This window comes from Macrobrachium nipponense, chromosome 44 (assembly GCF_015104395.2).
Source record: "Macrobrachium nipponense isolate FS-2020 chromosome 44, ASM1510439v2, whole genome shotgun sequence".
NCBI classification, from domain to species: Eukaryota; Metazoa; Arthropoda; class Malacostraca; order Decapoda; family Palaemonidae; genus Macrobrachium; species Macrobrachium nipponense.
Genome location: NC_087221.1, coordinates 33,699,105 through 33,760,891, shown reverse-complemented (window position 1 = coordinate 33,760,891; position 61,787 = coordinate 33,699,105). Strand labels below are relative to the sequence as shown.

The following is a 61,787-nucleotide window of genomic DNA, read 5'->3' as shown; positions in this document are numbered from 1 at the left end:
TGTGGCTTTGTCGGGTTCATTTGCATAAATTATTAAATGTTTTCCAAGGTATGAAAAAAAAAGAAACACACACAGTGTGTGTTTATGTATATGGTAAGTCTAATGTTGGACATGACATTATTATGCTTTATATCATGCAGCGTCCCTTCGGCCCCTAGCTGCAACTACTTTCATTCCTTTTACTGTACCACCGTTCATTTTCCCTTTCTTCCATCTTACTGTCCACCCTCACCTAACAATTATTTCATAGTGCAACTGTTTTGAGGTTTTCCTCCTGTTACACGTTTCAGACCTTTTACTGTCGAATTTCCGTTTCAGCGCTGAATGGCCTTAGTTGCCCCAATGCTTGGCGTAATGCAAAAAAAAAATCTATATCTGAATTAAATGTAGAATGGCAAAGTTGCAATTTCAGCCTTAAAGGTACTGGGTACAGAAGGGAAAGTCGGGATAATGGAATTGTTAGGGGCAATCGGGGAAAAAGTAATTCAGCATTTTCTTTATTTACCTGACATTTCTCTTGAAATTTCCGGGCGAGAGTTTTTGGCATATCTTGGGGTCATAATTCCCCGTGCCTTTATAAAACTGGAAGCGCAGTACTCGCTTTTCGTAAGTACATATACTACTATGAGATTCAGGGTCTCTGTAACACGGTTTTTTGGACTTTGCTCCTTGTCAAAGCATCGGATGTAGCTGAAAGTTGACATATGTATATTTTACAACCACACACAAATTTTGTCAGCATTATCAATAACCTAAACCCGATAGTTTTAATTTTTATAGAGTAAAAATGATCTAGCCGACGCCATGGCCAATGATTACGAGCCAAGAGTCGAAAAACATTCATTACGTAAGCAAGGTAAAACAAACACCTTTTGACTAAATGTTGCCCCGACCATCCACCAGACAGAAAATTCCATCGGCTCTGAAACCCAAACCCAAAGACTTTATGAATGGCGGAACGATACATAGATGTGGGTGGGGTATCAGTGCTAGCGTAGTAATACTACTGTAGCAGTAGTGCTGCAACAGTATAGCAGTAATATACATGAATTAAACGTTTAGGCCAACTGCTGGGATCCTTGAGGATCATTTAGCACTTCTTACAACTACTCGAGAAATTAGTTTTTATAGCCAGAAGTTAAATTTTCTAATCCAACAATGGCCATGGTAGCCTTCAGTGTTATCCTGAATTATAACGAGGCGAAAGTGGGTGGAGCCTCATGAAGTCACCATTCTGACGATAATTATAGGTGAAGGTTTAAAGCCAATATACGGTACCGGCTATTTTTTTTCAGTAAATAGGTAGATAGCCAATACATAAAAATTACTGACATTAGATATAGCAGTTATCAAATCAAGCTTGTCTACTATGTTTTTTATAATTACCAACTATTCCCTACATCTTGTCAATCTGATTGTGACCTATAAAGTAGACTGTAATTTCTTTGGAAACTTATTTTGGGATTTAGACTAATAATCGAAGTGTTTTTGTATTTATTAACATATTTTGTTGGTTTGTTCATTATGACAATTATCAGTGGAGAGGTTCCAGAGTTCATAATGGTGTACTGCTTTGCTTGTATTTAAATTTGTATGTCATTGTTGCCAGAGGTTTAGCCTTCGTTACGTATAGCCAATCGTCCATCGAGAAAGAGGGAAGAAATGCTGTCATAAGTTACGTAACGAGTGTGTTCGAAACCTTTTCTCTGAGTAAGTTGGCCCGTCTTCAAAAAAGGTCAATTTTACATTATAAGTACCAAATTTATTCAACCTGCGTAGTGCAGAATACACTCAAAATTTATGTGTTGATATAATATGTATTCTGAATAAGCGTTATATTTATGAAATGCATAGATAAAAAGTTATTGCGAAAAAACCGTGTTACAGAGGCCCTGAATCTCATAGTAGTTACTTCCCTTTGTAAATTGTTTTGTTTGTTTGCCTGTATGGTGAACGTGACCAACGGCTTCACGTGATTTCCGAACCACGTCGAGAGTGAATTTCTATCACCAGAAATACACATCACTTACACCTCAATTGAATGCCCGAGAATCGAACTCGCGACCACCGAGGTGGCGGGCCAAGACCATACCGATCACGCCACTGAGGCACTTTCTTTTGTAAACTGGACTTGATTTTGCTGTCGTGTTTGCTTACTAATGGCTGCAATTTATCCTGCCTCCATTTTTGTCCTTCTCCCTCTCCTTTCTTTGACTCACACTCTGGCCATCGACCCTTTTTCTTTACTGTGCGACTTCGGTTCTTACAGATTTCCTGTATGATTGAACCAATAGATGTATATTACGTAGTTTCCTGTTTTACATAGAAACAACATTCATGACTTTGTACCTGTTTTCAGTAACCTCTTGTATTATATTTGTTTAGTCCTATACAAAAACCTCCTAATTCCTTGATTTTAGGTCACATGACCTCACAGATCAACACATTTTATGTATGCTACTCAATTCCTGCTCCAGAACGTATTTGTCCTGGGAACTAAAGGCAGCAAAATAGATGTTCTGTAGTTTTCTAAATAGATAACCTTTATTGTAAAGACAGGAGAACAGCCGAGCAGCTGTTAGGATACCCCGCCTTAAAACAACTGAAACTCAAACTTTCCATACAGCATTCAGTTTGATAACTACAAGAGGAATACACAAAATCGCATTTAAGCTTGTGATGAATGTATTCGGTATAAAAAAATGACACTTGTAGGACAACACTTTCACAATATGCGGAGAAATGAAATCACAGTCAACTTTGGTCTAGGTACTTAACAATACTGGCTGGAAAAGAAAACTATTTGGTGTTTAGAGTTGAGGTTCACAGCATCTGCACTGCCCTCTGTTGGACGAACATCATTACTTGCACAACTCTTCTAGGAAAGTTATCGTCTTTCATATTCACTGGTCATACTCGAGATCATGCGTCTCAAAAAGAGTTTTGGCTACTGAATTTACTAAAACTGACATAGGTTGTTTACTTTTACTGGCCCCCCCAAAAAAAAATATATTCCCGTCACTGCTTAAAAAAGGTTCTGACGTTGACTTTTCTCTGCCACTTTTGAGTACGGCTCTTAAAACGAGCTGGTTTTGCTTCTTCGTGGTCATTTTCAGAAGAGTCATCTCTCCTGAAAACTATCTTTGGAAGTGAATTATTTTTGCTTGGCTCTTGAACAACATAAATAGTTAACATACAACCTACACACTTAGTTGTTGCTAAATTTGTGACTAGATTTAGGGAAAACATTGAAGGGAACACGCGAAAGTAACACATAGGGCACTCTTTTATGAGTGGCTGGGACGGATAGTTAACAACGTAATAGTTTCCATCAGAGGGAGGACTAACGTAAAAAGTTTTTGCCTGTCCCTCTTCGTAGTCTTTTCCAAATGACATGTGATTTATGTAGTTAGTTTTTGACCTTCTCTGTCTCTTTTTCTCAACAATGTCACTAATCTCTATTGAGTCACTACTTTTTGAACTCTCCACTGAATCACTTTTTGAACAACAATTGACAGAGGGGTTCGTTGAGTCAAAAGCTGCACTAAAATGAGACTTGTCCAGTGAGGAGGTAAACTGTCTTACAACTCTCTTCACTAGATTAAGAAGGAGGGCTATTTCGTCGCCATGGTTGTAATCGTCCTCTCCGTCACCTTCAGAAGAATAGTGAGTCAGACTTGGGTTTTGTTGAACGTCAAGAACATGGGACAATAAAACATCAACCAAAAAGTCGTCGTCACTGTCCTTATAATCGAATGGGATGGTGAAGGTAGAAAGAGTATGTCCATTACTTTCAACATTTAACTTCCTCAGTTTTTTAGCAATGGGTAAGAGTTTCTCCCATAACCTTTTCTTTTCAGAAGTGTCTAATTTCTGTAAGAATGATTCTGAAGAGGGGCTTCTTCTGCTTCTTAAATTATACTTTGTACCTTTGATAGTTCCACCATTACTCCTGTGACTTCTCAGATATTTCTCGTCCCTCTCTGATTCACCGTCTTTGTAAAAAAGCTTTCTCATTCTGCGGGACTTTCTTCTGTCTGGATCCAGTCCTGAGAGGTGCTCCTTGTTTTGATTTTTAGCACCATAGTTCTCAACATTATTCATCTTTATTTCTCCATCTTTCTTTTGAGGTATGTGTTCTCCATGACCATTCAGCACAGTGTTCTGAGTTTCAGTTTCACATCCGTTATTTCTAACACAGACTTGGTTGACAGAAGTAACGGTAGATTCTCTGCTTTTAGTGTTTTCATATTCTGTTGATATTTCTTTGTTATTGCACAACTTTTCCTGGGCACTTATGTTGCATTCATCTAGCTGTGGTGTTTCTTTTTTATCTTCTGTTGCTTTTCTCCATTTTTTATCTTTTTTACGTGCGTCACTCTTTCTATCTTTTTCATCTATCACATTTTCTGATGTAGGAGTGTTCTTTAGGCTATCCACAGACTGTTGTGAGCTACTTTCAGAGAATTCTTTTGATGGTGCTACACTGTCTTCTAGAGCTGTGGCGATCTCTTCAGCAATTTGTGTAGATTGATTTGCATTATCAATGATCAAAGTCATCGGGCCCAGTTCTCTATCTCTTGTGATCCAGACTTCCTCGACATTGAATGAAATTTTATCACTAAATCCATTTCCAAGAGATATTTCAATAGATTTGTCACATTCCTGAAATTCACTGATGGGCTGAGCTTCAATTTCCCACTCTGACTGAGGAATTATCACTTCTTCACTATACTGAGGTACCATAAAATCATCGCTGGAACCATTTGTACTTTGAGCTTCATTGTGGCTTTCGAATTGATCTATTATAAAATTTGCCACATTAAGGTAGTGTTCATTTTTACCATCTCTCCCGAAGTCTTGAGAACCACCCTTATAATTTTCAGTATCTCTGCTGGTATTGTGTTTCTTTTTGCTAGGATATAAGCCATAATTTTCAGACGATCGTTTGTCTCCTCCATGGCGGTTGGTCCCGTCAAGTTTCTCTGTTTTCAGTGATATAAACTTCTTTAATTTCTCTATAGCGCGTCTCCAGGGTGACTTATTTTCAATAGGCTTCAGGTTGCTTATGTAGGAAAGCATTTCCTTGACAACTTCTCTGGTGGAAGGGCGGTGGTGTCCCGACTTGAGACTTTTCATATCCTTCTGAAGCTTCCTCTCCAGGTATTCGGCTGGGTCTCTTGTCCATCTTAAGGTCTGATGAGCGCAAGAACCACTGACCTTCTCGTCCTTAGATCGCCGAAAGGAATCGAAATCTCGGCAACGTCTAAACTTCAGATCACAGTCTCTGCACTGGAGGGAACCGAAAAGCAAGTGAGATGACAGGCGGTAATCCTTCACAACTTTGTCACAGATGTAGCAAGTTGTAGCCTTAAGAGCCTTCCTTGTTACACTGTGGCTTGAATTTCGGTGTTCGCTTGAAGAACTTGACATATTTCGTCTAACTTGATTGTCATGGAGTGTATTATTGTCACTCGAATAGATCTCACTCCAACTTGCACTATTTTCACTTCGGAATACCATTTACATGTAGGGTCCACTTTCATTCATTTAAAGAAAAACTTCTTCCAGTGAAGTAACAGCACTAACAGAGAATATCAGTGGGAATGTATATCACTACGTTTTGCAAGATTTTCGAGAAAAATCTGTAAATTGTTATTACTGGGATGCTTCACCACTGAAAACTTATTAGTGTGGTCATCTGTCGCAGCACTTTAAATTCTTTCTTGGCAAAAATTCTGGAACAGTCATCAACGTGAGAGCAAATCCTTCTTGAGAATAAGGAGGATGGTGGACGTTTGATAATGAGAAGGCGGAACAGGCAAACAATGACACCATTTTGCCACGGTCGGTGGTGATCTTTGACTCGCAGACCTGCCATGGTAGTGGCCTAGTTTTTCTGAAAAGAAAGAAGTAACGCGAATTAGAACGTTGTTCAAATATTAGGCAAGGAGATTTGGAAAACATGATATTGTAAATAGTCTTTTTATGCACAGGGAAATATGAGAATATAAACAGCCTCTTATGCTTCACTGATATAAACAAGCTTATTTGTGAAATCTGCTTTTGTTCAAATGGTTAAAAGAATGTTATTGTAGCTTTTATTTTTATTTTGGTCTAATCCAGTAAAATTGTGAACACCTACTGCAGTATGTAAGTAAGTAAGTAATACTACTACTACTACTAATAATAATAATTATAATTATTATTGTTGTTGTTATTATTATTATTATTATTGGTAGTGGTAGGTCAGCAGGTCAACCGCTAGCTGAGTTTTCATTGGTAGGTGGCGCAATGCGTTTCTGCTATTGGTTGGAAGAGGTTTCCTTCAAGACACTTCTCGTCGTTGAAGGTCGCGCTGTTGAAGGCTGAGCAGCCAATGACAATGCGAGCCGTCGTGCGACACAACGCCCTGGGAAGTCATGCCCCAGCCTCGACGGTCTGCTAGGCTGCAACAGCGCGACCTTCAACGACGAGAAGTGTCTTGAAGAAAACTTCCTGCAACCAATAGCAGGAACGCATTGCGCCCCCTACCAACCAATGAAAACTCAGCTAGCGGTTGACCTCCTTCTGACCTACCACTATATACTGAGTAGATCCTGACAGCATTTTTTATACAGATCACCTACGGGCCAAACAAGGGAAAGGCCCGTAATACAACAACAACAACAGCATTTACAGTCTGCTCCGACCCACTGCTGTGATCATGCTCGGATGATACCGAGAGAAACGTTGGCCACCAATTCGTCTTATATTTTGACCCATTTGTTTATCTATTTATTGTGACAAATAAATCTGTAAGAATATCCCTGAAATTGACTCCTTCTGATGAGTAACGTCGGCGCAATACTCGCCAGTTGTAGTAGCAGAGAGAAAGCATTTATTAGAAAAATAGAGAAAACTATTTACAAGTTAAATGCAGCTGATGCAGCAATATCTTTCAATAAGAATTATTATTATACATTATTATTATTATTATTACTCCATATTTATACCTACAATTCAGATTACAGAAATTTTATGCAATTTTTTACTGGCATAGACACAGGTGGGGAGAGCATTCTCCTATTGGCTGAAGGAGAATGTCTCATCCGGGAGAATTTATTATTATTAATATTATTATTAATTATTATTTATTAAGCGAACACACACATATATAAAGTTCATTAGTATGTTCCTGAAAAAAGAGAACTAAAAAAAAAAAATATATATATATAGTATAACGTATATATATATATATATATGATATATATATATATATATATATATATATATATATATATATATATATATATATAGTTATGAAAGTATACGATAACAGTAGATGAAGATACACGCATCAAACACACACATACATATGAACTGAGAAATGTGACCAGATAAAAATAAAAAAAAAATAAAAAGGAGCGTAGCGCTCATGGAAGCACAGCGGGCCATCTTAAATTCGTGAACACCAGGCACCAGAGCACCGCCCGCCAGGTACTACAACGTTCCAGAGTTTTCTCTCTGGCAATAAAGTCCTCTGGTTCTTGTCAGTGTCTAAGGCGCGGATAAAGGTCGCCGCCGGCTGCTTCTCCATAGCTTTCCTGGCGATCATTCTTCTGGGAGCCAGTGATAGAATCTCAACGGACAACAATGGGACCCTTTGTGATTTCCTTTTTGATAGGTGTACCTTTTAAGGGTCGCCGTACCAGTGCGGTCGGTGTAGGCCTAGGCGCCATTGTTTGTAAATAAACGTCGGGTAGGCCTAAGCACCTGTCTTCGCACACGAACGTAAAGTAAGGCAAAGCAACAGTATTATTTGCATATTAACGCATCATAGGCCTAAAGAACCAGTCTTCATTTATGTATTAGCACAGGCTTGGCCTTGGTACATACCAGGATTTGTAGATGAATACAATAGTCCTAACCACCAGTTGTTGTAACCTGTTTTATATATTTTTTTTGGCCGTGATGCTTCGTATATTCCTAGAATTTCAAAAGTGCAAGGGGGGCGGGGAGTTTGTTTCCTTGGAGAATTTATGTAATAAATTAAGTCACAAAACATAATCATATACTGGTGATGAATAAGTAAACGAGTTTCTTCTCGTATCTCATCATAGTTTGATTAATCTAGGAAAGGAAGCGTGATGTTGCGTACGAGTAGACATTCTCTAGTGACGTCACTAACTCCCATCATTCATCACTTAAATAAATTCATTGTTATCTTCACGGCTTTTCAAGTTTTTCGCGAAAGCCAGTGTTGTTTGAATTATTATCCGTCGTTCCTTTTGGTTTCATGCAAATAAAAGTTTGTTTTGAGGACAGAACTGATTCAAGAACCAAGAAACAGAATTGACACAGAAAAAAAAAGAGAGAGAAAAAAAAAAGATAATTTTACCGATGCTACTTCGATAATCCGGGAGGAAGAAGTGTCGCCCGCAATGTACGGGTTTCCTGCGGTATTTTTATATTTAAGGACCCTTCAATTCACAGCACAGGACGGTATTCCTTTTGTGAATTGTAGTTATCAATTTACAGCCCAGCAAGACTACTTGGACCTCTCTACTTTATCGTCACCGAAAATCGTGTCGTCCTACCCTAGACCTTGGTCCTACCACTCAGTTCAACGGTTTTCTTACTTTAGAGCTACTTCGATCTGTATCGCAGAGTTAGTTACTGGACTTTTGGACACAAGCTATGCGTGAACTTACTCTCCCACAGACGCAGCGTAGAAGTTTAGACTTTTTATGCGTTCCCAGTGAGACTAATGAACTCTTTCTTTGATAAGCAGCTCTACCGTCTGCAAGGTAGACTCGTCTTTGCCACCGAACCGCATTAGTTCCCATCAGGCTCGTGTCTTGGCATTCATTGCCCAAGTGTTTTCTTTCAAAAACACAATAATCATAACAATAATAATAATAATAATAGTAATAATAATTTCATAGTGGCTGAAAAGCGTTATTTCCTTAAAAAATGGCAAACTGTTTGATAAAGAGGCTGAAACACTATTCAGTGAAGTGGAAAATCAAACGGTATCTTGATAATAATAATAATAATAATAATGATAATTTTATAGTGGCTGAAAAGAGTTATCTAATTTAAAAAAAATGGAAACTGTTTGATGATGAAAAGGCTGTAACACTATTCAGTGAAGTGGGAAATAAAACGGCATTTTGATAAAATAATAATATTATTAAAGACAATAATATTTTTTATAGTGGCTGGAAAGCGTTATCTCATTTTTTAAAAATGTAAACTTTGATAAAAACGCTGAAACCAAGACCACCCACCGAGAGAGGTCTCGCTGAAACACTATTCAGTGAAGTGGAAAATATAACCGTTATTGTGATAAACTGTGAAGGTTCAGTGTTTCTGTTGCATGCGTTGTTTTAGCTTCTTGAATCGTGGGTTACTGCAGATGGATACACGTCGTCCTAAATCATAATAAATAAATAAATAAATAAATATGCCTTCAATGAGGTCAAGAAGTTTTTACATGTTCCCTTTGAGACTTCGTATTACGATTGAGTGAGCAGACTCGATCATAAACCTATTCCCCAGTGTCCTAGTAATGAGTAAATATTTTCCTTCAAAGAAATTATATATTACGAAGAGAAAGTCAGAAAAAATTAAGTAAACTACAAGAGATAATAACCATGAACATTCCTTTCAAATGCCCGAGTCTCTCTTTGTTTTTAGATATAACAAGAATGGTTCGTGCCTTACTACATGCAAGGGGTGTAACTGCATTTGCGATTTCATTATCGTCTTATTTATTATTGAACTTTGCATGTCAAGTGCTTTATAAACACTGAATAATTCGACCTATACGTTGAAACTGAGCCTCAACACATGCATATTAGTAGTGGACATGTAAATGTACTTATTGACACATTTGCAAGTGTTTGGATGTGTATGTACGTGTTAGAGAGAGAGAGAGAGAGAGAGAGAGAGGAGAGAGAGAGAGAGAGAGAGAGGGCAAAAGTCACATTGTGCCTTATCACGTGCAATCGCTGTGTTGTGGCTGACTCGGGGATACTTGCCGTCATAAAACTCTGGACTGATGGACGGAATTAGGGAGAAATGCTCCGACAAGCAAGGTTTTGTGTTTACGAGCAAAATTTGACCTCCAGCCGAAACGTCTAGTGCGCATGTCCTTGGGGAACCCACTGAACATCCTGTATATAGTCCTGTAAATGAAGATTCTTTCTTTATGGCAGACAAAGGAGTTAAATGCGGCAACATATTCGTGGAATTAAATGAAAGATACTCGGCATTTGGCAGAATTTTTCCCCCTTATACTTGGACTCAAGATTTAATTTAATATTTGTTTTTACCATAGACTAAACTGTCCAGTTTTAGCACTTGATAAATTAAGAATGTCGCCATGCAGTTTTGTTGCGGTCATGAAAGCAAGTTAGAGAGAAAATAGATTAAAAGACTCGCCGTTAAAATTAATCACCGCGAAACGTACTATTAAGAGCGGGTATGTAATATCAGCAGGGGTACGGACAGCCTTCGTCCGCCTTTTCAGTGAGATCATCAACGGCTCTGGCAAGCACCGAGATGCAGTTTGTAACTGTATTATGATTTTCAGGCCTGGGCTGTAAATGGACATAAAGATGCCAGTCCCTTCAAATACTGCAGTGACTAAGAAAGATTCCATGTTCAGTTTCCAGGTGTGTTCAATCCCATCGTGCATGTGTTGACCCAGGCAGCGAACAGGTACCAGGCCATTACACGACTGTGGTGGGGTGGAGAAGAGAATGGCGGGTGGCAACTCCATCCCTGAAGAAAGAGACAAAGTTCACTCGCGAAGTGGTTCGGAAGTCACGTAAAGCCGTTGGTCCCGTTGCTGAATAACCACTGGTTCCATGCAACGTAAATACACCATACGAACAAACAAACAATAAAGAGAGAGAGACTTTCTGAAGCCACCAATAGGGGAAAAAAATGTATATTGTGATATAATCCTCACACTTACACATGGACACTTACGACATGACAGTAAAAATGGATGGTAATGAAATAAATTAGCTAAGAAAAAATATATACACTAAAGAAACAGTAAATAAAAAAAATAGAAAAAGCGCACAATAAGGATATAAAGAATCTTGCAACACACTGTAGATCTCATGTGTGAAGTTATAGTGTCTCTGATATCAACGCGTCATTACCTCGTGTCGGGTTTATCTTTCATTGTGTTAACAGCTGTTGCTGCTTATAGCCGCCCTCACTCCCCCCCCACCCCGGCCCCTTATTTTTTTTTTTTTTTTACTGTTGTTGTAGTGATCCCATTATACTCGAGTACGATTTTTTCGGTCATTATACTCAGACGATTTTTCTATAAATATTACAAACCAAATGTCAGTGTCTTTGGGACTATTTTGAGAATCATGATGAAAACGATGCAAAAAACATTCGTAGATCGGAACATCCTTGAAGGCGATTTCGTAAAATATATATATAAAAATAAATGAAGCAACTTTGACAGAAGAATTATCAACTAACGAACGATGGGCACACAAATAAAGATATAATAAATAAATATATATATATAAAACAATAACCAAAGAAGTAAACATAAATATGGGACTTGAATTTCATATTCGATTTCATGCAGAGGACGTTGGGGTGGGGGGGGGGGTGATTTGACGATCGTGGAAGCATATTTGCAATGCATTTGCTACTCGCTTGCAGGGCTGAGGCATGCAACACGCCCGGCCGATACGTGCAAATTGCGGGAAGTTGATAAGGAGCTGCGTTTAGAATGCCAGTCAAGTCCTCAGTCGGCTCTGTTGCCAGTTCTGTCATTCTATGAGTTTCAAAGCATGGGGACACCAGAGTATATTCCTCCCTCTCTCTCTAATGCAGCGGTGTTTGCCCCGCTTCATGATTCATTTTCACGCACGCACACACACACGGGGGGCGGAGAGAGAGAGAGAGGGTAGGATATAAAAATCTTTCATTATAAATTATGTTGATCCTGTTTTAAAGTTAATGCAGGAATATATATATATATATATATATATATATATATATATATATAAAATATATAACTTTATATATATATATATATATATATATATGTATAGAGAGAGAGAGAGAGAGAGAGAGGAGAATGTTTTAGAAAATCATTACTTATGGAATGGAGTGGAAATTATGGCCATGTTTAAAGCTATCGTCGAAATAGGGTGGGAAAAAACAAAGGCCTTGTGTTACATTAGTCTCAAACACAACGCAACATCGATTCCTCACGTGGAGTTTGTGGTAAAAATTCATGTCCGTTATTCTTAAATTTAATTGGTATCAGATCTGTGTCAATGATTTTTTTTTTTTCGGCTACAAATATTTAGCCATCCAACTTTCCTGTCAGTTAAAGTATTCTGGCACCGTGCAAAATAGAATAAATGGAGCTACCCAAATTTTGTTTTGCTTGAACGGACGAATATATATATATATATATATATATATATATATATATATATATATATATATATATATATAATTTATAAATGAAAACCAGCCGTTACTAGCCGTGGATTCAGGTCACGTGTAATTGGTAAATTCTCAAGTGTTAGGAAATCTAATCTCGGTGTTTAACCTACTTATATCGGTGAGAAATATATATATATATATATATATATATATATATATATATATATATATATATATAATATATATATATAATATATATATAAGATGAGGAGGATGAGAAAGGACTGAGAATACTTTCTAAGAAAAAAACAAGAAATTCGCTTTAATTTGCTTCATTAGAAAAGCATCGAGTGTTCTGTCCCTGGCGCTTGTATGAGTTAGCGTTTTCTATACTAAGCAATTTTCAGGCTATGTATACCGAGGCCAGCTACTAGCATCGATCGCGTTGCACGATAAGATCCTTTTATCATAATAGAAAAAAACGCACCAGGCTTTATTAGAAAAGAGATAAAGAGACGATAGACAAAGAGTATGACTGTTTTATCATTTTCCTGGATTACCGAGACGATAACGGCCCGATTAGATAAGTGACAACCTTCGAGATTTATCGGGAGTAAATCTCTCAAAATTTACCTCGCTCCTATTTTCGAAATCGATTCCAGGTTATTGACCACGAAATGCGTGGGTGGTGGGGACCAATGCAAACCACACTTAGTACCTCAAGTGCCAGGAACTATAGGCTGCGATCTCTCAAGAAGTCTCCACTAATAATGTATTGAGCCTGATTACGGCAGAAATTGATGGAAATTATTTACACAAAACACCGAGAACACTACTCACGTTCATGATGGTCTCTTACGTCCAATTACTTTCCGGTAAATCATTTTCGTTAACACTTCAAAAGTCGCGGTGAAGCAAGTCACAGGTTAACGTCCATGAGCGATTGACACTTCACCCTACGCCTTCTAACGGGTGACTGAGTCATAAGCAACGAGCTCTCGTAGCTTAGTTCATGGTTCAGCTCTCTTCGCGAGGACTTTCGGCTAGCTGAGTGAGTGTCAGAGAGTCAACCTCAAGCCGAGCTGTCTTTCTTATCAGCCAATCAGAGTGAGGCACATGACGCGTGTTTCGCTACTACCCTTTTGTGATTGGTCCGCATCCCAATGAATATTTTATCCCGAGGCTATTCTTCTCTCTCTCTCTCTCTTTTATAAGCTTTGCTCTTTCTTCAGGGGAACTAAATGAACTTGTGGAAGCGTGCGTAAACTGACCATTAACAATTGCCCCAGAAATGCAGAATCGCGGCTTTACAGCCGTAGTGGAAAGCTGATGTTAAATTTATTGACGAATATCAACATGTCATTTTCGATGCTGCAAATGCCAGCCGTACTTTCACTGAAAGCTTTGGAACATGGTTGTCTTCACGTCAGGCCCAATCTTACTTTAGTCGTCTTTAATGCTATAATTATGAATAAATATTAATCATTAGCCGAAGGCAACGAAATACCGGTTACCAGAATTTTCCTCGTTCTAACGAATCGTAAGCTAATGTACTAAATTTAAAGGAGCAACTTAAAGAGCTTCTTTCTTTCTCCTTTATCAACTTCATGGTATATTTCATAACCTAAAACTACGCAATTGACAACAGTCGCTTGAGAGAGAGAGAGAGAGAGAGAGAGAGAGAGAGAGAGAGAGAGAGAGAGCAAACAGGTGAGTGTGTGCAAATGGGTGTGGCAGAAAATTCATTGATTTTTAGTCTATTCGTGGTATTAGAGGGTCATTAATCTCCGATTGTTCGATGCGTTTCAAATTAATCTATTTTCCTTTTTTTTTCAATTTCAGTTTGTTGCGTCGTTGTCTTTACGACGCTCATGGGCCTCTAAATTAAATTTATGCGACGTTTTGAAATGAAAATAAATTAATATATATATATATATATATATATATATATCTATATCTATCAATATACTAATATATATAATTATAATACATAATATATTATATATATATATCTATATATATATATATATAATATATATATATATTATATATATATATATATATATATATATATATAAACCTATGATTATTACAGCCGCGGGACAGTGATTTCCCCTGCGTATAATATTTAGTTGTTTTGGGAATTGTTTGCAAGTGTTCTTAGTATTCGAACGAAAGCCTGGCTTTGTTAACTAATTATATATATATATATATATATATATATATATATATATATATATATATAAGGATTTCAATGAAAGCTAACTTCGTATTACTTGAAAAATATCCAAAAGCAGGTATGGTTGATAGGGAGTAAATATTTAAGAGCAAATATTTACATAGGGCATTTTGACCCCGTTGAGTTAATGTCTTTTTGTTGTCTGTTAATATTCGCGTTTCAGAGTTTTGTGAGAATTCAGGTTTGTCAGATTCCAGGTCGCTGAAAGTCCTGTGTGAGATCTTGCCTGTGTGGTTTTTCCATTTTCAACTTTTCTATGGCTATTTAGTTGCTCTCGGTAGCTGTTCTGGAAATTTTTTTAAGTATGGAAATTTCTGCATATTTTTTTATATCTTACTGCATTATTATATTATTATTATTATTATTATTATTATTATTATTATTATTATTATTATTATTAATTTAAAAGAATGACACTATGCCGTTCTATTCAACGAAGTTTGTTCTCATAGGTCTTCTTCCAAATTATTATTATTATTATTATTATTATTATATTATTATTATTATTATTATTATTATTATTAAATCTGTGAATCTTTTGCATATTTCGTATTTACGGAATTCGGAATAGTAACTTAAGCTCTAATAATCACAAAATCAGTCTCTAGAAAAAAATCAAGTTATGACATTTACTCTTAAATGTCATCCTTTTTTTTTATATATATAACGCTGATGCTGTTTTGTTATCAAGGAAACGCTTCCTTTGACAACCAAAGACACGATAAGATAGGAGGTCGTACGGAATAAATAACAACGGTTATAATAACATTGCCAGAAATGTAGTTAAGTGTAGGTTATTTGTGAGTGCGCAGTCCTAGATATTTATATATTCTCTCTCTCTCTCATAAATGATGAGGGAAGATTTTCGTTTATAAGAATGAGTCACTAGACCAAGTTCATCGGGATGCTATCTAAGACTTTTTTTTTTTCTTTTTTAAAGCAGTGGCCATTATATCCGTCAAAGCACGTAATCGCATTTATAGTTCGACCACAGATGGTTTGATCGGTATTGCACTTTAAATCTGTATCCTTCGATCGCCACCACCAACTGATCGGTTGCAATCATATATGTTATGGCGTTTACTATTCGTTAACAAGTAACCGCGTCATCCGTCTTAACTGTCATGTCACTCAAATGCATGTACTATTATGTGTGTCTTGCTGGATGTTTGTTTGTATGGTGTTTTTGCGTTACATGGAACCAGTGGTTATTTAGCAACGGGACCAGCGGCTTTACGTGACTTTCGAACCACGTCGAGAGTGAACTTCTATCACCAGAAATACACATCTCTCGCTCCTCAATGGAGTGGCCGAGAATCGAACCCGCGACCACCGAGGTGAGACGCCAACATCATACCAACCACGGCACTGAGGCGCTTTCTTGCTGGATGGATGCCTTTGTGTATGTAGGAATACCGTTGCGTAGAGAGGAAACCCTTTGTAGGGGTGCATAGTCGTCATTGCACTTCATACAGTACACTGTAGGCAGGCGTCAATTCGCCCATCAGCTGTAACCCTTTTCATTCCCTTTACCACTCCTCCGTTCACCTTATCTTACTTCCGTCGTACTTTCCACTCTTTCCTAACAGTTGTTTCAGCATTGTTTTCAGAAATGAACTACCTCATAGGTCGCAGCGCTTGGCTTGTGGCCTGAGTTTTTTTTTATATATATTTCATAATATGTTTCAAATTTGTAGAGACGAAAAGAACACGGACACAAATCAGAAAGTGTGTCCCTGGTAGCGACCCCAAGGGTTTTCTGGGGTTGTTATTTAGGACTTAACATTTCTTGGGGGGTCATTATTTTGATGATATCGACAGTCTTTTGTTTGTGTTTTTACGGTATTCCCCAAACGGCTTGAACTCAACACGCCCGAAGGTGGTAAACATATCGGGTTAAAACCCTTCGGGATTACCTACCCTCCAGGAGAGATCCGAATGACTGAACTGCAGAGAAGGCCATTATGCTTGGAACACGGTCCAGATAGACCGCGGCTTGGAAAGTCGAACAAAGCCAAGCGGATCAGTAAACTGTTTAGGACCAAAAACATGGGTACCGCGGGCCATGCCAAAAATCGAATGGCAGGGAGAAGTTCAAACAGATTAATACACCGATGCCAAATTTCACTTCTGAGAACAATTTTGTTTATGTTTATCTAGGGGACAATCTTTCTTCTACCTGGCCTGACTCATACAAACGAGAGGTTAATGGTTAGGACCAAATCCTCGTCGTGTCATCTTTCGAAAATCTGGTGTTTGCGTTTTTTTTTTTTTTTTTTTTTTTTTCGTGCCAGCCTTGTCTCTCTGGACGAATTAATACTTTTAAGCCATGATTTTGATCTAAGACTTTTTCTGCTTGGAGATGCTTGTCCGCTTGAGTTTTATGTTCGCAGTATAATAAAATGACACATATCCGGTTATTTGAGTATCATTTGTTTTGAGTAATATGCGTTAGGCAAGTAGTATACGTATACAATAAGAATATTTTCTTATATTTTTCATATGTAAGTTAAGGTAAATGATATTTGATATTCAGTGTTGCATATACTTCAAATACAACAGAAATATGATTCTTTCAGTCACTCCTGTTGATACAGTCACGCGATCCACCAATCTTGAAATATCAATTAGGGTCCACCGTTTTTTTTTTGTCCTGCTGTAAATATCTAAAGATCGTACACGGGGCGCTTAACCTGTTGTCTTGTATGGTTGGGTCAAGGTCGTCAAATGAGATAAGAAGGCTATTGTATATACTCGAGATGACCAACGACTTGTTTTCAGGTTTCGGACGTAGATGGCTAGTCAACTGTCTCCTATTCCTTGGGGGATACAAATCTTACCAGGGAGCTGGGCAGGAAACTATATAGACGGCCAACACCCTGTTCGAAGGAAGGTTTTAACAATAGTTTTAAGTCATTTACACTTGAGAGGAGTCAAGGGTCAAAATGTGGTGGAGAAACACGAGTGTGAATCAGCTCAGATCTTTGTTGCCCTAATGCTACATTGCCATCTTTGCTTACTCCAGATGTTATCTCTCAGCTTCCAAAGGGAAACTCGTTTAAAGCCCATTTTTTTATATTTTTTTTATTTTATTTTATGCACATTGGAATCGGTAATATAGTAAAGTCATTTACATTCGTAATAGGGAAACGTGTCGTAAACATTTATGTAACGGCATAATTACTGCGGAAAGTTTAGGCAAATACGAAGGGAGTCAGAAAAATGACAACTGTTGTGCAAAGAATCAAGAGATATTAAGGCGATAAACCGGTTATCAGAGAAGTGAAGGAAATATTTCATTAAGGAAAAAAATAGAAAAACTGTGAAGAACTTGAGAGGGGATGGGTGTCATGTGAGTTGATCTGTCGAGGAAGGGGAGAGGAGCGAGAGAGAGAGAGAGAGCATGGTTGGAGAAATCTTGTAATGCATGGCTTTAGAGGCGTTTATTAATCCCTTAGAGAAATGAGTTAAAAAACAAATCTCGTTAAAATCAGAAATGAGTAAAAAATATAGTTAAAAGATGAGTAACAAAATCAAGTTACAAAGAGTAATGTCAAAAAATCTAGTTAAAAAGTGTAATGAGTAAAAAAAATCTTGTTTAACATTAATTTGTAAAAACATTCGAGGGTAACAGAAGCTTGGGTAAGTATAGTTAAGAGTATGAGTCAGAGGCAATATCTCACAGTCAAATTAAATTGAAGCCCTAGGTCACTGAGTAAAATATTTGTAAAAAAGTAATAAGGAAATGAGTCAGGAGTTTTCAAGCCAATAGCTCGGTGAATCGGACAATAAAGAATTGACGCAGTGAATTGAAAAAAAAAAAAAAGACTAATTCAGGAGTGAAAGGAGTCAGTAGTTCAATAAATCTTAAGTAAATATAGTACTCGCTTATCAGTTTGGTAGCCCGAGTTCGCTCTCCACTGCAGCCAGTGCAGAACCAGGGGAATTTATTTCTGGTGATTTGAAATTAATGTCTCGATATAATGTGGATCGGATCCCACAATAAGCTGTAGGTCCGTTGCTCAGTAATCCATTGGTTAGTAACCACGTAAAAAAAAAATATAATCCTTCGGGCCAGCCCTAAGAGAGCTGTCAATCAGGTCAGTGGTCTGGTTAAACTAAGATGTACTTCCTAAGTAAATGAGGCGACGGAGTAATTTACCTGAAAAATCGGTGGTTGAAAGAAACTTAGTGTTCGTTTAACACGAGTCTGATGAGACGCCTGTGATTTTGAACACCTGCTTGTCAAAATTAGTTAGAGATTAGACGTATTTTTAAAGTTTTTTCGTGTTTATTGGAAGTTTTAATTTTCTCCAACTTGAATTATATTTATTTTAAATGGGAGTGACACACTACTGACACACGTCAGTAGTTTAGGCTGGTTAAAAACTGACACGTATTCTGGCATGCCCCAGTACGTGCCAGTAGTTTAGGCGGGTGAACTACTGGCACGTACCGGGATAAGGCCAGCATACATGCCAGCAGTTTAGGTGGGTAAACTGATGGCACATATCCTTTCATGTATTTTGGCAATTCCTAGTACGTGCCAGTGCCTTAGGCTATTAAACTAATGGCACATCATAGTACGTGCCAGTAGTTTAGGTGGGTAAACTACTGTTACGTATTTTAGCATGTCCTAGTACGTGTCAGTATTTTAGCCGGGTAAACTACCGTCACATATTTTGCCAAGTTCTAGTACATGCCAGTAGTTTAGGCTGGTAAACTATTAGCATGTCCCAGTACATGACAGTAGTTGAGGTGGGTAAACTACTGGTACATATTTTGACTCGTCTTAGTACGTGCCAGTGTTTTAGGCTGGTAAACTTCTGGCACGTATTCTGTCATGTCCTAGTTTATGCACTTAAACTACTGGCACATATTCTGACATGTTCCAGTATGTGCCAGCAGTTTAAGCTGATAAATTAATGGCACCTATTTTGGTTTTAGTTAAAATGCAAAATTCGAGATATTTGTAATAATAAAGCCCACAAAAATTTTTATTGTGCAAGTAACACGGAGAGAGAAAATTCCAAGAACATTCTCAGTTTGCCTTATTTTAACAGATTTGAAACCATTAAATCATTGTTAAAAGCCTTTAAGGTCAACCTTGTTTTTTCCTATAATAACACACTAAAAGGAATGTTAATAAAAAAAATGGCCCCAAAGAAAGCAACAACATAATATATAAAATTCCATGTATGTGCTGTCCCTCATTTTATCTCGGACAGTCGAGCAGGGGCTTAGAAGTAAGATTAAGCCAGCATAAATATTCTGTAAAAACTGGGCAAACATCTAATGCAATATTCATTCATTTAAGTGAAAACAACCACCGAATAAATTGGATTGGTAGTTCAGTAATTGCAAGGTCAAAAGATGTCTTATCACGAAATCTTTTAAAATCTGCTTTAATACAACTTACTTCTCATTGTAATTTCAGTATTAGTCGTGGGCTGTTTCATTTAAACCCTTGTATTTGTAACATGTTTAAGGATGACCTCAATGATATAATTACAGACTTAAATAGAAATTAGTTGCCTTAGAGATATCTTCATTGTATATGTATGTTTAATATGTATTGTGAATGTTTTTGTGTACCTCATCTTCCGGGTGTGTCGGATTCTAGGTACTAATCTCTTTATAATCCCTATCTGTCAGTTATACTACCTTTCTTGTATTGTCAATTTATGTAAGTCAGTTCATCTGCTAAGTAAAGGACGTTGAACGTCGAAAGATCTTGCCGAAACTCCGTTGTTTATTTTTCCCTCGTGGCTTGTACCTTTATTTATGGATTTATCACGTTCCAAACTTTCGTGATTCAGTTACACACACACACACACACACACACACACACACACATATATATATATATAATATATATATATATATATATATATATATATATATATATATATACTATATGTATGTGTGTGTATCATACCATCTGTGGCCAAAAAAAAAAAAAAATTAGTTGCCTTAGAGATATCTTCGTTGTATATGTATGTTTAATATGTATTGTGAATGTTTTTGTGTACCTCATCTTCCGGGTGTGTCGGATTCTAGGTACTAATCTCTTTATAATCCCTATCTGTCAGTTATACTACCTTTCTTGTATTGTCAATTTATGTAAGTCAGTTCATCTGCTAAGTAAAGGACGTTGAACGTCGAAAGATCTTGCCGAAACTCCGTTATTTATTTTTCCCTCGTGGCTTGTACCTTTATTTATGGATTTATCACGTTCCAACTTTCGTGATTCAGTTACACACACACACACACACACACACACACACACACACACACATTAATATATATATATATGATATATATATATTATATAATATATATATATATATATATATATATATATATACTATACTATATGTGTGTGTGTATCATACCATCTGTGGAAAAAAAAAAAAAAAAGGAACCATGCTACCTCGTTCCTGGCGCCACCTCTCCTAATCGAGAAAATGTAGACTTAAAAAAAAGGGTGTGTTCGTTTGATATTAAGTTCTAAAGTAAATCATCTAAATTTAGCCATTAAACGTCTTTCTCTTGGCAAAACTGGGCTTCACCTTATTTATTGTTCACACCAGTGTTGCTGTGGTAACGTTCACGTAATCATTCGCAGAGAACGCTTGACAACACGTGTGAATTGTGAAAACTCACTCATAACTTGACGAAATGCAGTTTGAAATAAATAATATTTTTAAAAAATTTCAAAAAAGCGCCTCATTTCCAGAATTATTTGTGCTTGTGTTACCTGATCAGTGATTTTTGAATCTGGTCGTCAATCGAGAGTAAAGTTATAACTACTGAGAGAGAGAGAGAGAGGAGAGAGAGAGAGAGAGAGAGAGAGAGATACGAGGACAACAAACTTAATCAAGGCCTTAAACCCATATACCGGATTTATGTGGCATCGATTGTACTCCATTTTATTTTTTATTATAGAGCCTAGTATAGTGTTTGACATCGTAATGACAATGGATGGTTAAATACTAATGATTAATTAGGCGAAATACTGTAAACTTGTAACCAAAATATTTTTACTTCAAAAGGATATTTGACTCTTTGAGATCGTTACTCAAATAGAAGTAAAATTCGCCACTCTCTGGCTGTAGCCTTGAAATTTTATAATACACATGACGATCAGACACAGACACATGTGTGGAGACACTTGTTTTGTGGACACCCATTCCGCACACTTGTCTTCCTGTCTGGCATTGGTGATGTTTGCAATTGGAAGAGGAAAAAAAAAATTCATGAATGATACTATTAACGAATATTTCCTTCATGGAAAAATAAATTTCACATTTTCCCAGTAAAGAAAGTTGAGCGGATCATGTCAAGATTATAGTGAACTTACTATTTTTCAAGACAATATTATACCACTTTTATTAAATGTTAATTATAATAATAACCTAATAAAACAAAGCGCCTTGTTCTTCAGGGCTACTTCCTTCACCAATACAAAGGCAGCATGTCGACCATTCTCAGGCGTTGATTTGACCTACTATGAGATTCAGGGTCTCTGTAACACGGTTTTTTGGACTTTGCTCCTTGTCAAAGCATCGGATGTAGCTGAAAGTTGACATATGTATATTTTACAACCACACAAATTTTGTCAGCATTATCAATAACCTAAACCCGATAGTTTTAATTTTTATAGAGTAAAAATGATCTAGCCGACGCCATGGCCAATGATTACGAGCCAAGAGTCGAAAAACATTCATTACGAAGGCAAGGTAAATAAACACCTTTTGACTAAATGTTGCCCCGCCCATCCACCAGACAGAAATTCCATCTGCTCTGAAACCCAAAGACTTCATGAATGGCGGAACGATACATAGATGTGGGTGGGGTATCAGTGCTAGCGTAGTAATACTACTGTAGCAGTAGTGCCGCAACAGTATAGCAGTAATATACATGAATTAAACGTTTAGACCAACTGCTGGGATCCTTGAGGATCATTTATCACTTCTTACAACTACTCGAGAAATTAGTTTTTATAGCCAGAAGTTAAATTTTCTAATCCAACAATGCCCATGGTAGCCTTCAGTGTTATCCTGAATTATAACGAGGCGAAAGTGGGTGGAGCCTCATGAAGTCACCATTCTGACGATAATTATTGGTGAAGGTTTAAAGCCAATATACGGTACCGGCTATTTTTTTTTCAGTAAATAGGTAGATAGCCAATAAATAAAAATTGCTTGACATTGGATATAGCAGTTATCAAATCAAGCTTGTCTACTATGTTTTTGATAATTACCAACTATTCCCTACATCTTGTCAATCTGATTGTGACTTATAAAGTAGACTGTAATTTCTTTGGAAACTTATTTTTGGAGTTAGACTAATAATCGAAGTGTTTTTGTATTTATTAACATATTTTGTTGGTTTGTTCATTATGACAATTATCAGTGGAGAGGTTCCAGAGTTCATAAAGGTGTACTGCTTTGCTTGTATTTAAATTTGTATGTCATTGCTGCCAGAGGTTTAGCCTTCGTTACGTATAGCCAATCATCCATCGAGAAAGAGGGAAGAAATGATGTCATAAGTTACGTAATGAGTGCGTTCGAAACCTCATCTCTGAGTAAGTTGGCCCGTCTTCAAAAAAGGTCACTTTTACATTATAAGTATCAAATTTATTCAACCTACGTAGTGCAGAATACACTCTAAATTTGTGTTGATATAATATGTATTCTGAATAAGCGTTATATTTATGAAATGCATAGATAAAAAGTTATTGCGAAAAAACCGTGTTACAGAGGCCCTGAATCTCATAGTAGTGACAAACTGACCAAAAGTTATGTTAATATACTAGTTGCCATGTCAGTTTTAGCTCAAATAATTGCTTCCGTGATTTTCCATAACCATTCTCTTTTATCCAAAGTATCCCCATTCTGCTTCCAAAACTGCGAATTCATTCATATGAACATTCAGGTGTTTGTCAGCTTATGGTAAATCTATCATATTACCCATCTCATATCGGCTATTCACCTCACAAAGTGATTTGTCGTGTTTTTTTATTCGTCCCTTTTCTTGACAGATTTTACAATTTTTTTTTTCGCCCATGGATATCTCACTAATACCACTCTCTTAATAAATGGTTTGTCAACATTAGTAGTCTGTGTTTGTCCAAATATTCTTTCTTAACTTATCTTCTTGTAACTTTACTTAACATCGGTCTCAATAATGTAATAGTTAGCCCATTTACGGTGAAGGTACGTTTTCTTTGACGGCACTATAGAGAACGAGCACGGGACCAATTTTCAGCGATAAGAAACATCTCGAAAATAATAATAATAATAATAATAATAATAATAATAATAATAATAATAATAATAATAATAATAATAATAATAATAATAATAATAATAATAAATGTTTCGTAGGCTTAGTGCTGAAGAACCATGACTCTCTCTCTATCTCTGTTTGTTACAAATTGTAATTAAGGGTGAAACCATAGCTAAGAAAGAGGTTTTATCACATGACTTTATTGAAAGAATTAAAGGAAAAGAACCCCGAAGATTATAGAAATGATTTAAGAATGACAGATGATGTCTACGGAGACCTATTATGCCTTATGTGTCCAAAAATAACAAAGAAAGATACAGTAATGAGGAAGTCTATACCTCCAGAGGAGAGGTTAACTGCAACATTAAGGTTCGTAGCAACGTTTCCTGGTCTGCTGTGAAGAGCAATAAATCAAAATACCACAACTTGGGTGTTGGCCACATAGGTCTTAGGGCAAAACTACAAATTAGGACCGCGGGGGCAAAACTGCAGACTACCACCGCAGGGGGCAAAACTGCAGCCTACTACCGCTGGGGGCAAAACTGCAGCTTACTACCGCTGAAGGCAAAACTGCAGACTACTGAAAGGTAAGCAATAAAATACTTGTCAAAATAGGTGGGTCAACCCAGTGGTCCTGCTAGTCCATCCCCACACACACCACAGACTTGTGGTGGATAATGCGTCTTGGCTAGACTGACCTGTCCGGTTGAACTTGTTGAAAAGATGTCTGTTTTTTGTTGTTGTAGTTAATTTGTTTCGATAGGTTAGCTTATAAAGGAGATAAACCCATAATTATTACTATCGTTGTTGCTCTCTCCCTCTCTCTCTCCAAGCTGAGAATGCATTGCCCATTTCGGGTTTTATACCCTAGAAAAGTAATTTCTCTGCCACTGGTTATTACGAAAAAAAAAAAAAAAATTCTCTCTCTTCAAGAACTAAGACGGCATATAGCACCGCATCCTCTCGGCCGGCTGAAGATTGATATAATACTGATGATGGAGATTGGAGAGAAATGTGGAAACATAAAACTATCAGAGTGAGAGGAGCCAACCTACTCATATATCTGTCTTAAAAGCTAACATTTTATAGCCAAAAAAAAAAAAAAAAAAATCCATATTATATATATATATATATAATAATAATAATAATAAAAAAACGATCGCATATAAATAAGAATAATAAGCAAGAGGATTCTGCAAATGATTATGAATTCATTTGTGACTCGGCCGAGCGTAATTGTAGTAAGCAATGACAGGCTAGCAAACAATACAGTCTCTATCAGTATATTGATAACTGTGCCACGTTCCTTGAGGGTTGGTCTTAGGTAATGGTATTCTCTGCGGCTTGGCTACAGCTCCCAGAGGCTGGAGTTTTCCTTTTCAAACTCCTCTCACGGGACCGGATTTTGCTTGTTTTGATCATTCATTTCCTGTGGTCTGACGTTTTTTGTCTTTGATGCAATTAATCCACTGCATTCACACGAATCTCACCATCAGTCTGCCAGGCAAGTTTTCCTATGTCGTCACTACCGAACTGTGCCTCACCTACCTCTTTTTTTTTTAAATGTTTGGGATGATTTTCCTAGTGAGACTTCAGACATTTTTTTTTTTATTTTATCGGATCTTCAGGATTCCTGATCGGGTTTTTCCGACAAACTCTCACTGTGAAAAGTCAACTTAAAAGTTTGTCCTTTTCGTTTTATTTATTTATTTATTTAATTTTTTTTTTCAGATAAAATGTTTTTTTCCGTTATTGTATTTCGGGTTCTTAATGATCTTTGCTTTTTTCTTTTTTTCTTTTTTTTCATATGCATCCGTCAGGTGTAAGCTTAATTGTTTCCGATGATTATTAATTCTATTGTTATTTATTTTAAATTGCTATTTGCATTCTTCATAATATTGGTTCTTATTGCTCTCTGCTTTTTCACATGTATCCGTTAGATTAACCTTTATACATCAAATTAGTATTAATTTTGTTGAAATATATTTTAGATTTTTATTTGCATTCTACATTATATTTGAAAAACTGTTTAGACGATGTAGGATTAACGCAAGACGACTAGTTGCTGTTTTCCTTTGCAAAAATATCAACAAAAAAGATTATATCCTACGCACTGAATTATAGAGAACTGCAAGTTTCGACCAGACAACCCATATATAATAGTGCTAATAATGATGAATATTAAGATGTTTGGACTGTATAAAGAGTTATTTACTTTGCCCCGTGTAAATATTCAAAATTAATTTCCCATAACTTGTTTCTTATGTTGTACAAGCTATAATAATCTAATCATAACTGACTTAAGCCTTAATTGTTACTGAAATAAAAATGTCCATTTTTTAAAGACTGTTTTACGGTTTTATAATTTGATTTATTATATGAAGTTTGTAAAATGGGTCGTAAAAGTGAAGAATTAAAATGTTCCCTCCCCATTCCCATCACAGGTAACTGTACTACTATGAAATTCAGGGCCTCTGTAACACGGTTTTTTGGATTTTGCTCCTTATCAAAGCATCGGATGTAGCTGAAAGTTGACATATGTATATTTTACAACTACACACAAATTTTGTCAGCATTATCAATAACCTAAACCCGATAGTTTTAATTTTCATAGAGTAAAAATGATCTAGCCGACGCCATGGCCAATGATTGCGAGCCAAGAGTCAAAAAACATTCATTACGTAAGCAAAGTAAACATCGTTTTATGAAATGTTGCCCCGCCCATCCACCAGACAGAAACCCATTCACCTTATTCCATCGGCTCTGAAACCCATAGTAGTCAAGAATGGGTAAAAGGAGTTGGAATTGTCCCCGTGATTGCAAAACTGCATTTGTCTTATGACTTGCAACTTTATACAGTCAAGAGAAAGCCCGTGGCCATACTTACTATAGCCTGAATAGGTAATTATTCAGTTTCTAGTTTAAATCCAATGTTTATGGTCTGATTTGTATTTATCGTAACGTGATTTTAATACTTGTAATGTCCTTCAGGATTTTGAACATTTCCATTAACTATTCACTATGCTACCAAGAGAGAGAGAGAAAGAGAGATATTGTATGTAAACAGTCTTTATATAACTATTTTTGTTAAAATAAATTTTTTTTCCAAAGTAAATACAAGCTTATATGTGCTAAAATCTCAAGCAGACCAACGAATCATCCGATATAATTTTTTTTTCTTCTTCTCTAGTCTGTACGACCATGTTGGATATAAAGACTTTATGAATGGCGGAACGATACATAGATGTGGGTGGGGTATCTGTGTAAGCGTGGTAATGCTACTGTAGCAGTAGTGCCGCAAAATTAGTAATAGCAGCAATATACATAAATTAAACGTTTAGGCCAACTGCTGGGATCCCTGAGGATCATTTAGCACTTCTTACAGCTACTCGAGAAATGAGTTTTTATAGCCAGAAGTTAGATTTTCTAATACAACAATGTCCATGATAGCCTTCATTGTTATCCTGAATTATAACGAGGCCAAAGTGGGTGGAGCCTCATGAAGTCATCATTCTGACGTTAATTATTGGTGAAGGTTTAAAGCCAAAATACGGTACTGGTCTATTGTTTTTTTTTTTTTTTTTAGTAAATAGGTAGATAGATAGCCGATAAATAAAAATTGCTTGACATTGGATACGGCAGTTATCAAATCAAGCTTGTCTACTATGTCTTTGAAAATTACCAACTATTCCCTACATCTTGTCAATCTGATTGTGACCTATAAAGTAGATTATAATTTCTTAGGACACTTATTTTGGGAGTTAGACTTATAATCGAAGTGTTTTTGTATTTATTAACATATTTTGATGGTTTGTTCATTATGACATATGACAATTATCAGTGGAGAGGTTCCAGAGTTCATAAAGGTGTACTGCTTTGCTTGTATTTAAATTTTTGTCATTGTTGCCAGAGGTATAGCCTTCGTTACGTATAGCCAATCATCCATCAAGAAAGAGGGAAGAAATGCTGTCATAAGTTACGTAACGAGTGCGTTCGAAACCTCATCTCTTAGTAAGTTGGCCCGTCTTCAAAAAAAGTCACTTTTACATTATAAGTACCAAATTTATTCAACCTACGTAATGCAGAATACAGTCAAAATTTATGTGTAGATATAATGTGTATTCTGAATAAGCGTTATATCTATGAAATGCATAGATAAAAAGTTGTTGCCAAAAAACCGTGTTACAGAAGCCCTGAATCTCATAGTAGTCATTTGTAAGGTAATTCTGGACATTGATTTTTCGTTTGCTGTATACATATTAATTCATTTTAAAACGTCTGATTGGCATAGCTTATTAATTCTATCCACCAATGCTGTAATCCCGTAATGCGTATAGGGATGTGAATTCACACGAGTATATGGAAAAAGTTGAGAGAAATGGGCCGATTCTTGCAAAAATCTCGTTTTGATGACCTCCCTATCTCTGCTATTACAGTATTACTCACTAATTTTGTAGGTCACAGCTAGACCGACAAGGGTATATGGTAGGATATGACTTAAACCCCCAGATAAAAGACTTAAAAGTAAAGGGTTGAATCACCTTGAATGGTGCCCATAGGGCTATTTGGCAGGCCAGTTAGGCGTCCGGTGGATCAGCCAATCTAGATTGTAAACAAGCGTGAGTCAGTGACGGGACGAATCATTGTCAGTCGATTACATAGAACAATATTCCCATCAACAGGATGTGAGTCAGTTTGACTTTTGTTTTTCGGCTTTAAGAAGAATGGCCCCTCGTTACTGCTAATGACACGTGATTACCTTTTAATTATAACCTTTCTCTTTCTGAAAGTTTAGTGGTAACATTGTCCGCCAAAATAACAGTACATTTATGACAACTGTGTAATTTAGTACATTCCTGATTACGGCATAATTTTGTACATTCCTGATTAGTGCATAATATACTACATTTCTGATTACTACATAATTTAGTACATTTTTGGTTGCTGCATAATTTAGTACATTTCTGATTACTGTATAATTTGGCACAGATCTGATTACTGTATTTTATTTTTTTTTTAACTGAAACTTGTAAGTCACTCTTCGTAACAGATCACCTTGAAGGATTCTCGTGCCTCATTTTAACCCATTGAGACTCCTGCCTGACTTATGGGTATAGCACTGACTCTTGGTCTGAGCAGAGGATTTGCTTGAATACGACATTATGATTCTCGATGATTCTCCATAGAGTATTGAAATACCGCATATTCAACAAAGTACGTGTGTGTGGTCTTGGATATAAGCTAATTCATATTATTAGGAATAATTGGCCGGTTTTGTTTCACATCCGGATTTCCGAAGGAGTTTCTTGTTTTATAGCAGGCATATCCGAGCGTGACAATACGTTCTTGCGTGGGTATCTGGGAGGGGAAGGAAAACGGGGAGGTCTTTCGTTCGTTTTCAGTTCCAAATAAAAAAGTAACTATCATGAGATCATGTCCGTTTCCTATCTCTGAAAGGGAAGGTGATATTTGTACGTCTTCCTTATTGCTGTATGGCTTCCTTCTGGATTAACGAGAACTAAATGTTTTCTAATAGACGCAAGAGCGTGCAATTAAGTGAATGCAAGTATTTCCTTTCGGGGCGTTTCAAGTTGTAAACTTGGCATCTCACTAGAAAGAGGGAAATGATGTTCAAATACGTGGCAAGGTACAGCACACGTGCCTTCAATATCCGGAAACCGGTCTACACCCTAACTTTTTTTTTCCCGTATTTTTTTTTTTTTTTTTTTTTGTTACTTTGGACGCCGTGTCGATACCCGACCACTATTATTACTGGACTGGATTTAGGACTTGCGTAGATCATAGATAGGCAGCCTTCTTGTAAATTCCCCAGTTTATACAGCAAGTGTATCACTACTCTCCTAAGCGGGTACTGTTTGGTGTCTGGTTATAATGCTCAAATATCAGTAACAATTCCGGTGTGTGAAAAGAAACTATGCTAAAATCCGGATATAAAGCGGATAGTAGTGTACGCTGTTCTTGGTCAGACAATTGATTAATTCTATCTAGGATGTTGACTTTGAAATCGAAAATACGACTTAGGAAACGTTGCTTTTCAGTTAATTATCACTCGCCAGTTCATACTTCATGGAATTCATTCTCGACACTCTCCACATGGTCCGTCTGGGATGCTATCAAAAGATTTTTCCACATGCAGCCTTTTCCCATTTTCACATACACATAAACACATGCACACAGTAATTATATATATATAATATTATATATATATATATTATAATAATATATATATATAATATATATATATATAATATACTATATGTATATATATATAGATAGATATAATATATATATATATATATATATATATATATATATAATGTATATTTATATATATATATATTATATAGATAATACATATATTATATATATATATATATAGATACATATATATATATAGTATATAGATATATATATATATATATATATATATAGATATATGTATAGTATATATATAAATATATATATACATACATATATATATTTATATATATATATATAGATATACATATATATATATATATATATATATATATATATATATAGATATACATATATGATAATATATATATATATATATATATTGTATGATAGTATATATAATAAATATATATATATACATACCATATATATATATATATATATATATATGATATATTTGTAGATAGATATATATAGATATACATATATATATATATATATATATATATATATATATATATATGTAGATAGATAGATAGATAGATAGATACCAATTGTAAAGTCGTTAGAGTTGATCTGAAGATAAGAAAGGTAAAGATAGTTGGTTTGAGGCTACGCAGTTCTGCAAACTTGCAAAAACGCATCATACTCGTATATGCGTAATGAACCATGAATCATTTCCACATAAAAAATCTGTTTGAAATCTGCTGATCAGTATTCATGTCATGGTTTACAAACCGCTGATCACGGAATCTGTATAGTGGTGGTGGCCTGGTGATAAGAGAGGACATTCGGGGGAGCTGGTGAAACGACTTCAGGTCGTACGCCTTGCAACGCAAATCGGAAGAACTGCTTTCGGTGTCCCCCGTCACGAGAAGTTATATAACAGGGAGAAAATGGTCTGTTTAACGGTAACTCGAGAGGAATTGTTTTCAAACAATCTCTCACGTGACTTTCAGTTTCTGCAAACACGTTCTTGTGAGACTGATTTCAACCGAAGCTGTCATGAGAATCCAGGCAGGTTCATGTCCGTAGGAGCTCTTAAATTTATAGCTGCGCGTAACTGTAGGAATACTTGTACGTTCATGAATTATCAAGTAGGTAAAGGTTTCTATTATACTTGCAATGTTTTATTGTCACTCAGATACCAAATTTGTATGCTACAGACAGATTATTAAGTTGTAAAAATAATCTCCTTGTCTCCAAATCGTGCTTTTTTTTTCTATGTAAAATGGGTCTGAAAGCACTTTGACACAGCCAGAGGGAGGCTGTTACGTTGGGGTTTTCAATGAACGCGGGAGATTCTTTCAATATGTTGGAAAGAATTTTCATCCCCTTGTGTTAAGGAATACAAGATTAGTTGGTCATATATAAATATATATCATATATATATATATAGTGTTAATATCTATATATATATTAATATATATATATATATACATCATATATATTATATAGTATATAATCATATATATATGTGTATATACGTATATACACTTGATCACGAAATATATAAAACGTGATACTATGTATAAATAAAGGTGATGCCATGCAGGAAAATGAAAAGACGAGATTGCCAAGATGTTTCGGTCTACACGACCCTTTACTTGTGCCTCAAGTAAAGGGTCGTGTAGACCGAAAGATCTTGGCAATTCTCGTCTTTTCATTTTTCTCCGTGGCATCACCTATATATATATATATATCTATATATATATATATATATTATAATATATATATCTATACACATATACAGCAGAATCGTAGATGACTAACCTACGCAGAATAATTCCATAATTACCCAATGCATTCATTGACACACTCATTGGCAACACACCTTGCCACCTTCAGTGTTAAAGCCTATCTTTTCCACTATTTCTTGCTCTACACCGATCCAGCTCCCTTTATAGTATACCTTCATCTCTCTTCTCTCTCTGCCAGTCATAGGGTGTTAGAGCGTCCAAGCCTAAAAAGTAGAAGATGAATACTAGTTAACTAGTTTAGGCACTTGGAAGCAGACACTTTTGCTAGCAAATATGGCCAAACGAATATTTTTTGCATTTTTAGTTTTCTGAAAAGAAAACTATTGTGCCGGCTTTGTCCATCCGCACTTTTTTTCTGTCCATTCTGTCCCAACTTTTTCTGTCCGCCCTCGGATCTTAAAAACCACTGAAGCTAGAGGGCTGCAAATAGATATGTTGATCATCCACCCTCCAATCGTCAGACATACCAAATTGCAGCCCTCTGGCCTGAGTAGTTTTTGTTTTATTTAAGGCTGAAATAGCCGTAATCGTGCGTCTGACAGCAATATAGGCCAGGCCATCACTGGGGCTTGGTATGTTTCATGGGCCACGGCTCATTATACCTAGACCACCTAAAGATAGCTCTATTTTCGGTGGCCTTGTATGTAAGTGAACAATTGAACTTCTCTGCTGCAGTTTTAATATTGCCATATAAAGAGTCTTGTTATTATGACATAAATTGTTTGTTCATTGAGGAAAAAAGTTTCCATTATTAATGAGAGAACTTGCGATGACAAGAACGGAGTAATTATGAAATAAAGGAGAGGACGACGGCGAAGAAAAATGCAGATTCCACATTATTATTATTATTATTATTATTATTATTATTATTATTATTATTATTATTATTATTATTATTGAGCTTATCCATATTGAGTAAAATGAAATACATCCACTTGCTTAACAACTTTTCACAAAGCAGAATACCCTTGCATGGAAACAATAAGGGAAGAAAAGAGAAAATATGTCTAGTGAAATTAAAATTAAAATACGAAATGAATAAAAAAAACTGAACCAAGGAGCAAACTGTCGTTCATTCGAAATACCAAACGAGAAAAATGTATTACGGGGAAATTATTCTGCATCGAATGTCTTGACATGAATTTCAAATACACACGCTTTTAGAAGTTGTATTTACATGAAGGTATGAATAATAACGCCTTGTGGTTTTTTTCTGGTGTTTATTTGTTTATATATCTATATTCTTTACTTACCTGGCTTCATGGGATGCCATTTGACATCTATTATAATGTGAATATGTATGAACTTAACTTTGTTGCGTGAGGCTAATATATTCAACAGTTTCTTTTGTGATAAAGTTTTTATGTAATGTTTGCCTTTGACTTAACGAGTATCTGCGACATAAAGTGAAGTATTTCTTAATTAGAGGAAATGTAAGAACGAAATATATTAGCCTTATGCAATTGCACGAAGCCACCCACCCGTTCAAGCCCTGCCTGAACTCTCGTTTCCTTCATAGGATCTACAGAATGTCCCGCCTGAACACTTCTCATTGCCTGCTGGCGGAATGTAGAGCACATCGTATCCGAAAGAAAAGCTTTTTCGTAAACATCCGGAATACTTCGAAGTGGACCAGGTTTCGACCGTGACCCTTTCGTTCTCCACTCCCGCCGAATCCTTCTCCTGCATGACGCATGTCTCTTCGGATACTTCCGGTGGCGGCGGCGCCCAAATACGCTCAAGGGTCTAATGATCGCGAAGTTTCCGTCAGCTTGAGAGAAAGGTCCTAACGGAGAGGATATTTTACTAGGGTGAGGCATTGGGGGTGGGGAGGGGGTTGGACGGGTGACCGGTATTGCGCGACGTCAAAGGAGTAATTTCCGTCAGGGGGAGAGTATTTAAGTAAAGAAATCCGGGGCTTTGGAGCATTACCTTCGGTGCTGACGACAGGGCACCATCTGAGACAGCTGGGATATAGATCACTGTAAAAGAATTTACTCCTCAGTCACCGCTGTACGACTCACTATTCGAGCGACGTTTTCTGTAAATCTGTCAGTTGCTTTGAGATTCTGAATCTCGACAATGTCTTGGCTCGCTCACGCTGCGCGGATCTTCTTCTTCTTCGTGTTGTGCCTTGTACACCAGGGCAGGACTTCGCAGGCCAGTCTCCCTGATGTCATCATAGGAGACCCGAATTCGGTAAGAGAACAAATTTCCAATGGGCATTACCCATTTTTATCAGCTTAGAGCTGAAAAATGTTTGTGTGGGCTGATAGTATCTGTGAGGAATGTTTTGGGTTTTGAGGGTGTAGAAAAAATCAGAAGTGTATCTGAGAGAAGTCGGTGATTTTAACAGAAGTGACCGGTTTGTTACTTGACGAGTATTAGGTAAAATGTAAGTAAGGGTATTCTGGGTATGAGAATATTTTTTAATAAGTCCGAACGTTGACCGTGCAGTGAAAATTTCAAAGTGAATCCAGATTGACATGGAAAGTTATTTTTTTCTGTAACCGAAAAAAATGAGAAATGAGTAAAAGTTATAGAAAAAAAAAATATCAGAACACTGAAGAAATTAACATGGAGCAAGTTACTATTATTTGTTATATTTTCTACAACAAACTAGCTCATCAAAATGGGAGAAAAGTGATTATTATTATTATTATTATTATTATTATTCTTATTATTATTATTATTATTATTATTATTATTATTATTATTATTATTATTGGTGAAGAAATCCACCATGACGTCAGGGTAAATATACTGAGGAAGAGAATCGAGCAGGTTCTCGAAAGCTCTCGTTTTAAATATATTTTTACATACTTTGTTTTTTACGGTAATATCAAAGGTATATACAAATTTATATTTACTTTCTTTCATTTTTGAAGTTATTTGTTGTAAAAAACAAAGTATGTAAAAATAAATTGGAAGGAGAAGACTGTAATACAGATGATGTAGCGGGGGTATACATAATCAATTGCAATAATTGTGGAGACAGATATGTGGGGGAATCAGGTAGGGGAATAAGGACTAGAGTCCAAGAACATAGAAGGGCAGTACAACTTAACTCTCAGGGGAGTGCTATAGCTAGGCATTGTTGGGAAAATGACCATAGGATGGATTTCAAAAACAGTAGGCTTATATACAAAAGCAACAAAATTAGTCACAGGAGGGTAGTAGAAGGTGCACTCATCAGAGAGATTAAAGTAATAGAAGGAAACAAAGGTTTTACCTCAGAAGATCCCAAAAGCCGAGCTTTGATATTAAAAGAAGCTAAGATTGACCCTGCTGACCTGGAGATTAGGTTTCCTGCCCAACAGACTTTTGGTGACCACACACTTACCTCAAGGATTAATCCCATTGACCATCAGCTCAGGATATCAGAGCGACAAGAGGGGATTGGCAACTCTCAAGGAAACCAGAACAGCCATCACATAAATGACAGCTCAACGAGAAGTTCCAGAAGACTGCTGGGCCTTGACCCAGGCTAACATCCCAAACATCTCTTGAAAATGGGCCACAGATAGGGCCTGAAAGTACTCGAGTGTGTAGTAAAACTAAACGTAAATATTCAGAAGTAAACAAGTTACAAAGTGATTTTGTGGGTTTCTTTTTCAATTATTATTATTATTATTATTATCATTGTTTAGTGCTGAATGTTACTGCTACATCAACTGCATTCAATTTATATAGTTATCTCTATCTTTCTAATAACTGATTTTTCAGGGTTACTTCATTCTGCCATTAACTATTATTATTATTATTATTGTTATTATTATTATTATTATTATTATCAGGGAAAATATGACGTCCTGGGCCCCGCCATATCCGAGAAGGAGCTGGAGGAGAGCTTGAGCCTCAACATTACTGCAGAGGACTTCGACTCCAAGGGGGACCCGATCTCCACCTCGGGATTCTACCAGGGGGACATCATGGTCGAGGATGAGGATCACCTCATCCAGATAGTCAACGTAAGGAGTCTCACTTCATCTTTGCTTGAATTTTTTTTTCTTTTTCTTTGCATTTCTAGCTATATTGATTTTTTTAATTGCCAGTTGTATTGTGATTTTTGTTGTGTTTTGTTTATTCGAGTTGTTAACTTTATTACAATTTTTTATTCATTTGAATTTATATTATTATTATTGTTATTATTATTCGTGGCAATATTAGTTTGCAATCATCAGTGCTGTATTATTATTATTATTATTATTATTATTATTCGTAGTAATGATAGTTTGCAATCATCAGTTCTGTAGTGCTATTATTATCATTAGTAGTAGTAGTTTTTAATCATCACACTGCGATTGTATTGTTTTCGAGATTACTATTTCCGTTACTTGTATTAGTTAACCCTTTGTTATATAAGGAACATAATTCTCTATGCGTATTTATAGTTTAAATATATTCTGTAGATTTTATAATAATCCATAGATCATGTTGTTATTTTAGTCATGCTAATGCTGAGTGTGAAGAAATTCTTTTATAACAGAATTAATCCAGCAATTTTATGCTGTCATTCCATTTACCTCTAGACATTGCCACTGTTCATTCCGTCCGCCTCCCCTCAACCCCCCCCCCCCCCCCCACCGCGCCACCTCCCCAACCATAAGGATGTGCAAATGTCCATAAAAATTAAGAAAAGAAAAATTGATATCTGTATCATTTTTGCCAGACGAGAAAAAACCTATAAACTGAGACACCACTTTTCAACAGAAAAAAGAACAGATATTTGAACCATTTTAAACAGACGAGAAATTAAGATAAAACTGAAACACCTCTTCTTTTTTTCTTACTTCATAGGGCGACCCACAAGGCCAACTCAGCGCCATCAGGAATCCGCAAAGGGCTTGGCCGGGAGGATCGATTCCTTACGTCATATCCTCCTCTTTCTGTGAGTTTCCGAGTAGTCTAGTAATTGCGAGGTATAAACCTTGTTTCTGGTCCAGCTAGTGTCTGTTGTAGCTTTTTGTTTTTTCCTGTTTGAGTAAGGGAGGAACGTATCGCTAGCTTGTTTGGTTGTTGGTATGTACATGAGTACCAACATAGCCTAATTGTTCAATATTACACACACACTATATATATATATATATATATATATATATATATATATATATATATATATATATATATATATATATAGTGTCTGTGTGTTACATTTTACAGTCGCAACCTATTTTCATTGTAAAATTGCAAAATGAATCTCTTAAATAAAGTAACCATATTTCATGCATGTAGTTCATTACAAACTGATTAGACAACAGAATCGAAATTATTCAAAATAATAATGCGATAAAAAGCTTGACAGCAAAATGAAGATGATCCTACGAATAGGATAATGAGCTCAGTAACTATTCATATTTATTATTTAAAAAAAGAAAAAAAAAATAAGCGAAGTATCGCATTCCTTTACAGCAAGCCAAGAGAGGGCGCTGATAGCCAGAGCAATGGCCGAGTATCACCAGAAGACGTGCATCCGCTTTGTGCCGAGGTCGTCGCACCGTGATTACATCCACATCTTACGAGGGCGAGGGTATGCATCCGTTCATTAGTCATGCTATAAAACAAAGGCTTTGTTTTGGGATATTCTCTCTCTCTCTCTCGCTCTCTCTCTCCTCCTCCCCCTCCTCCCTTTGTCTGTCAGTCTTCATACCTCTGTAGATTTCAGTATCTTTGTTTACTTTGTCGTCACGCCTTTGTTTACCGGGTCTGTAGTAATCTTGCTTTCTTTAATAAATCTCTATTGTCTCAACCAATACATCGGGTTCTCTGTTTTCTAGTAACTTCATTTATTTTCTCTCTCTGGATGCATCGCCTGAATAGATTTGATCTTAATCGTCTCATATACGATAGAGTTTATCACCTTCTGCAAAATTCATTTGGCCCATATCTCTTCAATGTTTTATATTTAATGGCTATAATCAGACTGCTGATAAAATGATTGGCTGTATAGGTTTCCAGTGATTTAAGTATTTTATGATTTTTCTCTTTGTCTTCCGTGCCTTTTGATTGATCGACTTATCTATTCTTCCCCTGGACAGGTGCTCCAGTTCAGTTGGACGAAATGGCGGCTCCCAGGTCGTATCTCTGGGCAACGGCTGCGTTCATTTCGGTGTCATCATCCACGAGCTCATGCACGCAGCCGGTTTCTGGCACGAGCAGTCTCGTTACGATAGAGACAATTACGTCACTATCTACTGGGCTAATATTCTCCCTGGTCTCCAATATAATTTTGATAAGGTATATTGCGACATGGTTTCCATGAAGTCTTGTTAACTCATGCACATTAAATTATATTTGTTTATTTATTTACCGTGGTTAAAAACAGGAGCTTCCTCCTTTTAACAAGCGCTTCATTTCTACATTTCAATGTCTGCTTGAGCTAAACAATGGGTCTTTCTCTCCTCCAGAACTCCAACGCCTTTACGACCGACTTAGGCCTACCTTACGACTATGCGTCCATCATGCACTACGGTACGGATGCTTTCACCAGGCGCTACGGATCCCCAACCATTGTTCCCAAGAGATCAGGAGTCACCATCGGACAGCGAAGTGGGTTTTCTCAGGTAAGGCCTCCTTTAGGTCTATGTCGTTATATATTATCCATTCTTGGGAAAGAATTCCTTCCGATCTTAACGTGACCATAACAGACGGTATCATGTATCAGGGTGGACAGTTTGATACTCTGTGTTAAGTTGAGAATGTTGAGTTGTTTTGATAATATTTCAGCCCGTATCAACGGAATGGGAAAACGAAGCTTCGATAAACGCTCCATACTATAGAAAACGTGCAAGACTATTATAGCTTTATGAAATGATTTCTTTTAATGAATTTGTTATGACTTTGTAAAAGTGTCTAGGGGAAGTGATATATGTAAAAGTTGTAAATATTATAATCCATAAAGCTAACCACCAACCCATGTAGTCCATAGGGGGCTAGCACTGTTACTGCACTGCATGCGGTACATTGTAGGCATTACCAAAGGTTGTTTGCACCGAATCTTTAGCCATAAATCTGACCTCCATTCCTGCTTTCTTCCTTCCTCGATTTCACTGGCATGAGCATTGAGTGGTGGATGTGCCCCAGTGCTGTATAGCCAATTCACATAAACCCCTTCATGTTTTTAATTATCGCTATCATTTCAGCTGGATGTACAAAGCCTCAACTTGCTGTACAAGTGTTCTGGTGTCAAACCAACCCCTGGTCCAGAACCAAAGCCAGCAGGATGCACAGACAATCATCACCACTGCTCATCTTGGGCATCTTTCGGGTACTGTGGGAGCAATCCAGGCTACATGCACATCAACTGCAGAAAGTCATGCAATACATGCAGTAAGTTCATCATTAGTGTTACACAAAAATCAGATTTAGCAAAGAAAACTGTTCTTGGTTAAGTGATTTTCCTGAAGAGGTAAAACCAGTTACCTCAAAACTCTTCAAAATACTTTGCAAAGTACCCTAAACAGTTCCTAAAAATGCCTAAATTGCCTACAGTTGAGAGAATAAGTACAGCATATATAAAAAATCAGCAATTATGAACTGGATAAACGTAAATTATATTACATGTTTATTTGCAGATGGAGGTACTTGCACGGACATCGGAAAATACTGCGTTAGCTGGGCTGCACAGGGAGAATGCCAGAAAAATCCTGCGTATATGCAGCAATACTGCAAGCAGTCTTGCAAGCTCTGTGGGAGTAAGTATGGGTAAATTAGTAATGGATAAATGGAAAATTTGTATTTATGATATTTTGATGCACTTTGATTTATATAGCCATAATCAATCTTCAATTTATGGCAAGAAGACAAGAATATCAGAAATTGAATTTTATCAGTTAAGATAACTAAATGAGCTTAATTGATTCTCTGAAGGCGCTAAGAGCAGCTGTTACGATTACAACCAATACTGCGGAGATTGGGCCAAGAAAGGAGAATGCAAGAGGAATCCTGCTTACATGCGACTGAGCTGCAAGAAGTCCTGTGGAATGTGTTGACGTATAGGTACAATACCTAGAAATGATCATTTGTAGTTCATTTGTATGTTGTTAATGTAGTACTGTTGATTTTCACAATTTTTTATGAAATAAAAATATTGATTTCTTGTAAATGATTTTTTTTATATGCCAGACATTTCTAGGAAACGTTTCACCTTGAATATTGCATTTGGCTAATGTAAAGTGAGTTCATGCCTTCATGGTGCGAATTTATTTAGTGCAGAAACCAAAGTACACCAGCATCGTTGTGTGGGAACAGGCTTATTCGGACCTTGGCTGATAAGGACCATGTACTAGCTCATTCGGACCTTTATCCAGGCTTATTCGGACCTAATATGCAGTGGCGACTCTTGGCTATCATTCATTGGGGTGGTCTTACATAATTTTTTTTTCAATTCCTTGATACTAACTGCATAAACACACATTATATAGTACACACACACACACACACACACACACACACACACACACACACACACACACATATATATATAAGCGAATACCACAGGCAAATGATAGTAAAAAATCCAAGCTCTTTCGTCTTTACTAAGACATTGTCAAGGAACATTCCTTGACAATGTCTTAGTACAGACGAAAGCGCTTCTTGGATTTCTGACTATCATTTTCCTGTGGTATTCGCTTATTTAATGAAGTCACGTGCATCTATTGTGACATATATATAAAACATATATATATATTATATATATATATATATATATATATATATAAAAGACACTATAAACAATGTCGAAGACTTAATTACTCCAAACTTACTAATTATCTGTTTTTCTTGGGCTATGACTGATTACTATTGGATGATTACTCTAATTAAATATGAAACTGTAAACAAGACTGAAAAAGAATTAAAATACTAAAATTCAAAGAAGTCACTGACTAACAGAAAATTGAGAATATGAAGTTACATAATAATATCAAGTTCATGTAAACTATACCCTATCGGCTCCTTCATGGCGATTTAGGTGTGGTCTCCTCCGTTGCCGGCGCTGCCACATCAAATATTCCAGCTCAACGTTTTATGGTATATGAAGGCAGCATAAGTTATACAACATAAATATAATTGGTTGTTGATTAATTTTGGCAATTATTAAAAGCCCTTGTAATTTTCTAGCATTTTACAACAATAAAACAACAAGTTTATTCTTAAATGTGGCAAAAAAATTTTACAGCGCTGCCAGTTCTTCTCTCAGGTGTTAAGCTGACCTCAGGGCATAAAGAGGTCAAACAGCCCGGACTAAACCCTCTACTGGGAAAGGTAGTCGTCGCTTAATTGTCTTTCATGCTGGGCTGGTACCATTCTGAATGCAAATATTCTTTTCAGTTCCCAAAATTAAATTACTTATATATATAACGAATTGTTTCTTATAAGTTTTGTATGTATAACGTGCAGTAATATCATCTTTATAATATAGTCTTATCATCCTTGTCTATTATTATCACTATATGACATTCATGACCCAAATGATCATTTATTTGTTTTGACAAACCCTTATGAAGATATAAGAATAGAAAAATGTTATGAATACTCTTAATGGAAAGAAAAGAGGGAGTATATTATATAAAGATGATAAATTGAATAGCTGCCGATAATTTCACTTGTATATTTATGCCGCTCTCTCTCTCTCTCTCTCTCTCTATCTCTCTCTCTCTCGCTCTCTCGCATCTCACCTCTCATCTCCTCTCTCTCTATATATATACTATTATATAATATATATATAGTATATATCTATATATGTATATATACAATATATAATATATATCTATCTATATATTATATATTATATATATAATAGTTATATATTATATATAATATTTATTTAATATATATATAAATCTTAATAATATTATATATATATATATATATATATATATACAGTCCATTAACACGAAAACAAGTAAATTAAAAGTGCGGAAGTTCAGTGGCTTGTGATAATCACAAGAAAGGTCCTAGGAGATTTAATTAGACATATATGAAAAAAAGGGACCTGGAAGAATGGAAATATTTTCAAAGGAGTGTCGAGGCAACAGGGAACCACCAGAAGTATATTGCTCCCATGAGACATTAACAAACGCCAAGGAGGGTAAACCTCCTTGACAGCCGCACGGATTATAAGGGGTAAATGGGAAGGGTAGGCCTTAAAAAATTCGAGAGAAGTACATTTGGCAACGTAGGGGCCACGCCCAAATCGCCAAGAAGGAGCCGATAGGGGTAGCCAAATAAAAATGATTAAGCCATTAAAAAGAATAAAAACTCGAAAACAAAAACATTAAGATACAAAACTGAGTATGAGAGTAAAATAAAATAAGACAGGCCTATATAAAACAAAAGGACAATAGAACACCCACCTAAAACACAGACACATGCATACACATACACACACTCTCTCTCTGAGGAAGGCAGCAGAATCGCTGCCGCAAGCTATTTTGAATTTTAGTATCATTGACATTATTGTGGTTATCATTTTTTCCCATTTATTGCAACTCACCACTGAGTTGGTTATTCTGCATTACATTACATATCATTAGTATCGTCACTAATTTGATCACTAAGGTGGCCTCACACTAGGCCTTTTTTTCTCCAGCAGCGAGCCGTTGCTGCCGAAAATGGAAAACCGGGAGCTTTTAGCTCGAGATTTTCGCTTCCCAACTGGATGGGAAGCAACCGGCACGAACCGCGAGCTGATAGGACTGCTCTCAGACCTTTGGTTTCTCTTCACCTGAGCCACTCTCGAACCCACAAACGTTTTTGTTACTCTTGCATTCACGTAAGATTCAGAGAAAACACATCTTGCAACAGTCCGACAATTTCTGGGCACCTTGATGATATCAGCTGATCAGTTTTGTTTACTTTTTCCTACTGCTCCTCGAAACTACGAGGTCCTAATGTGACGGTACAACGCTTCTGCTCGCGAACATCGGCTGGATTCTGGCCAAAACCGTGAGCAAGAAATGACTAGTGTGATACAAGCATAATTAATACTACTTACTGATTAGGCTATTGACGAATTTCAACTCACACCTTCGCCCTCCAACAGCTAGACTAACAAGAGAGGGCAGTGCTCCCATCACCCTTTTATGTGTGAGCTCGCTACATTATCACCCTACTAGCCAGATAAGAACTCCTGAGCACCAGCAGTTCCTCATATTGTTTCAATTATTTTATTTTTTACAAAAACAAGAGAATGGTAATAAGATTTAAAGGATTATTGATAATCTCTACTTAATTTCTCATGTTCATGTATATATTCATAATTTTGTGCATATTTATTATGAAATCTATAGGGGTGTGGGAAATTTGTTCCACTCAGTGGGAAGACTGAAGGAATATACTCTACAAAATTACGAGGGTAATTCCTTCCACTAAAGTGTTCTCTGGTAATACAGTAAATTGTATGAAATGGGCAGTTAAGCGCACAATTTTTCTGTGTGCTTAACATGTTTTCAGACTTGTGTCAGAAAATCCAAAGGATTAATAATTGCTTTGTAAGTTTAAGTAGGCTAGTTAAATTCAGGTAAATGCAATTAATCTAATGCGGACTATGAATAAATTAGAGCAAGGCCATAAAATTCCCAGGTCAGTTCATTTTGGTCCTGGAATTCAATTAAGTTTCGACCCAGTTAAAGTAAAATTAAGGTAAACTAATCCCAAATAGTAATGCTAAGTAAACAGACATACCTAATTTTGACTAAATTTTCTACTACGCCCATGTAATTAAATAAACCCCTGAAAAATTGTACGATCTGAGTCTATGCCTCATTAATTCTCACAAACTCCAATATTACAATAGCCTAACTACGTACAAGGGCTCTAAATTTAGTTAAGGTAAAGAAAACTGTGAATTACGTCTTAAATAAGTAAGTTAAACGTTAATAGACGAAACTGCTTCCTAATGAATGACCGTTGGCTCAAATCAGCCGTCCAATCATGGCGTCCTAGCCTTTGTGGAAAATTGGTATTTTGACCTACCTTTAAGTTAGCCCAGTTTGGACACACACTTCTTAATTCACTCCTAAACTAAAAAACAAATCCTATATATTTAATCAGCAAACCCAGCGACCTCTAATTATATTCGTGGAAATAAATGGGTACTTGATAAAAAATGTTAGCCTACTTACCGACTCTTTCCGAAATTCTGATGACAGTTTAGTGTGAATGGCTGTGTCAAAGTTTGGTTGCAGATAAGGATTCGGATAGGATATGGGTTAGGATAGGTACAAACAGGAAAGAAGATCATACAAACCAATTATCTTAAGGGTTATTAATTTCTAAAACCCTACAATACATAAATTAAACTCAAGACGAAGTTTACGAAACAAGTTGTCGTCCGTCTACCATGCTGTCTGTTTGAACAAGGCCTATCGTTCCCCCAAAAAATGCCTATGCCAGGTCAATGGTTCTTATCACTCCCTAAACCAATTAGATCATTTCTTGATTAATTTGAAGGGACAGTTAAATCTATTTATTAAATCTATCTATCAAATATTTTAAATGTTATGTAAAATTAATCTGATTATTCAAAATATAATATTAAAATTTCTGAAGAGCTTATACTAAAGAAAATGGGGTATAGTTATTTGTAGCTCTTAGCAGTGACTTTATTAAAGTTAGAAAATGGATATGTACAATATAATTTTACAACATCCTCCCGGGGGGAGATAACACAAACACACTTTTTTGTGTTAGGTTAAACAGCTTCATCATTAATCAACTGCTGTAAGAATCACCTTGAGTTGGTGGCAGCTCTTCTCTTCGGTCTCTCTTCTTCTGCTTGATGGCCTTAAGTATTTTGACTGTCCCCTAAATTTTGCTCCACAGCATCTACAGTATACACATCCTCTGGCTTAGAAACCTCCAGCGGGTAAAGTTTGTCAACTGACCTAGTTGTCTCTCCATTGCTGGTCTGTAGCTTCACAACTCTGACCAGTCCATCAGAGCTGGGCATCAGCTGAATGACCCTTGCCAGTTTTCACATGCATCGTGGGGTGTCGTTATGTACTAGCACCACATCTCCTACTTTAATCCTAGTTTGGAACGGTTGGGTTGGATCCCTGTTGAAATAGTGTCTATCTCTTAGGGACTGCAAGTATTCCTTCTCCCACTGTTCTTGGAATGCATGTATTACCTGAGATACAAACTTGAATCTCTCATTACATTGTTTGTGGTCAAGCTCAAAATCTGGGTCATTCAGATAGTCCCTGTCTATGGTAGTGGGTAACGAGTTTAACCGGTAGCCATACAGCAGGTGAGAAGGGGTAAGGGCATCGATGTGGTATCTGGAGATGTAGCATCCACATATGTAAGAGGTCTATTGTTAATACGACGCTCTATCTTGGTGGCAATGGATTCAGTTCGTCAAAATTAATCCTCTTCTTGAATATAGCTTTCTTTAGTACTGATTTGACACTGCCAACCATCCTCTCATAGAAGCCTCCTTGATGGGGTGCCCTAGGTGTGATGAATGTCCATTTACAATTTTCCCTAGTCAGCGTGAACTGTACATCAGTGTCATCATACAAAGACTGAATCAAGGAAGAGCCAGTCTTGAAGTTAGTGGCATTGTCTGAAATCGGTCGACAAAGGCAAGATCTTCGCGCAGTGAATCGCCTGAAAGAATTGAGAAAAGCAGTGCTGGTTAAGTCTTTTACTACTTCCAGGTGACAAGCTCGTGTTGAGGTACAAGTGAACACAGCTATGTAAACCTTGTCCATTTCTTTAGTGGCTGGATTGCAGATAAAAATTTGTCTAGTCAAATCTACTCTGGTCACCTCAAACGGCCGGAGCCTGATCACTCTGCAAGCTGGTAGAGGTGGCGGAGGAGGCCTGCACAAGGCAGGTCCTTCCAGACGGTTACATAGGTGACACTTCGTTTTCATCTTCTTGACACACTGTCTCAGCCTTGGTATCCAGTATTCTTCTCTCGCCTTGCAAATTGTGTCTTGAACGCCTGCATGAAGAACCTTTTCATGTGCTTGAATGACAATAAGTCCAGTCAAAGGAGAAGTTGGAGGTAAAAGCAGAGGAAATTTACTGCTATATGGAAGGTGGTCTGCATTTTGTAGTCTCCCAGTGCATCTCAAAAGTCCGCTCTCATCCAGGAACCAGCCTAGGCATTTAACTCTGGTCGGAATTTTGCTGGAATTCTTGTTGCGGTATGACATCTTCTCTGGGAAGTAATGACTCTGTGTGAAGCCAATAAAAATTCATAATGCTTCTGAGATCTGTATTTCGACATTTTCAGAGTTTACAGGTCCCGAGTTCTTAGTTTTACGATTCTCAATTGTACGCTTAAGGAGCCTAGTGAACTGAAGTACTAACTTAGTGACACTTATAAGTTTAGGAAGGGAAGCAAACCTACGGATATCTATGGGACAAGTAGCTTCTTCACCTACAACTGTAGTTAAAACTTCTTCGGGTGTTTCAGGTGGGTGGCATGCAGATACTTCTGTCTGTTCTGGCCACATCTCTGGGTTTGGGAGCCAACTTGGGCCATAGAACCAAATTTGACTTTTCCTTAACTGCCGTATGGAAATTTCTCCTTAGACGTTTTTAGATTTGTTGTTCTGAATCCAGTGTAGGGCAACTTTACTGTCAGACCATATGACAGTGTCAGTAATCTTGACACCATCGGTAATGAAAACGGTTCTGAGGTAGTCAGCTATTTTGACCGCACTATAGTTGGTCGTCAGCTCAAGTTGTGGTATGCTCTTCTTTTTTAAGAGAGGCGACTCTTGCTTTGGAGAAAACCAGGTTTGCACCCGTGTTGGTCCATCAAATAGGCTGCAGCCCCACAGACCCTTTCACCTAGCATCACAGAATATGTGAAGAGAGTAGTTAGTCCCTCTGTTGGCTGTGAAGCATGTGAATTCCTGGTATGATATGTTCTCAAGGTCTTTCTTGATCTTTAACCACTCTTCCTGAAGTTCTGGTGGCAAAACATCGTCCCACCTTTTAGATAGTTTCCAGACCTTTAGCATAAGAACTTTGGCTCGTACAATTATGGGAGCAAACAATCCTAGAGGGTCAAATACTTTTGAAAGATTGCTCAAAAGTAGCCGTTTGGTAAGCGGGGCTTCCTCAAAGGTAGGGGGTTTTATGCTTAAGTGGTCAGTCTTGTAGTTCCAATGAAGTCCTAGAACCTTGAGAAGATCTGAGCCTTCTGTTGTTCCATCACCTTCTTGTGTTACCATTTCGTTGAAGGTTGGATCATTACTGATCCATTCTCTTAAAGGCATTCCGGCATCTGACAGAACTTCCCTTGCAACCTTGTAAAGACCGTAGAGGCTGACTGTTGCAGATAAGGAACCAATTAAGTTGTCCACATAAAATTTGGTCATGAGGAAACTAACTTCAGGTGAAGTGGGTTAAGTTTCAAAGTGATGTTGCAAGGTTGACTGGAGTAGAAAAGGTGAGCAGGTGGCTCAAAAGAGAACTGATCTAAACCTACAGGCTTGAAGGTCCTCTTCATTGTTAGGATCTTTTAGCCAGATTAAACGTGTATAATCATGATCTCTAGGTTGGAGACCCACCCGTAAGAAAGCTGTGCTGATGTCTGCCAATACCGCAAAAGGTCCAGACGGAATTTCAACAACAGTCAAGGATGGGCCAGAGTATAAGCAATCATACAGACTAGGGGCCTGCTTGTCCATCCGGGCACTTGCATCAAACACAATATGAATGGGCGTTGTAGTTGAATCCTTAATCACAGGTAAATGGGGTAAATAATGTACGTTGGTCAACTTGAGGTCTTCTTCTGGTACTGTTTCAATGAAGCCGAGAGACAGTTGTTCTTTGATGATCTGGTCATGAATTTCCAGATATTTATTAGTTTGTTTCAGCTTGTGAATAGTACTGTTCAGTCTTTTCCTTCAGAGTGCGAAGTTGGTAGGGAGTTGTTTCTTATCGACTTTCCAGGGGAAAGATACCTCATTTTGTCCTTCAACCATATTGATGGAATTCTTGAATTCTTCCAGTACAAATTTATCCTCAGGTGACATATCTTGATCAACAATTCCAACTGATTCTAGGGTCCGAAGCTGTTGGATGGGGTCTTCAGCAAATTTTCTATCAGACATCTAAAGTGGCATCTCTAAGCAGCTTTGGAAGGTTCATCAACTGCTAGTCTCATTACAGTTACAGAATGAGTACTAACAGGGGTGTCATTACTAGGCAGTTTACCAGCGACCAAATATCCTAAGGAGGACTCAATCAGGTTCACTCCGTTTGCTTGTGGAGAATGGATGAAGTCAAAGTAGTGATCTATGCCAACAAACAGTTTCACCTGGTCAATCTGACTGCTTGACAAGTTAGGGTCAAATAGAGTGACATTCCTGCTCTTCAGTTCAAAGACTATCTACAGAGTCCACGAGGCCTAGCGCTCTGAGGTAGTTTAGGTACGACAATAGCCCTATAAAGTTACAAGGCTGTCATCGTTTACCCTGACAGGTACAGTGACCGTAGTTGTATTCTCTAGGTTCTTTGGTATCCCAGAACCCACTGATGCTCAGTTGGACAGGATCGTCTCGTTCAAGTTTACACTCTTCCACTGCCTCATGTGTGATGGAGGTGCGTTGTGCCTCAGAATCAAACAGTGATCTAAGTTCCTTGGTGTTGCCTGAGGGCGGACACACCACTTTCATTAAGGCGGTAGGGAGAATTCCACTTGTTTGTGATTTTAAGTCTTTGTCACTGTCATTGTCTCCACAATAGTTCACAGCAGAGACTTCAGTTGAGGAATCAGGGCACAATGCTGAATGGTGTAGTCCAGTTTTGCATGACAGACATTTGTGGAACTTTACAAGACAACATGTTGTCTTATAGTTAGGTGAAGTGCATTTCATGCAACAATTTTGTGCGGTAAGTCTTGAAATGCATTCTTGCGTGGTCTTGTAATTGTCACACTGGTAGGCTTTATGTTCTGGTCTATCACAGACTACACAACTTTGAGTTCTATCTGTCTTATCAGGCTGACCCGAAGTGACAGAGATACTCAGATTCGTGACATCATGTTTCTTGGTGGTGTAAGAACTAACCTGGGTTTTGGTCTGATTACCTGGTCTATTAGAACTTTGGTTAGGCTTGGGTTTTCTATGTGAGTAATCCTTATTCTTATCCCTGGGTTCAAAATCCAAAGAAGACAAGGTCAGGATTATCTTTCCTAGGCCCTCTCTAATATCTAAGAGTGAGGGGTAGTCCCGTCCACACTTGTTTTGGATTTGCTCTTTCCCCTTGCCAGGTAGTTTTTGGAAAACTAAAGGACCAAGTACCAACATATTGTTCAAGTTTAGCCCAGAAGCCATGTAGTGAATCCAGATCTACAGAAGGCTTAGGCAGGCCTGCTACTTGACAAATTAGAGATGAGGTTATTTTCTCTGGATCAGCATAAGTTTTCTTCAACATGTCAATGGCGTCTAGATAGTTTTCATTCGTGACAAGGATATTTTTAATCAGAGCTAGTGCTTCACCTTTCAAACATCCCTTCAGGTAATTAAATTTGTCAACAGCTCTCAAGTCTGGATGAGAGTGAACGTTAGACTCGAAAACATTCCAAAAGGGGGGCCATTCTCCATCGATCCCTTCAAATTCTGGTAGTGACAAAGACGGCAACTTAACCTTATGCAATGGTCTAAACTCTGTTCCAATACTCTGGGGTTTGGCTTCCATGCAAATGATTTTTAGTTTCTCCAGAACTTCAGTGCTTTGCATGATGACTTGGTTGGCATGACACCACTTTGCAGTGAGTTGTGTTCTATCAGGGTCTTTCTCAGAGAACCCTTCTTCTCCAAGTTGATCTAAGTACTTAAAGTTAAGTTCTTCATACTTCTTTATTTGAGACTCTAGCCTGAGACTGAGACAATATACCTCCAAGGTCGAGGACTCAACATCACTTGCCCTTTGAATTATGTCAGCGGCACTTGTGCATAGAACCTTTGCAGGTTTCCTCATAAAGTTGGAGGGAATATGCTAATTGTGTCACGGACATTTTATGAGTTTAAAAGGGTAACAAAGCAAAAAAATCACAGGACAACAACACAGGCCTTAAAACATCCCGCTGAGGATGCCAATTTTCCTTTGTGGGAAATTTGTTTCACTCAGTGGGAAGACTGAAGGAATATACTCTACAAAATTATGAGGGTAATTCCTTCCACTGAGTGTTCTCTGGTAATACAGTAAATTGTATGAAATGGGCTGTTAAGCGCACAATTCTTCCGTGTGCTTAACGTGTTTTCAGACTTGTGTCAGAAAATCCGGAGGATTAATAATTGCTTTGTAAGTTTTAAGTAGGCTAGTTAAATTCAGGTAAGAGTAAGTTAGGTAAATGAAATTAATCTAATGTGGACTATGAATAGACCAAGGCCATAAAACTCCCAGAGCAGTTCAGTTTGGTCCCGGAATTCAATTAAGTTTCGACCCGGTTAAAGTAAAATTAAGGTAAACTAATCCCAAATAGTAATGCTATGTAAACAGACAGACCTAATTTTGACTATATTTTCTACTACGCCCATGTTACTATATAAACCCCTATAAGATTTTTCAATTTGAGTCTATGCCTAATTAATTCTCACAATCTCCAATATTACAATAGCCTAACTACATAAAAGGGCTCAAAATTTAGTTAAGGTAAGAAAACAGTGCATAACGTCTGAAATAAGTAAGTTAAACATTAATAGACGAAACCGCTTTCTAACGAATGACCGTTGGCTCAAATCAGCCGTCCAATCATGGCGTCCTAGCCTTTGTGGAAAATTGGTATTTTGACCTATCTTTAAGTTAGCCCAGTTTGGACACACACTTCTTAATTCACTCCTAAACTAAAAAACAAATCCTATATATTTAATCAGAAGCCCAGAGACCCCTAATTATATTCGAGGAAATAAATTGGTACGTCGATAAGAAATGTTTTTCTACTTACCAACTCTCCGAAATTCCGACGACAGTTTAGTATGAATGGCTGTTTCAAAGCTTGGTTGCAGATAAGTATTCGGATAGGATATGGGTTAGGATAGTTACAAACAGGAAAAGAGATCATACAAACCAATTATCTTAAGGGTTATTAATTTCTTAAACCCTACAATACGTAAATTAAACTCAAGACGAAGTTTACGAAACAAGTTGTCATCTATCTACCATGCTGTCTGTTTGAACAAGGCCTCAAAAACCCGCGTTCGGCCTATTGCTTCCCCCCCCAAAAAGCCTCTGCAAGGACAATGGTTCTTATCACTCCCTAAATCAATTAAATAACTTCTCAATCAATTTGAAGGGACAGATAAATCTATTTATTAAATCTATCTGTCAAATATTTTAAACGTTAAGTAAAATTAATCACATTATTCAAAATATAATATTAAAATTTCTGCAGAGCTTATACTAAAGAAAATGGGGTGTATTTATTTGTAGTTCTTAGCAATGACTTTGTTAAAGTTAGAAAATGGATATATATAATATAAATTTACAACAATTATAATGATAACCTAATGAAACAAAGCGCCTGGTTTTTCAGGGCTACTTCCTTCACCAATACAAAACCAGCATGTCGAGTCAGTTGTCGACCATTCTCAGGCGTTGATTTGAACAAGGTATATACCTTGGATTTGACCTAGTGACAAACTGACCAAAAGTTATGTTAATATACGAGTTGCCATGTCAGTTTTAGCTCAAATAATTGCTTCCGTGGTTTTCCATAACCATTTTTTAAATTATCCGAAAAAGTACCCCCATGCTGCTTCCAAAACTGCGAATTCACTCATATGAACATTCAGGTGTTTGTCAGGTTATGGTAAATCTATCATATTACCCATCTCATATCGGCTGTTCATGACCTCACAAAAGTGATTTATCGTGTTATCTTCGTCCCTTTTCTTGACAGATTTTACTAATTTTTTTTTCGCCCATGGATATTTCACTAATACCACTCTCTGAATACATGGTTTGTCAACATTAGTAGCCTGTGTATGTCCAAACATTCTCTCTTAACTTATCTTCTTGTAAGTTTTAACTTGACTTGACATCGGTCACAATAATGTAATAGTTAACCCATTTACCGTGAAGGTACGCTTTCTTTGATCGCATTATAGAGAACGGGCGCGGGGCAAATTTACAGCAATAAGAAACATCTCGAAAAGAATATAATAATAATAATAACAACAACAACAACAACAACAACAACAACAACAACAACAACAACAACAATAATAATAATAATAATAATAATAATAATAATAATAATAATAATAATAATAATAATAATAATAATAATAATAATAATAATAATAAATGTTTCGTAGGCTTAGTGCTGGAGAACCATGACTCTCTCTCTCTCTCTGTTAGTTATAAATTGTAATTAAGGGTGAAGCCATAGCTAAGAAAGAGGTTTTATCACATGTTTTTATTGAACGAGCGTAATTGTAGTAAGCAATGACAGGCTAGGTAACAATACAATCTCTATCAGTATATATTAAGAACTGTGCCATGTTCCTTGAGGGTTGGGCTTCGGTAGTGATATACTGTCATTGCTTACTACAATTACGCTCGACCGAGTCACAAATGAATTCATAATCATTTGCAGAATCCTCTTTCCTATTACTCTTATTAATATGCGATCGCTTTTTTTTTTTTTTTTTTTTTTGTTATAAAATGGCTTTTAAGACAGAAAGATGAGTAGGTTGGCTCCTCTCACCCTGTCAGTTTTATGTTTCCACATTTCTCTCCATTATCATATTATATCAATCTTCAGCCGGCCGAGAGAGAGAGAGAGAGAGAGAGAGAGAGAGAGAGAGAGAGAGAGAGAGAGAGAGAGAGAGAGAGAGAGAATGATGATGGGATGTGAATCACAGGCGTGGCCAGTAGACAGATGGATGTCCAAATCCAATACATATTCTTTCGAGAAGTTACTAGTTACTAGCGACTATCCCAGCCGGCGCCTACACTTAGCAGCGCCCGATGAATTTCCAGGAACGGGCGAACTGGTCTGCGTCACGAATGAAAAGTGTCCTTTGACACATCCTGCTGGAAGTAAAGGATCCTGCTGGTTTTCATTTGCTGTATAAATAATAAGCCTTTCATAAGAATTTTTTTTTTTTTTTTCCGTAATAACCAGTGACAGAGAAATTACTTTTCTAGGGTATAGAACCCGAGATGGGCAATACATTCTCAGCTTAGAGAGAGAGAAAGAGAGATAGAGAGAAATTACGATAGTAATATTTATGGGTCTTTCTTCTTTATAATCAGGATGCCAAAAACTTCCAATCATTCATTCTCCTTTATAAGCTAACCTATCGAAACAAATTAACTACAACAACAATAAACAGACATCTTTTCAACATGTTCAACGGACAGGTCAGTCTAGCCAAGACTGGCATTATCCCCCGCCATTCTATGGTATGTGTGGGGTTGGACTAGCAGGACGACTAGGTTGACCCACCAGTACTCTGCAGTTTTGCTCCCGCTGTCCTAGTCTGCAGTTTTGCCCTAAGAACTGTGTGGCCAAGACCCAAGTTGTGGTATTTCGATTTATTGCTCTTTGCAGCAGACCAAGAAACGTTGCTACGAACCTTAATGTTGCAGTTAACCTCTCCTCAGGAGGTATAGACTTCCTCATTGCTGTATCTTTCTTTGTTAATTTTGGAGATATAAGGCATAAAAGGTCTCCTAAGACATCATCAGTCATTTAGCTAATTTCTATAATCTTCCGGGTTATTTTCCTTTAATTCGTTCAATAAAGTCATGTGATCAAACCTCTTCCTTAACTATGGTTTCACCTTAATTACAATTTATAACAAACACACAGAGAGAGAGAGAGAGAGAGAGAGAGAGAGAGAGAGAGAGAGAGAGAGAGAGATGATTCTCCAGTACTAAGCCTACGAAACATTTATTATTATTATATATATATTTTTTTTTGCTCTATCACAGTCATCTAATTAGATGACTGTGATAGAGCAAAAAAAAAAAAAAAAAAAAAAAATACTGGGTGGTATTTTATTGTGTGGGGTTCCAGGTTGTATCCTGCCTCCTTAGGAGTCCATCGTCCATCGCTTTTCTTACTATGTGCGCTGTTTCTAGGATCACACTCTTCTGCATGAGTCTGGAGCTACTTCAGCCTCTAGTTTTTCTAGATTCCTTTTCAGGGATCTTGGGATCGTGCCTAGTGTTCCTATGATTATGGGTACAATTTTCACTGGCATATCCCATATCCTTCTTATTTCTGCTTTCAGGTCTTGATACTTATCCATTTTTTCCCTTTCTTTCTCTTTAACTCTGGTGTCCCATGGTACTGCGATATCAATGAGTGATACTTTCTTCTTGATTTTGTCAATCAACGTCACGTCAGGTCTATTTGCACATATCACCCTATCTGTTCTGATACCATAGTCCCAGAGGATCTTTGCCTGATCGTTTAATATCCCTCCTTCAGGTTGATGTTCGTACCACTTATTACTGCAAGGTAGCTGGTGTTTCTTGCACAGGCTCCAGTGGAGGGCTTTTGCTACTAAATCATGCCCCTTTTTGTACTGGTTCTGTGCAAGTGCCGGACATTTGCTTGCTATGTGGTTTATGGTTTCATTTTTCGTATTGCACTTCCTACATATGGGAGAGATGTTATTTCCATCTATCGTTCTTTGGACATATCTGGTTCTTAGGGCCTGATCTTGTGCCGCTGTTATCATTCCTTCAGTTTCCTTCTTGAGCTCTCCCCTCAGTAGCCATTGCCACGTGTCATCGCTGGCTAGTTCTTTAGTCTGTCTCATGTATTGTCCGTGCATTGGTTTGTTATGCCATCCCTCTGTTCTGCTTGTCTTTCTCCTGTCTCTGTATATTTCTGGGTCTTCGTCTACTTTTATTAGTCCTTCTTCCCATGCACTCTTGAGCCACTCGTCTTCACTGGTCTTCATATATTGCCCCAGTGCTCTGTTCTCGATGTTGATGCAGTCCTCTATGCTTAGTAGTCCCCTCCCTCCTTCCTTTCGTGTTATGTATAGTCTGTCCGTATTTGCTTTTGGGTGTAGTGCTTTGTGTATTATCATATGTTTCCTCGTTTTCTGGTCTATGCTGCAAAGTTCCGCCTTCGTCCATTCCACTATTCCTGCACTGTATCTGATTACTGGCACTGCCCATGTCTTTATGGCTTTTATCATATTTTCGGCGTTGAGTTTTGACTTGAGTATCGCCTTGAGTCTCTGCATATATTCTTTCCTGATCGTGTTCTTCATCTCTTGATGTTTTATATCCCCTCCTTCCATTATTCCCAGGTATTTGTATCCCGTCTCATCTATGTGTTTGATGTTGTTCCCATCTGGTAGCTTTATCCCTTCAGTCCTTCGTTACTTTGCCTTTTGTATGTTGACTAAGGCAAATTTTTCTATTCCAAACTCCATCCTGATGTCCCCAGATACAATTGTTACAGTCTGGATTAGGGTATCTATTTCCTTGATGCTCTTACCATACAGCTTGATGTCGTCCATGAACATCAGATGGTTAATTCTGTTTCCTCTTTTCTTGAGTTGGTACCCAGCATCCATCTTCTGCAGTACTTTTGTCATGGGAATCATGGCTACTACGAAGATTAGTGGGAACAGTGAGTCGCCCTGGAAGATCCCTCTCCTGATATTAATCTCTGCTAGTCTTATTCCAGAACTTGTAAGTATTGTATTCCAGTTGCGCATTGTATTTTTGAGGTACCATGTCGAAGGCTTTCTTATAGTCTACCCATGCCATACTTAGGTTAGTTTTCCTTCTCTTACTGTTTTTCATTACCCTTTTGTCTATCAGTAGCTGGTCTTTTATTATTATTATTATTATTATTATTATTATTATTATTATTATTATTATTATTATTATTATTATTATTATTATTATTATTATTATTATTATTATTATTATATTCTTTTCGAGATGTTTCTTATTGCTGTAAATTTGTCCCGCGCTCATCTCTGTAGTACCGTCAAAGAAACCGTACCTTCACGGTAAATGGGTTAACTATTACATTATTGTGACCAATGTTAAGTAAAGTTAAAACTTACAAGAAGATAAGTTAAGAGAGAATGTTTGGACAAACACAGGCTGCTAATGTTGACAAACCATGTATTCAGAGAGTGGTATTAGTGAAATGTCCATGGGCGAAAAAAAATTAGTAAAATCTGTCAAGAAAAGGGACGAAGAAGATAACACGATAAATCACTTTTGTGAGGTCATGAATAGCCGATATGAGATGGGTAATATGATAGATTTACCATAAGCTGACAAACACCTGAATGTTCATATGAGTGAATTCTCAGTTTTGGAAGCAGCATGGGGATACTTCGGATAATTAAAAAAAAATGGTTGTGGAAAACCTCGAAAGCAATTATTTGAGCTAAAACTGACATGGCAACTAGTATATTAACACAACTTTTGGTCAGTTTGTCACTAGGTCAAATCCAAGGTATATACCTCGGTCAAATCAACGCCTGAGAATGGTCGACAACTAACTCGACATGCTGGCTTTGTATTGGTGAAGGAAGTAGCCCTGAAGAACCAGGCGCTTTAATTGTTTCATTAGGTTATCATTATAATTGCTGTAAATTTATATTGTACATATCCATTTTCTAACTTTAACAAAGTCACTGTTAAGAGCTACAAATAACTATACCCCATTTTCTTTAGTATAGGCTCTGCAGAAATTTTAATATTATATTTTAAATCTTATTAATTTTACTTAACATTTAAAATATTTGATAGATAGATTTAATTAATAGATTTAACTGTCCCTTCAAATTAATTACGAAATTATGTAATTAATTTAGGGAGTGATAAGAACCATTGATCTGGCATAGGCTTTTCTTGGGGGTTAGCGATAGGCCGAGCGCGAGTTTTTGAGTCCTTGTTCAAACAGACAGCATGGTAGACGGATGACAACTCGTTTCGTAAACTTCGTCTTGAGTTTAATTTACGTAGTGTAGGGTTAAAGAAATGAATAACCCTTAAGTTAATTGGTTTATGATCTCCGTTCCTGTTTGTACCTATCCTAACCCATATCCTATCCGAATCCTTATCTGCAACCAAACTTTGAAACAGCCATTCATACTAAACTGTCGTCGGAATTTCAGAAAGAGTCGGTAAGTGGAAAAACATTTCTTATCAACGTACCAATTTATTTCCATGAATATAATTAGAGGTCGCTGGGTTTGCTGATTAAATATATAGGATTTGTTTTTTAGTTTAAACGGTCATTCGTTAGGTAGCGGTTTCGTCTGTTAACGTTTAATTTACTTATTTAAGACGTAATGCACTGTTTTCTTTACCTTAACTAAATTTAGAGCCCTTGTACGTAGTTAGGCTATTGTAATATTGGAGTTTGTGAGAATTAGTTAGGCATAGACTCAGACTGAACAATTTTACAGGGGTTTATATAATTATATGGGCGTAGTAGAGAATTTAATCAAAATTAGGTCTGTCTGTTTACATAGCATTACTATTTGGGATTAGTTTACCTTAATTTTACATTAACCTGATCGAAACTTAATTGAATTCCGGGACCAAACTGAACTGACCTGGGAATTTTATGGCCTTGGTCTAATTTATTCATAGTCTGCATTAGATTACTTGCATTTACCTAAATTACTCTTACCTGAATTTAACTAGCCTACTTAAACTTACAAAGCAATTATTAATCCTTCGGATTTTCTGACACAAGTCTGAAAACACGTTAAGCACACGGAAGAATTGTGCGCTTAACAGCCCATTTCATACAATTTACTGTATTACCAGAGAACACTCAGTGGAAGGAATTACCCTCGTAATTTTGTAGAGTATATTCCTTCAATCTTCCCACTGAGTGAAACAAATTTCCCACAAAGGAAGATTGGCATCCTCAGCGGGATGTTTTAAGGCCTATGTTGTTGTCCAGTGATTTTTTTGCTTTGTTACCCTTTTAAACTCATTAACTACAACATAATTAGCAAATTTCCTCCAACTTTATGGGGAAACCTGCAAGGATCAATGCACAAGCGCCGCTGACATAATTCAAAGGGCAAGTGATGTTGAGTCCTTGACCTTGGAGGCATATCGTCTCAGGCTAGTCTAAAATAAAGAAATATGAAGAACTCAACTCTAAGTACTTAGTTCAACTTGGATAAAAAGGGTTCTCTGAGCAAGACCCTGATAGAACACAACTCACTGCAAAGCGGCATCATGCAAAGCACTGAAGTTTTGGAGACACTAAAAATCATTTGCATGGAAGCCAAACCCCAGAGTACTGCAACAGAGTTTAGACCATTGCATAAGTTTAAGTTGTTGTCTTTGTCACAACCAGAATTTGAAGGGATCGATGGAGAATGCCCCCCCTTTTGGGATGTTTTCGAGTCTAACGTTCACTCTCATCCAGACTTCAGAGCTGTTGACAAATTTAATTACCTGAAGAGATGTTTGAAGGGTGAAGCACTAGCTCTGATTAAAAATATCCTTGTCACGAATGAAAACTATCTAGACGCCATTGACATGTTGAAGAAAACTTATGCTGATCCAAAGAAAATAACCTCATCTCTAATTTGTCAAGTAGCAGGCCTGCCTAAGCTTTCTGTAGATCTGGATTCACTACATGGCTTCTGGGCTAAACTTGAACAATATGTTAGAGGCACAGAAAGAAACAAGCCTAATTCGGATCACTGTACCAGGGTACTTGGTCCTTTAGATTTCCAAAAACTACCTGGCAAGAGGAAAGAGCAAATCCAAGTCAAGTGAGGGGACTACCCCTCACTCCTAGTTATTAGAGAGGGGCTAGGAAAGATAATCCTGACCTTGTACTCTTTGGATTTTGAACCCAGGTATAAGGATGAGGATTACTCCCATAGAAAACCCAAGCCTAACCAAAGTTCTAATAGACCAGGTAATCAGACCAAAATCCAGATTAGTTCTTACACCCCCAAGAAACATGATGTCACTAATCTGAGCATTTCTGTCACTCTGGGTCAGCCTAATAAGACAGATAGAACTCAAAGTTGTGTAGTCTGTGATAGACCAGAACATAAAGCCTACCAGTGTGACAATTACAAGACCACGCAAGAATGCATTTCAAGACTTACCGCACAAAATCGTTGCATGAAATGCGCTTCACCTAACCATAAGACAACAGATTGTCTTGCAAAGTTCCACAAATGTCTGTCATGTAAAACTGGACTACACCATTCAGCATTGTGCCCTGATTCCTCAACTGAAGTCTCTGCTGTGGACTATTGTGGAGACAATGACAGAGACTTAAAGTCACAAACAAGTGGAATTCTCCCTACCGCCTTAATGAAAGTGGTGTGTCTGCCCTCAGGCAACACAAAGGAACTTAGATCACTGTTTGATTTTGGGGCGCAACTCACCTTCATCACACAAGAGGCAGTAGAAGAGTGTAAACTTGAACGAGACAATCCTGTCCAACTGAGCATCAGTGGGTTCTGAGAGGGACTAACTACTCTCTTCACATATTCTGTGATTCTAGTGAAAGGGCATATGGGGCTGCAACCAACACAGGTGCAAACCTGGTTTTCTCCAAAGCAAGAGTCGCCTCTCTTAAAAAAGAAGAGCATACCACAACTTGAGCTGACGGCCAACTATAGTGCGGTCAAAATAGCTGACTACCACAGAACCATTTTCACTACCGATGGTGTCAAGGTTACTGACAGTCATATGGTCTGACAGTAAAGTTGCCCTACACTGGATTCAGAACAACAATCTAAAGACGTCTATGTCCGCAACAGAGTGAATGAGATAAGTCAGGTCACTGAAGTGAGGTACCTTTATGTACCTGGTGAAGACAACCCAGCAGACCTTGTCTCTAGAGGAATTTCCATGCAGCAGTTTAAAAAACGTCAAATTTCGTTTTATGGCCCAAGTTGGCTCCTGAACCCAGAGATGTGGCCAGAACAGACAGAAGTATCTCCATGCCACCCACCTGAAACACCCGAAGAAGTTTTAACTACAGTTGTCAGTGAAGAAGCTACTTGTCCCATAGATATCCATAGGTTTGCTTCCCTTCCTAAACTTATAAGGGTCACTAAGTTAGTAATTCAGTTCATTAGGCTCCTTAAGCGTACAATTGAGAATCGTAAAACTAAGAACTCGGGACCTGTAAACTCTGAAAATGTCGAAGTACAGAACTCAGAAGCATTACGAATTCTTATTGGCTTCACATAGAGTCAGTACTTCCCAGAGGAAATGTCATACCTCAACAAGAATTCTTACAAAATTCCAACCAGAGTTAAATGCCTAGGCTTGTTCCTGGATGAGAGCGAACTTTTGAGAAAATTTCCTCTGCTTTTACCTCCAAATTCTCCTTTGACTGGACTTATAGGCATTCAAGCACATGAAATGGTTCTTCATGCAGGCGTTCAAGACACAATTTGCAAGGTGAGAGAAGAATACTGGATACCAAGACTGAGACAGTGTGTCAAGAAGATGAAAACGAAGTGTCACCTATGTAACGTCTGGAAGGACCTGCCTTGCGCAGGCCTCCTCCGCCACCTCGACCAGCTTGCAGAGTGAACAGTCTCCGACTGGACAAATTCTTATCTGCAATCCAGCCACTAAAGAAATGGACAAGGTTTACATAGTCGTGTTCACTTGTACCTCAATACGATCTTGTCACCTGGAAGTGGTAAAAGAATTAACCAGCACTGCTTTTCTCAATTTCTTCAGGCGATTCACTGCGCGATGATCTTGCCCTCGTCGAATGATTTCTGACAACTCCACTAATTTCAAGACTGGCTCTTCCTTGATTCAGTCTTTGTATGATGACACTGACGTACAGTTCACACTGACTAGGGAAAATTGTAAATGGACATTCATCACACCTAGGGCACCCCATCAAGGAGGCTTCTATGAGAGGATGGTTGGCAGTGTCAAATCAGTACTAAAAAAAGCTATATTCAAGAAGAGGATTAATTCTGACGAACTGAATACCATTGTCACCACGATAGAGCATCGTATTAACAATAGACCTCTTACATATGTGGATGCTACATCTCCAGATGCCATCGATGCCCTTACCCCTTCTCACTTGTTGTATGGCTACCGGTTAAACTCGTTACCCACTACCATAGACCGGGACTATCTGAATGACGTAGATTTTGAGCTTGACCACAAACAATGTAATGAGAGATTCAAGTATGTATCTCAGGTAATACATGCATTCCAAGAACAGTGGGAGAAGGAATACTTGCAGTCCCTAAGAGATACACACTATTTCAACAGGGATCCAACCCAACCGTTCCAAACTAGGATTAAAGTAGGTGATGTGGTGCTAGTACATAACGATACCCCTCGTTGCATGTGGGAATTGGCAAGGGTCATTCAGATTCAGCTGATGCCCAGCTATGATAGAATGGTCAGAGTTGTGAAGCTACAGACCGGCAATGGAGAGACAACTAGGTCAGTTGACAAACTTTACCTGCTGTAGGTCTCTAAACCAGAGGATGTGTATACTGTAGATGCTGCGGAGCAAAATTTAGGGGACAGTCAAAATTCTGAAGGCTATCAAGCAGAAGAGGAGAGACCGAAGAGAAGAGCCACCACCAACTCGAGGCGATTCTTACAGCAGTTGATTAATGATGAAGCTGTTTAACCTAACACAAAACTGTGTGTTTGTGTTATACTCCCCCAGGAGGATGTTGTAAATTTATATTGTACATATCCATTTTCTAACTTTAATAAAGTCACTGCTAAGAGCTACAAATAACTATACCCCATTTTCTTTAGTATAAGCTCTGCAGAAATTTTAATATTATATTTCGAATAATCAGATTAATTTTACTTAACATTTAAAATATTTGATAGATAGATTTAATAAATAGATTTAATTGTCCCCTCAAATAATCAAGAAATGATTTAGT

At 37.2% G+C, this 61,787-nt stretch overlaps 3 protein-coding genes across 3 annotated transcripts; 1 reads left to right on the top strand and 2 right to left on the bottom strand.

The window, feature by feature from the left end:
- Positions 1 to 2,667: 2,667 nt before the first annotated feature.
- LOC135204160 (uncharacterized) lies at positions 2,668 to 13,456 on the bottom strand. Its single transcript, XM_064234203.1, has 2 exons — positions 13,261 to 13,456; positions 2,668 to 5,899 (listed from the first exon to the last, which is right to left on the bottom strand). The coding sequence occupies exon 2, from the start codon at positions 5,521 to 5,523 to the stop codon at positions 3,019 to 3,021; it is 2,505 nt and encodes an 834-aa protein (XP_064090273.1). The 5' UTR covers positions 5,524 to 5,899; positions 13,261 to 13,456; the 3' UTR covers positions 2,668 to 3,018.
- A 20,362-nt stretch (positions 13,457 to 33,818) lies between these two features.
- Positions 33,819 to 40,036, top strand: LOC135204161 (zinc metalloproteinase nas-4-like). The gene is made up of 9 exons (XM_064234204.1): positions 33,819 to 34,131; positions 35,730 to 35,903; positions 36,733 to 36,823; positions 37,345 to 37,462; positions 37,971 to 38,169; positions 38,340 to 38,495; positions 39,075 to 39,261; positions 39,507 to 39,626; positions 39,802 to 40,036. The coding sequence occupies exons 1-9, from the start codon at positions 34,015 to 34,017 to the stop codon at positions 39,921 to 39,923; spliced, it is 1,284 nt and encodes a 427-aa protein (XP_064090274.1). The 5' UTR covers positions 33,819 to 34,014; the 3' UTR covers positions 39,924 to 40,036.
- An 8,329-nt stretch (positions 40,037 to 48,365) lies between these two features.
- LOC135203958 (uncharacterized) lies at positions 48,366 to 49,884 on the bottom strand. The gene is made up of 2 exons (XM_064233887.1): positions 49,172 to 49,884; positions 48,366 to 49,053 (listed from the first exon to the last, which is right to left on the bottom strand). The coding sequence occupies exons 1-2, from the start codon at positions 49,882 to 49,884 to the stop codon at positions 48,366 to 48,368; spliced, it is 1,401 nt and encodes a 466-aa protein (XP_064089957.1).
- Positions 49,885 to 61,787: the final 11,903 nt, after the last annotated feature.

Coding starts and splice junctions, on each gene's coding strand:
- LOC135204160 (XM_064234203.1), bottom strand. CDS start 5,523: ATGGTATTCCGAAGTGAAAATAGTGCAAGTTGGAGTGAGATCTATTCG.
- LOC135204161 (XM_064234204.1), top strand. CDS start 34,015: ATGTCTTGGCTCGCTCACGCTGCGCGGATCTTCTTCTTCTTCGTGTTG. Junction 35,904..36,732: donor ACCTCATCCAGATAGTCAAC/GTAAGGAGTCTC, acceptor CTTACTTCATAG/GGCGACCCACAAGGCCAACT. Junction 36,824..37,344: donor CGTCATATCCTCCTCTTTCT/GTGAGTTTCCGA, acceptor ATTCCTTTACAG/CAAGCCAAGAGAGGGCGCTG.
- LOC135203958 (XM_064233887.1), bottom strand. CDS start 49,884: ATGAGGAAACCTGCAAAGGTTCTATGCACAAGTGCCGCTGACATAATT. Junction 49,054..49,171: donor AGTTTTCCAAAAACTACCTG/GCAAGGGGAAAG, acceptor TTTTGAACCCAG/GGATAAGAATAAGGATTACT.